Here is a 72089-nt window from a genome sequence, read left to right as displayed (position 1 = left end):
AACCACTACTCCCTGGAAGACTTGTCTTGGGCACATTTTTTAGGCCCAATAAAACCCAGACTATGAGCTCTGCTCTTGCCAGACACCCAGACCGGCTTGCACTTGCGGTAAGTAATACCGTTTTTCATTTATTATTTACACATATGTGCTTATTTTATATTTCTCTGGATATAATTGAGTTTATTATATTTTATACAAAGTACTACTAGTCTTAATATACTGTTAACTATTTCTGGTTTGGGGGTGATACTGAAAAAATGTTTCTGAATATTGGCTATTGCTGTGGCTATAAAACTGTGTTTTCCTTCCTATGTTAACTGTGTTTCTTCAGGGGTTAATTCTTCTGTTGGTTTCATTGAATATCCATATTGCATCCATTGGTTGTCTTACATATTGTAGATTCTCAATTGCATGTTCATATTTATTAATGAGGACCTAGAATAAATAGCATTGACAGCTGGAGTAGATATCATCAGCATAATTAAAACTTCTTCCTACAGTAATAAATTCAGATTATGAGCATAGAAATCTTTGTTCTGATGATTAAGCAGGGAAGAAAGTTACATGGGATTTTCTGATTGTCAGTTTTCTTTAGAATGTTTCAGCAATAAGCTTACTGGTGTGAGAGCTGTATGTACCCTGTTGGGTCCAGAATTTATGGAGCACTGCTTAATTTTATCTTCATTCCCAATAACTTGTTTAGCAGACTTCTATGTTGAAGTGCCACTTAATTGCTCTAGGACAAAAGCCATTGGCAACAACTCTAACAATCTGGGACAACTAGTTTTCAATTCTTTCTCTGTTACTCTAAAGACAAAAATACAAATTAAATTTGTACTTCTGTATCCTTATCAGTCTGTTCCCAGAGTGATTCTAAGGCTTTTGTCTGATACCTCATGTTTTTGGAAGTCCTTTTGATTGCTTGATGAATTTAAGTTTCTTGTTTCTCATGGGTTTCTTTAATTTTAAAAGAATTTCATATATTATATTTACATAAATTCTTTAGTGTTATATCTACTGATGACACTCTCATCTCTGCTCTTACAGCTTTGGAGGTATATTTGTATACTCCTTCTGTCATTCCAATAAGATTTTAGGAAAGAAAATTGCCTATCTCATTCCTTGAATTATAGATTTTGACCTTTTCCATTGTACTTGTTTAATTTTCTCCCTCTTAAATTTGCCTATTTCTTTTTTTTATGTTCATTTTTTAGTTGTAGTTGAACATAACACCTTATTTATTTTTATGTGGTGCTGAGGATCGAACCCAGGGCCTCACACTTGATAGGCAAGTGCTCTACCACTGAGCCACAACCCCAGTCCTGCCTAGTTCTTTTCTTAAATTTATTTTTTAAATCGATGCATAAAAATGTACATATTTATGAGGTACCATGTAAATTTCCAATACATATATACAATGTGACTGTTCAAATCCAAGGACACAGATCTATCTCTTCAAACATTTATCATTTCTTTGTGGTTAAAACATTCAAAATCCTTTCTTTTAGCTTTTTTTTTTTTTTTTTTTTTTTTTTTTTTGGTATAGCTGTGCATTAGAATACCGAAGCTTTCGTACTGTACCAAAGAATATCAAAACTTATTTCTCACATCTAACTGTAACTCAGTAAGCGTTGACCAACCTTTTCCCTACACTCCTAAGCTTCTGGTAACCTCCATTTTATTCCCAAACTTTATGAGATTATGTAACGATTTTTAGATTCCACATAGTAGTGAGGTCATGTTATATTTTTCTTTTGGTGCTTTCTTTATTTCACTTAACATAATGACTTCCAGATCTATCCAGTTCACAATGTCAGGGTTTCATTTGTTTTTAGGCTAAATACTTTTCTATTGTGTGTATGTATCACATTTTCTTTATCTATTCGTCAGTTGCCTTGATTTTGGGTTATTGGGAATAGTGAGTGGTACAATAAATATGAGAGTGTAAATATGTTTTAGATTTACTGACTTCAATTCTTTTGCAGATAAACCCAGTAGAAGATTTGCCACATCATATGGTAGTTCTATTTTAAAAATTTTGAGGAGCCTCCATACTGTTTTCCATAATGTGTGCATTAATCTGTAATCCCAACAAAAGTGAGACTGGGTTACAGTTTCCCTATATTTTTTGGTAGCATTTACTAACTTCTTCTTTTTGATAATAGCCATTATAACTGGGTTAAAATAATATATTATTATGGTTTTAATTTGTATTTCACTGATGATTGGAAATATTGACTATTTTTTTTCAGATATCTGTTGGCCATTTGTCTTCCTTTTAAAAAAAGTCTATGTGGGCCTATTGCACATTTTTGAATCAAATTATTTGTTTTGCTTTTGCTTTGAGTTTTTGGAGTTCTTCCAGATGCTGGCTGTGAGATGTTAGATGTACAATTTTCTACCATTCTGTAGGTTATTTTTTTGCTCTATAGATTGTTTCCTTTGCTATGCCAAAGATTTTTAGTTTAATGTGATAAAGATTGCGTACTTCTGATCTCACAGTACTACTCCTCGGCTTAAATTCCCATAACTAGGCTCAAGTTCTTCAGGACATATTTGTACTTATTTCATTTTATACAGATATGCCTTGGACACATTTTTTTTCTCTGACAGTTTTCCTAATCTATAAGAACACTATCTCAGTCATGGTATAGTGTTTGTGTCCAAGTGTTGAATAACTATCTTCTCTCCCAGTTGCCAGGATGTTTATTATTGCAATAAATTTGATCATATTCTTACAACATTTAAATCTATGAAGCTCAGTTTTTGAGAATAAATTTGACGTTCAACTTGAAACTATGCATTAAAACATCAAAATCATAGGTAATGGCCAGAGTGAGTTATATAATTATGTTATATTCTTTTAAAAAACTCTTATTAAACAAAATTTATTTACCTAATTTTTATACAATAAATTTCTTCATTTTAATCAAGGATTTTCCTCCCTATTATACCAAAGACCCAGACTGAAGGAAGAAATATGTGGTATGGGTTATTATGGGAAAAGGAAAATATGTGGTGTGGGTTATTATGAGGAAAGGAAACAGGAGTGCAAAAGTATCTAAGTCAACCATAGGATTCACACCAGGTTCCTGGAGTTAGGGAACTAAAAACCAAACAGAACACAAATTAATAAAGAGAGATAGCTAAAATCAAGAAGTAAAGAAATCAGAATAGAAATTATCTAAAATGGAAACATCATGAAGCTCAACACAGATGTGAGTATAGCATGTGGGCAGTGGCAACAATAATTTGATAGACATCAGAACAGTTCTTTTTATTAGGCATAAAGGCATTCTGTCACTTTTAACACAAGAATGGGTCATTATTAAAGTGTGTCAACAAGCAAAAGTAATAGTGATTGTTGGCTAATGATGAGTCTCTTATAAGGAAAACTATCACTGAGATTTTAAATTAAATACATCTTAAAATTTATAGGGTACCTTTAAATTGTTCTATATTTTACTCTTAAGTAAAATTCAAAACCTTCTTTCTTTGTGTATATTAAAATACTTCTTTTTTCAGAAAAATAAAGTGAATCAGAGAAAAAATTAACTTTGAATGTCTAGGCTATTTGCATTAAAAAATACCTGAAAAAATTGCTTAGTTCCTAGAATTAATTATAGTGTCCCTTTTTAGAGGTCAGAGTAGAAAATGGCAACCATGGTGTTGAATCTCTAGTCAATAGCATGAAGAGATTAATAGTGTTTTGTGATTTTTCTTATGATGAACCTTTGTTTCTGGTCCATCTACTACTTTAATTCTCAGAGATTTAGTGCTTTGGAAAATACAAGTCACAAATGTCAAATACCTGTAATGATAAGTGATATTATTGCTATGGCTTCATTTGGGGGATGTCATAATCACCTCAACTGTATATTGGGGCATCTTCTGTCTCATTTTAGGGGTACCCTGGGAGAACTTCTAAGGAAAGTGTGTAGCATTCTAAGCTCCCATATAGATGTTAATAGTTAGAAGATTTCAGGTAGCTGTTCAGAATAAAAAAGTTTTTTTAAATCTGAACACCTTTGCCTTGGTATAAACATATACAGTGTCGTATTTCATTAGGAGAAATATTAAAAAATAACTTTGGTCACAATTACTTCATGTGACTACCATTTAATGGCATATAGTATTTATTCTGTAAAATATTTTACTAGAAATCAGGAAACCTGAACTTGAATATATGCTTTACCCATTGTCTTCACCCATTATTTCTATGTAAATTTCCTGTCCTTTATTTTTAAAATTATTATACTGATTTTGCTAAGAGATTATATAGAAAGATTATTATTCATCATTTACAAAATAGAAAATGCAGAATAAGGGGAAAACTGCAATTATAAAATAAGTAGCCATGGTTACAATGGAATTTATAAAGGTTAAAGTAAATCATTTGGAAATGTGACATTTTAAAAATGCATTTTAATGAAATGAACATCTCTTAAGTGAGTAAATGGAATTAAAAATCCATTTTATTAAATTTTCAAATTATTTTAATACATTTGAATTTAGCTATTTTTTTAGGAACAATAATTTGTCAATTTTGTAAGTTATTTTCCAGTTCTAAAGGTCTCTAATTTGATGCATTCATTAAAATATATGATTTTCTTCAAATGTGAGTGCAATATATTTGAGTTTGGAAATTAAGATATTTATTTTGTTGGAAATCAGGCTTTAATTTTTTTTAATGTTCTGTAGGGAAAAGTAGCAACAGTGTCTCCACGGAAGTAATTTCTGTTTTCTGGCAAGAGAAGTTTCGTTGCTTAGTAATTATTCACATATAAATGATACAGGTATTTTAGTCAGCTTTTTCCCGGCTATGACTAAAAGACCCAACCAGCACAACTATAGAGGAGAAAAGGTTTATTTGAGGGCTCACAGTTTCAGAGGTCTTAGTCCATAGAAGGCTGGCTCCATTCCTTGGGGCTCCAGGTGAGGTAGGACATTATGGTGGGAGACTGTGATGAAGGGAAGCTGCTCACATCATGATCAGAAAGCAGACAGAGAGAGACTCCACTTGCCATATACAAATATATACCCCAAAGCCACACTCTGATTCCCACCTCCTCCAGCTACACCCTACCACTTCAGTTACCAGTTAATACCTATCCAAATTAATTCACTGACTGGGTTAAGACTTTTACAACCCAATCATTTCTCTTTGGAACCTTTTAGCATTGTCTCACATGTGGGATTTTGGAGGATACTTCACATCCAAACCATAACAATAGCTATAGAAAAAAAAAACTAAATAAGAAGACTAGAGGAGTATGACTAACCACTTTTTGTATAAGTTCAGCTATTTCTGTTAAATATGTCATATATTATGTATGGCTGGTGAATCTTATTCTCAATTTTAGTACATAATTATTGTAGAAAAACTTGAGGAATATAGACATTATTAAAGAAATGTTATTTGAGTCAACTTTTGTTACTGTGACTAATCTATCTGACAAGAAGAACTTAGAGGAGGACAAGTTTATTTTGGCTCATGTTTTCAGAGATGTAGTGCATGGTTAGCCAAGTTCATTTCTCTGCCAAGGTGAGACAGAATGTCTTGGTGGAAGGGCATGATGGAGGAGCACAACCCCACTTAGCAGTCAGGAAGGAGAGAAAGAGGGAGAAAGAAAGGGGCCACAGAAAAGATAAAACTTCCAGGGTACCCCCCCCAAGGACCCAACTCCTGCAGTCATGCCCCACCTGCCCACAATCACCACCCAGTTAGTCCATTTAAACTAGGATGGATTGATAAGTCATAGCTCTCAAAGTCCAATCACCTGTGACTATATCTGCATGAACACAGGAGCTTTTATGAGTATTAAATTATAACAACTAGAAATCACCTTTATTGCTATTTTGTGATTCTCCTACCCTTTCAACTTCAACATCTGTCTTCTTCTCTTTCTCAGTGCACATTTACTTTAACATTGGAATCATATTGAATTAAGATTGCATAGTGTGTGTGTGTGTGTGTGTGTGTGTGTGTGTGTGTGTGTGTGTGAGAGAGAGAGAGAGAGAGAGAGAGAATTTAAATAATGTCACTTTCCTTTATTACGTGAATGTACTAAAAACTTACTTCAGGGCTTTCTTATTTTTGGACATCCAGAATGATCACATTTAATCCCACACCTTTACATGCATCATTAAATGTTCCTTTATGATGGAAGCTTAATGATCCCACTACTATGGCCTGGAGGGTAAAAGATTTTTAGTACCCTTGATGTATGCTGTAAAATTTTTACTCTAAACCATGGACATTATTTCATACTCTCACAACAGATTAAGATAGCACATATTTTCCAAAAATATTTATCAAATATTTGTTTGTGAATTGGTTAGGATAAAAGGTAAAAGTGAGAACCCACTATTTTTTTCAAAATTCTTTTAATATTAATTTAATATCTCTTATATTTTCAATATTTATTTTATATGGTAGAAAATACTAAATATTTCTAGCAAAGTAAAAATACATCTAATTGATAGATGTTTGATCTGCCTATTAGATCATCTGTCTATTTGATACTACATTATTTTAAAAAATCCCTTAACCGTAAAACTGTTAATCATGTGATTATGGCTATATTTTTCTTCATGTTATCATTTATAATTAAATTTTAGATGATTTTTATGGGTAGATTTTAGAAGATTTTCACATACTTTCTTGGAGATTTTTTAACTACCTCAATCATAGAAATTCCGTTTTTATTACAAGATTCTATGAATACCCTTCTATGTAATTTATACAATTGTGTTTTAATTTTCATATTTCAATATTTAGCCTATCTGGACTTAGATTTTTGTTATAATGCTTTTTCTATATGATTAGTCAGTTGTCCTAAAACTTTTATATGGATATTTTCTATTGAGTTATATTTTTCATTTTCATTGAATATATTAAAACTTTGAATACCTTTACCTGAGAAATTTTAGGATCTGAAGCATTTCACTTTCACCTTGCACTATTATATTATTAAACCCTATGGAGAAAAGTTCTGGGAAATCACTGACTTGGATGTCTGGGCTTCTCACCCACCCAAAGTTGGACACAATACTGTTTTTGCTACAGAAATGTAGAATTTTGCAATGCTAATTCCTAAAATGATTTTCCTTTCTTCTACATTCCCCAGTAACTTTAATGTCAGTAATTTGTTCTCTATTTTCTGATTGTCTCCTGGAGGCCAGCTGATCAAATAAATATATATTTTAGAGGAAGGGTCTGGTATTTTTTGATTTACCAAATATTTGATCATACATGTACGAGTTGAATATAAAACTAATATAAAACTAATATGACCTTGTAAGTCCACTCATTTGGACTTCAAAATTACATATGCAAAGATTTTGTTCCTATAATTATTCTTCTCTCTCTCTCTCTCTCTCTCTCATCATTCATCATCATAATAGTATAACCATTTTTTTTATCATTTATAGAAATAGCAATTAGAACAGGTATATACTCTTACAGCCCATAGTCTATTCTAACTATAGGTCCATCTCTGGATTCTATTTTCTTAACAACAACAACAAACACACCTCCAGAGATGTGGTCTATATTTACTGTTAGCACCTCCTCATTTCAGGTCTCTCCTGAGCTGACTCCAGTTAAACTATTGTCCCACAACACCCTTGAAACTGCTGGATTCAGTGTCACCTATGATGTATTATTGTCATGGTTTTCTTAATTTTTTGCTTGATTTCTGAGAAACATTGATTGTAATTTTTCTTATTTTACATTTACATTTTTATGTTAAAATTTTTACTTTATTTTGGTTTTCATACCTCTTTTCTCTGAATTTTTTTCCTTCTTGGTGCCTTGACCCACACAGTATCAACAAAGGATCTTGAGTAGGGGTGATGAGAGATGGAGAAAAACACAGAGACAAATAAAACACAGAGACATATTCAAGTAAAGCTGGGGCAAGGTGGGACATGGCACTCTGATAGAGGAACAGTGACCCAGAATTAGCTCCACAAGTTTATTATATAGGGTCACATATTCAGGAAGTTAAACTATAGGGGCACTGTAAATTGTTCAATGTTTGTGTGTTGTCAGAGGCTTACCTGCTCACTAAAAAGCTACAGAGCTAAAAAACACTTTTGTAGCTATTCTACTGTTACAGTGCTAGGAACATTCTGCTATTATCCTGCTGCACCCAGGAAGCCCTTTATACTGGAATGTCTTGATAACTATTATCATCAGAGCCCAGTGTCAAGGCTGTTAATATCTTCACCTTTTGGCAAGGAATGTTTCCCATGCTTGGCTTTTGGTGACACTGCAGGATCAGCTGATGACAGGGGCTCATCTACTCTCCATATCTGCATGTCCTCTTTAAGTTTTTGCCAATGTCTCTTTCCTATTGCTTGACCTCTAAATATGAAAATTCTTGGAGTTCTGACTTAGGCTTTTTTTCTTGCTATGTCAATACTCTGATTAGTTATGATCATTGAATGACATGGTTTAAATGTGCTCACAGCTTCTCTTCTTTGCAGCATGGTTCTGAAAATATTTTATTCTGTATGTTAATCAGTTTTCTCTTATTGAATAAGTAACTGAGATAAATCAACTTAAAAGGATGGCATGTTTATTTTGTTTAGTCCAAAGTTGGTTGACCCTGCAAGATTTGAGCCTATGGCAAGGCAGCACATCATGGCAAAGGGGTACATGTTGGAATAAGCTGCACACCTCGTGGTTACTGGGAAGCAAAGCGCAGGAAGCAGAGGGGCTGAAGTCCTTATATCCCCTTCAAGGACACACCTTCCAATGACCAAAAGGTTCCATGACCTTCCAAATAGCATCATGGACTGGGAACCAAATCTTCAACACATAAGCCTATACAGTGACACTTACCCAAACCACACACTTGCTATAAATTCTTCCCAGGAGTCTGAATGCATATACTTAATTATTGCACTTTTTAGTTCTCATAAGAGCTAGTTAAGAGCTACCTGAAATTTAGCAGGTTCTAAGCAATATTCTTATTTCTGTATAACCAAGTCATGTAATTTCTCAGTAAATGTCATTATCCTCCACTCAATAGCAACAAGCAACCTCCCTCCAATTAGTTGATACTTATTCATACTCAGTCTACTAGAATTCTTGCTAGCCCTACTTTTCCATTTTTCACACATAATTGATATTTTTAAGTATAAATTAGATCTTGTCATTATCTGGTAAACCTTGCTTCGAATCCTGAGAAAATATTATGGCAAATCTAGATATGGAATATTCTACAAATAAAACCAAAAATACCCTAGGAATGAAGAGAAAAAAAAAAAGATAGATTGACTAACTGAAGTTGTAAACTTAAGTTGATATAACTTAATTTTTTTAACTTCTTTGTATCTATCAGTTTCTTAGCCTTATTTTTATTGATTTTTTTCAGGGTAGTAATATCAATCTTTAAGTAAAAATAAGTGTCTGAGTCTTATTCTTATTGATTTTTTCCAGGGTAGTAACATTAATCTTTAAGTTCACTATAATTGAAAGAAAATTCTTTAAAATATTTTCTAATTGAGTATTTAGGCACTTTTCTCTTAGTATCAGGAAATAAAATATTTATTTCAATGTTTTAGTGTTTGTTAGTTTTAAGTAATTGACAGCATACAAACTAGCTTTGGACTTACTTAAGATGGAAATTATTATAGAAATGTGGGAGTGGTTCAGAAAACTGAGGCATTTTCTTTCTTTCTTTCTTTTTCAGCTCTGCTTCAAGGGTAGTTAGAGCTTGATATCTGATTATAACAGAATTTTTCTTGCTTTCTTCCTGTATTCCATATCCCTTTCCCTCTCCCTCTCTTACTGTCTCCTCTTCTCCTTCTCCTTCTTCCTTTCTCCTTGTGTTTCTTTCTGGAGACACATGAATCTTTCTCCTCTGCTTCAAGGTACATAGCTGCTTTTCTTTTCCCTCCATCTCTGCAGACTGGCTTTTCTTCAATCCTTGTGCAAAAAGCAGAAATCATCATACAGTCAATCGTGATAGTATGTTCAAGTGTAAAGACAAAGCAGATACTAGCTAGTTAGTGTCTTTGAATTCCATTTTCAAATCTGAAGCAGAAGAGACACTATTGGCTTTGAATGGTTCTAATCAATCTTGGCAAAGTAAATGGTTGTTAGACTTGTTGCCTATGTTGTAGGAGCAGAATTTCTGAGATGGAGTTCAGGACAGGCTGAAAAATCACAAGCACCTGTATTTTCTACTTAGAGAAAAAAAGCAAATAAAATAAAATTCAATTAAAATAAAATACCTTGTATTTATCAAAAACTAAGTGGTCAATATGAAAAAATATTCAATAACATGAGAAAAATAAAGCAATTTAAATCAAAACAATAACAATAATAGGTCCTAACTTCTATTTGAAAAACATTTTAATGTAAAAATATTCAGTGTTTATGATTGTATCCTTGAAAAAAATTCAACAATATTTATCAAAATGTAAAATGTCAATTATTTGATAAAAATTTAATTTCCTAGAATTTATCTTTATAGATATAGTTATATTTATACAAATCCCTATTGTTTGCAGATACTAATTAAAAACTGATGGAAGAGCAGTGAGTTAGAAACAACCTAAACTCTATCAGTAGGCATCTGGTCACATCACTTAGGATACAGAAATAAAACTGTATACCCTGCTGGAGAAGTGAAGTAGAGGTACATGAGTTGATGTGAAATTTTATTATTAAAGAGAAAAACAGAATAAAAACTCTGTAAATATTATACTCCCATTTCTTTAGGGGAAAAAATCCATTTTAGGGGAATAAGTTCCTGGAAAGAGCTGAACAGAGATGATAGAATGACAAAGTAGCCCTCAATGAATTCATGTCTTCAAGATAGCTGTCAAACTTTTATCTCCTCTTACTGGATAAAATTACCTCATGTGTCTGAAAGTTTTTTCTGATAGTTTCTAGCAGTCAAAAGTGTAAGACAAAATAATATCAATACTGCAAACTTAGTTTTTGCTCTAAAACACAAAGTCTGCAGTGCAAAAGTGGACAGAGCCAGTGTCTCTTCATTTGCCCTCCACTTTGTTGGCTGTTTTTATACAATTCAGATTCAATAGAAGCAACTGTCAGGAATTAGTGGGAAAGGACTGAGAGAGGTGGGACTGTGGTGGATGTGGACAGCTTTTGGTTTTCTCTATATAGCAAGGCCTAGGTGCAGGCAGACTCTTTACCTTATAGAATGTGCTCTGAAATTCAGAGGGCCTTCCATACAGGGATCTTCTGCCTTTAGGCACCTGGTACTGGAAATAATTCTTTTGGCAAGGGCTTCTAATTCTCCTCATAAAAGCTTTTTAGGACTGTGGGTCCATGCAGAGTTCTTTCTGGGCGCAGTGTCTTGTCAAATTAATCAAGTAACAATCCTGCCAACAGTCCATCTTTGGGAACTCTCCTTTCTTGCCTCCCTTCAAGTGAGTGAAAGTACAACCCCTTCCTTTAGCAGCCCACAGCCACTGGCTTACCAAGAAGAGAGCTATAACCAGGTCCTTGACTTTCAATTCAAATATTGCTTCTTCTGAACCCCAGCTTCAGGGCGTCCATGTTTGTCAAGTCCCTTGAGAGTTTCTCTTGAAATCTCTTTCCCTGCCCTGGTGGATAAAGGGCACATTGTGGAACTATGGGGTGGGGGGATGGGCATTCTAATTACTTCACTACAGCCAGTTTCCTCCATCCTTTTTGACTCCCTCTCAAATCCCATAAGTTGGTTAAAAAAGAAAAGAAAGAAAGAAAATATGTTTTTCTTGGCATGATCAACACATATGGTCTGTTCTATTTTTCTCAGCCTTTGATGTCTCTCTCTATAACAGTAAAACAAATTATAACAGGAAACATAAACCACACAAGTACATACATTCACGTGCTTATATAGGGACGAGATATTTATGAGAGTGGTTACCTCAGAAAAGAGCTAGAAACTGGAGTTCTTACATTTTATTTTGAACTTCAATCTAAATGGCAATAAACTGTAATTTTATGTCCCCAAAGCTGTAAGTACTTTAGTTTTCGTTCTCATCATTATAAACATCTTGCAATAAAATGTCCTCTCAGGATTAATAATTTCATGGTGCTATATCTCACAGTACATAAATATTGAAAACATAACTTTCAAAACTAAAACATAAATCTATAGGTGAATTGAGAAAACAATCTGTATATTATATATTCACATCCATATACGATATTCTGTTTGAGTTACCAAAATGAAGTAAAATGTCAATATATACAAAATTATATAGAACAAGTTTAATATTTTAAATGAGATTAGAAGTACAAACTAAAAAAGAACAAAGAGGGAAAATACAAATTATCAACATCAGAAATGAAGAGGAGTTATCAATATTGGATATCATACAAATTAAAAGTAAAATGAAGAAATAGCATGAACAACTTCATAACCAGATATTTAATAACTTACACAAAATGGAACAATTCTTTTAAATATAAACTATCATCAAAACTCTCACCAAGAGAAATTGATAGTCTGAATAGTCTTGCATGTACTTAAGAATTTGAACTAATAATAAATAACCTTTCAAAATTTAAAGCACCAAGTCCAAATGAATACAATGATAATTTTCCCCAAACATTTAAGAAAAAAAGATTATGCTAATTATCTATAATCTCCAGAAATCAGGAGGAAAAAAAAAACAAAACTTCTTATTCATTCTAACAGCCAAGCATTGTCCAAATGCCAAAACCAGGTAAGAGATATTACAAGAAAGAAAAACTACAGATTAATATGTCTCATGAACATACATACAAAAATTAGCATTAGCAAATCAAATCCCGATGTTGTATAAAAAGAAGAAAATGTGAATTAATTGTCTTTCTAAAGAAGAAAATGTGAATTGTCTTCCAAAATTAATTATAAATTCAATGCAATCCTAATCAAAATTTGAAGATAATTTTATAGGTTTCAACCGAGTCTAAAGTTCACATGAAAGAGAAAAGGGACTGGAAAAGTCAATGAAATATTGTAGAAGGTGAATCCCAGAGGGCTTTCTCTAATGTCAAGATATAGAGAGAGTAAGGATGAAGCAGGATATTGATGCAGAGAGTAGTGAAGCAGCAAGCTGAACCTAGAAACTAGAAATGAATATTTGGAAATTTACTTTATGACAAAAATAGCATTTTAAATAAGTGGAGAAATAATGGCTATATAAAATGGTCTGGAAATATTTGCTCTCCTATTAGGTAATAATAGAGTTAAATCATCAGCAGATTTTCAGAAAACTAAACATCAAGTGGATTAATGGGGTACATCTAAAAACAGAATCTTATGTTTAATATGCCCAATGAACATATGTAAAGGTGCTCCAGTTCACTAATAGTACAGATTAAAAATGTCAGCGAGGTGCCATTTAGTAAATTGCATGTAGTGAAAATAAAAAAGGCTGATAATATCTTTGGTTAGCGAGGCTGAACAGAAATGAATACTGTTGGGGTAATACTTTGGAAGCTTCAAAACATTTTTTAAAACTATAGTCCTTTTACAAAGGAATTCCATTTTGGGAAGGTATTCTAAGAAAATACACTAAGCTATGTATAAGAATTTTCATTGTAGTATTGTTAATAATAGTGAAAAGCTGGAAAAACTAGAAGAGGAGTGGCTAAGTACTCTGAGATGATGGTGTGTTCATACCATGGAATTTTACAGGGTTTTTATAAGGTTTGAAAACATAGATAATATACTTTCATCATATATTGAATATAATATTATTAAACCACTTACTACATATCTACTCATGCTTTCACATTTGGTGGTTAGAGAGTTAAACTGAATTTGAGATAAGCTTTATGTAATGATGTGGAAAGATTCCAAGCCATGATGGAAGTGAAAAAATAAAATTGTATATTGCATAATCCTACTTGTAGAAAGATGTGTATGTTTACATTAGTGTCTGTAGTATCATGGAGAGAAAACTAGTAGCTGTACACAAATTTTTTATCAATAGTGGTGAAATAGGAATAGAAATAGTAATTGGAGAAAATGAAGCAGAGGTATCCCTATTTGTTTTTTATTGGATTAATTACAAAAGCTTATTTTAATCTGTTAGTCATTTACTTTAAAAAATGTTCCAGAGCTTTCCTGTCCATAAGCATATTGTGAGTCAGCATGGTGATGTGGCTACTGAAATTGAAAGCTCTTCAAATGGAATGCATAGAAATAGATTTTAGAGTTCTGAAGAAGTCCTCAAGTACTGCCCGGAGGAAGTAGAGACAGAGGCAGAGTCCAAAAGAGTGAGATTTATGAATTCCACTCCAATCAGAACAACTCATTTAAAGAAATCTGTGTACTAAAGTTATTAAGGTTTAGATATGAGGTGTTCCCCCCACATTCTTGTGTGACATAATGCAAGAAGGTTTACATGTAAAATGATTGGATTATGATAGCTATAACCTCATCAGTACATTAATCCACTGATAGGGATTAAAAATGGATAATTATATGCATGTGGGTGTGGCTAGAGGAGGCAGGTCATTGAGGTTTATATAAACCCTTGGGGTTTATATTTTGTCCCTGGTAAGCCAAGCTTAATCTCTCTTCTGCTTCATGTCTGTCACATTCTGAGCTTCCTTTCTCTGTCATGTCCTTCTGACATGATATTCTGCCTCATCTCAGGCACAGAGTGGTAGAGTTGACTGTCTGAACTAAAACGTCTCTAAAATTGTGAGCCCCAAATAAACTTTTTATCCTATAAAATTATTCTTGTCAGATCTTTGGGTCATAACAGTTAAAAAGCTGATCAAAACAAAAGTGCTACATAAGCTTTAGCTTAAAAATAAAGTGTGAAGGTGGGGCTACCATTCAAGACATTATGTTGAAATTTATTATCTCATCAGGATGTTGATGCCGTCTTCTCTGCTCTGCTGGGAGACTTCCTGGTGCCTGGACTTACTTCTTTCTCTTTCATCACATGATGGAAATCAGTGCAATGGATGCACTCCAAGGAGTAGACCCCAGGGGTGAAGGGATTCACAAAACTATGGAAAACAATTGAGGAAGCCATCCTTGGGGAGGAGACAAAAGTGCTGACCTTAGTTATTGGAAGATCTGTCAGGCAGGTAGATTGGTTCTGTGTGGGAGGAGGAGTAGGACCAAAACCAGAGTTTTTAGGTCTCCAAAGATGAAGCGGGCTAACTTGGGAGGCAGTGAGTTCCCCATCACCAGAGTAGTGCAAGCCAAAACTACTCAGCAATCATGTGTGTGGTAAGGATTCCAACATTAGATGAGGATTTGACTAGAAACCTCCAATTTTAATTCTTTCCACAAATATTACCTTCCAGGATTCAAGCAATGTGTGGGGCACTAGAAATATAGAGTTAATTTGGGAAAGAGACATTTTTTCTACTCTTGGTAAAAATCCAAAAGTAAGAAGAACAATTACAAAACAAAACAAAGCAAACAGTTTCAAATTTTAGTTATTGCTCTGTGGATAATAGAACATGGTGATGTGATTAAGAATAACGGAACTGAAGATGTTTTTAGATAAAATGTCAGGCAAGTATCCTCAGAAGAGATATCTTTGTGGATACCTGAGGATGAGAAGAAGTCATTCATATAAAAATCCTTTTTAGGCAGAAGAAATAGAACAGTAACAATATTAGAAAGCTGTTGCAGAATTCATTAATTCAATTTTGTGTTTTAAATGACAAAAAAAGAAAAGAAAGAAAGAAAAAAAGAATTATACACAAAGATCAAAGATTTATTACAGGTAAATGATTTTGAAACTCAATTGGTGCAGTCACATGAATAGGCTGAAGAAGAGGAATAATATCATTATGTCAGTTGATAGAATAAAGCTACTTACAAAATCAACCAGCCATTCTTGATTTAAAAAACAAACAAACTCTAAGCCCTCTAAGCCAATTAGAAATGAAGGAAACTTCTTTAATTTTATGAAGGACAATTACAAAAATTATCCCCAAATGACTTTTATACTCACTAGTGAGAAACTTAGTATTTATTCCTCAGAAAGAAGCCAAAAATGTTCTCTTACTACTACTATTCAACAGCATACTGGCAACTTTAAGAGAAAAAGGAAACACAAAGCATATGATATATATGTAAGGAAGAATTAAATCTGTGTTTACAAATCACATAACTATCCATCTAAAAAATTAAAAAAATATAAAATGCATAAAAAATCTAGAACAAATTTATGAGTATACCAAAGTCACAGAATACAATGTTAATACATGTTTAGGAAATATACAATATATAAAATATACAATGTAAATATATGAAAATCAGCAATGAACAGCTGGAATTTCAAATAAAAATTTATAATAACCATTTTAATAGCATACAAAATTGAAATATTTAGGTGCAAATCCAATAGAATATGTTTAGGATCTATTCAGGGAAAAATAAAAAATTTTAACGAAAGAAATTAAAAAATAGAAAATTATTTTATGTTCATGTTTGGAAGACTCAGAATTATTGTGATACCAATTCTTAATTTGATTGATAGATTTATCACACTCCCAATCAAAATCTAGTAAATTATTTTATAGATATTGACAAACTGATTCTAAGATTACATGGAAAAATAAAAATCTAGAACAGCTCAAATACAATTGAAGAAGAGCAATAATATTAGAAGATTTACACTACCCAATATCAAGGTTTGCTATAAAGCTACAGTAGTCAACAAAGAGTAGTTTTGGCACAAAATAGCCTCCTGGACAAATGGGAAAGAAAAAGGAGCCCAGAAATAGACCCAAACAGATATAGTGAATCTTTGACAAGAGTGCAAAGGTAATTCAATTGAGAAAGGATAATCGTATCAACAAATAGAATTAGAATAATTGTACACTTGTATAGAAATGTATCTAGGCATACATCTAAAACATTTCATATAAGTTAATTAAAAATGTGTTATCCTAGTATAAAACTCAAAAGTCTAAAAATTCTAGAAGAAAACAGGAGAAAAATCTAGGTGACTTAGGACTTTGCAATGCATTTTTTAAAATATGATACCATGAAAGAGAAAACTGAAATGGGCAAGTTGGTAAAATTTGTGAACACTTTGACATAAATTGCTTGAATATCTTCATATTGCATATATTTGGTTATTTTTTTCTTTTTGATATCCATTGAAAAATTTCCTTCAATTTTTAATCTGGAAAGTGGCCATAGATTTTGGATACATTTCTATATTAGTCAACTCAGGCTTTCATAACAAAATATCATTATCTGAGTGTCTTAAAAAAAAGGAATTTATTTTCTTACAGTCTAGAGGTCGGGAAGTAACAGCTGATTTGGTGGTTCTTGTGAGAGCGCTCTTCCTGGATTGCAAATGGCCACAGTTTTTCTGGGTCCTCTTATGGTGGAAAGAGAACTCTCTTGTCTCTTTTCTTATAAGGATACTAATCCCATTGCATCAGGGTTCTATCCTGATGGCATAATGGTCACTGAAAATGACTTAATGGTCACCTGAAATCCCAATCTTCAAATACAGTCACTATGATGGTCAAAGTTTCAACCCATGAATTTTAGAGGTCACCATTTGGTCCATAGCAATTTTCACTTGATCTTAGCAAATGGTTCTTATTTGCATGTTTTAAATAGAAGCCCTCAGCTTGCCAAGAAAGTACACTGAAACCACACTCATAGAGGTTCTGGCTGTGACTCAGAGGACATTAGCATTCTGTTTCAGCACAGAAGTGTGGGTGTCTTTGGGAACATATTTGTTGTGAGCTATGTTTTTTGTACATCATGTTACATATTCCTGGACACAACTACCCTTCATGAAACCCAAACCCAGCTTATAATAGGAATTTCCCAGATTGTTAGTCAATGTGGTTTAAACCTACAGAAGAAACAAAGAAAAATTACATTCTAAATTCAGAAAGAAAAAATGAAACCATAGCACATATTTTTATCACTAGTATCCATCTTTCTTGAGAATTTTATATTATGGCATTAGATAAGAACCATAGGCTTTATCAGCATAAAAACAAAACAAAACAACAACAACAACAACAACAAACAGGCTATTTTAACACACACAATAAAATGCGATATTCAGGCAACTATGTAGATGGTTTAGAAACTCAAGTATTTTTTTTCTAATGGATTTAGTTAATATATCCTTTCTGTATAACTTTAGAAATATATAAGCAATAGACTTAGCTTAAAGGCTATTTGGATGCAAAGACTCGTCTATCTCCTTTTCAGAACTTAAATAATTAAGTAGATGAAAATATATGTGAACTAATTCTGGCACCCTTTATGTTTCTATTGGGGGTAAACATTAATCAGTGCCCAGGAACACTTGCAGGGAAGCAAGAACTACAAAGCATGTGAGAACCAAGGACATGGAGAGTGAAAGCTGGTCATTTCCCTTATCTCCAATTTTTAGGTGAGAATCAGGGTAACCTTGGTTGTAAAGTAAATGAACAAATTCATAAAACATCTGAAGGAACCCACCTGTGTCGTGGACATGTAACTTATTCCATATATTTGCCGTGTTTGTAGGCATGTTCCATTTTATCTTGGCCTGATACCACTGGGGAATCTGAGCAATAAAATGTCCAAAACCTATCTGCTGAGTTCTCTAAGATCTTTCTTTGGGATCAGTAAACCCTATGCTTAGGGTGTTTGCAGTTCTGAGGTTGAGCCTTGTCTTACTGCAGAATTGAATTCAGAGAAATACTATATACAATCAAGAAGTAAAATAAATACCTTTATTTTCTCAAATCCACTTAAAGCTAATTTGTAGCCTACAACTGCTTTTTCTTAAATCTTCTTACTTTCCCCCTCTAAGTATCCTGCAGCCTTAAACTCTACAAATTATTTCCTTCTTCTTTAAACACTTCAAAATATTTCCTCTGACTTTCTTATCACATACTCTTATTTAGCTCCTGTTTCTTTCCAAGTCCTCATTTTCTTAGGTTTCTGGTAGCCACATTCCTTCTATTATATGTGCTGATTTCTTTGGTGACTTTAATGTCCTGAGACCATTGGAGAGGTGTTGGGATCCCTATGATAACCAGGTAGCCTTTTGAGCATGGGTGGACTAACAGATGGGATAGGTATTAGAGTCCCCACATTTGGGGAAGGAAGGCTGTTTCCTACACTGGAGACTGGGGCAGGACAGCCTTTCTTTTCACCTTCAGCAATGTCTGCCTTTGTAGGTTCATTCACTACCACCCAGGAGGTCCAGCAAGCTCTGCCTTCCACCATCTGATGGTTTTCCAGTGTTCAAGACAACTGCAGGCTGGATTGACAAGCAAGGAAACACAGACATTAGCACTTTTGAGTGGCTGATTAAATCATAAGCTAAGATGCTATAAATGTAAATTAGGAATGTTTCCACCATAATAGTCTGCATTTCAATAAAAATTCCCTGTTCTTTTCCAATATGACAACTTGCTGTAATCTTCAGATTCAAACCAACCTTGCTTCTTGAAAGTATAAATAGTTCTTCTTGAAAAGAACTAGTTAGGTGACTTGATAGCAAAAACACAGACGAACAAAGAAAGCATAAAGTTTCTGAAAGGGATGTATGAGACTACTCGTAGACATCCTGCTGCTTCTCGTTCCCCAATTACTGAAAGCAAAGTGTTACCATTTGCCTGCATTTGGAAACTACTCTCCTGTGATAAATGTTCTTACTAAGGGACTTTTTGAAAATATGCTACAAACACTTCTTTTTGCTTGAATATGATTCCTTTTTAATTGAAAATTGTTTTCATCACATTTAAATAGCACCAAATATTTCTTTCTTAACATTATGTACAATAAATTTAAAAATAAATTGCTGATATGGTATTTATTGACATCTGTACAGTTAATTCAAGCAGGCTTAAAAGAAGGTAGCATTTTGTCTTCAAAAGACTCCTACTAATGGGCTGGGGTTGTAGCTCAGTGGTAGAGCGCTTGCCTTGCATGCGTGAGGCACTGGGTTCAATTCTTAGCACTGCATATAAACAAATAAATAAAGGTCCATTAATAACTTATAAAATATTTTTTAAAAGACTCCTACTACAAATTCGTGGATTCGCAAAATATCCCGTAGCAATTTTTCAATTGCCCAACACACCATCATCTATAATATATTCCCCCAGCTGATGTATTTACGGCACTTCCAGTTCCTCTGGTTCAAGAAAATAATCTTTGTAAGATTAAAAAAAAAAAATAGTTAATTCTTCAGGATGCTCCTAGATTCTTAGAAAATAATTAGGAAGACTGATAACAATCAGATGAATATAAAAAGTCCACGAAAGAATAATAATGGAAGGATAAGATCAGCCAAGTCAGTCAAACCTTCAGACTCCATGATTCTAAATGTTAATCACAGAACTTAATCACATGCCAAAGACAAAGTGATAATAGTTTCCATCATTTCAAAGTTTTCACTGAATATTTAGCTGGTATAGATAGACAAGTGATAGATGTTTGATCTCACATTCCAAATTCTATATCCTAGGCCCAAGATTTCTCCATATTGTTAACTTGAGAAGGTCAATTGTCCTTGAACTCTCCCTATGGAGCACAGATTGCTCATACTTACTTCTGATACATTTAGTCTATGCAGCTATGAAAGTTATAAGCCCTGAAAAGCTGTTTCTTTAAGGCTCTTTCTGAGTCTTTGGTGAGTGGAAGCTGGGGCAAGTGGGAAGGGTTCCCTTTCACTATAAAATTGTATTTTTATAGCTATATGTGTGTATGTACATATATGTATATACACATATGCAAACACACAAACATGCATAAATTTGCTTGCTTGCAACCCTAAAAAATGTGTCTGGGGTATCAGTATTACATAGGATCTGTCTACATTAGTTTCTTTAAAGAAATTCTAGAAAAGGACTTATTTTACTTTTTTGTAACAATGTCAATCTTTTTAATTCTGGTAATTTAACAATTCTGAATTGTGCTATAGTCACATTAAATTTGAAATAAAATGCAATGTTTTCATTGAAAGGGTTTTTCAAACTTGATGCTATTAACATTTTGGTCTAGAATTCTTTATTGTAGAAAGATGGCTTGTGCATTGAATGATATTTAGCTGCATCCCTGGCTACTACCCACTAGATGCCAGTATTATTCCTCAGTGGTGACAATAAAAATTGTCTCCAGACATGGGCAAATGTCCCCATGGAGGGCAAAGTCACCCTCTAGCTGAGAGCTACTGCTTTATGATAAAAGGACTATCTAAACATTCCATTAATAGTCATTCTTAACTTATGACATTATTGTTAATAATGTCCACATTTGGGTTTACTTCTGTGGACCTTTGTGGGTATGAATACTTTAAGACTCTGTTTTCTGATAGAAATCAATATAACTCCTTTGTTTCCATGTAATAGATATTTCCCAATTTTAGTAAAATTTGAAGATATATGTGCAAAATCTGAAGCCTAACCAAACAATTGTTTTTGATTAAAACTGTGAGCACATGCAAATTCCTCTTTCTGTATGTTGGCTTTCTCTCTTTCATATGTTGAGGTAGGAAGAGATGGTTTTGATTGTTGTCTCCACATAGTTCATTGATGGCATCTGCTGCTTTGCCCTCAGCACCTTCAGAAATTCCAAGGCAAATTAATGGCCAGATGGTTTTTACCTGTATAAAAACCCTTTCTGGATATTCAGCCTATTTTAGCACAGTGCCTTATGTCCTAAAGGGAAAGCCAAGAGTAATTTAATGCCATTAGGCAGGGTGAAATTTAGAAAATGTGGTCTATTTATGCTTTAAAATTCTCCTTCCTCTAGTTTTGCATGTTCCTTCTATTTCTGCATAATACATCATCCCTTTGTGATACTGTTCAGTATTGACTGCTGTGAATATTTTTTTCCTCTTTACATTTTAGTAAAATATTATTCTAGTAATGTTCTGGACCAATTCGGTTTTACATAAAGACGGAATGTAGCTCATATTTAAGAAACAGCTACGTGAAAATCTATGTTACTAAGTCTAAACTTAAAACTCTAAAACTATTGCTATGCAAATGAATATTTAAATTGCACTATATTTCAAATATTTTTCTAATAACATGCTCATTGTATCAAAATTATTAAATATAGTAAAATCAATGAAAAAAATTTAAATCACCTAGAGATAGTAACTGTCAACTTCAAATATAACAACTGCTGAGCTGCAGCCTCACTGTAAAAATCAAATATGTGCACACACATATAGAAACACATTTTTAATATTAAGAAGCCCATATGCAGTGAGTCAAAGAAATAATGTATATTTTACTCTATGCTATAATTTTATTTATTCCCTGTGAACGAAAAAAGTATCCCCTTTGAAAATAATATGTCAATCTCTATTTCTAGAGAATTTAAATCCTTGAAAAAAATATTAAGGTATGCTGTTTGGGTGAAGATCCCAAAGTGATAGCTAAACATCATTAAAAATATACTTAAGGAAAACTAACAAATATTGTACTTTCAAAGAAGTGAGTAGTGAACTTATTTGGTATTCAGCTGCCACCTTTGAGTCTCTACCACAAACTTGTAGTTAGATTTATAAAAATTGAAATAAAATATACTAAAAATAAGCAAGTAAATTGATATATAGCAACTTAATTATTTATTAGTTTGGTTTATTTTAGTTGATTTGATAATTGAAAATGTCAATATCAGTTATTCAGATTTGCTGGATGAGTATTTGTAATGCTTATGAAAAACCTATCTGGAAAACCTGTGGATGCTTGGATAGTTAATCAGAGTTCTTGGACAAAACCTTTTCTTTTTCTGTCATGATCAGAATGACTTGTGAGTTTCTGCCAACTGTAGGCTCAAGGAGAAAGTATGAGCTGCCTCCATGTGGTTGAGTTATGGCAGGAACTGTTTACAAAGCAATGCTTCTGCAGATATGGAAAGTGCTTAAGTGATCTATGTGCAGGATCTTTATATTTCCAATGACTTCTCTCCTGTAGCACCTGGTACCATTCAGACCACTGTGCAATTTCATGCTCAGACAATTTATTTCCTTTTCTGTTATGCAAGTGGATAGATTTTTATTTTGTTTAATAAAGTGAATTTTAAAAATATTTCAGTTTTGCCATGATTTAAGTTACCAAGCATCATTTATTTCACACATGTTTCGTGCTATTGCAGTTATAAATCAAAATGATTTGCCTAAGCATGTTGCAGTTACAACCTGTTAGAATAGTATCATGGGGGTAGTATTATACCCCTTTGATATTAATTCAATTTTAACAGTGTGATGGGAGTACATTGTTTATACAATAGAACTATTCACCTAGGCATTAAGCTACAATGAGAAAATTGCTGCCTGTGACAAAGTTATGGTGATGTGGTGTCTTGAAATGGTTGATAAAGCTTGAAAAGAACTATTTCCTGCTGGGTGGACAACTATAGCATATATTTATAAATTTTTCAAATCCATTCACTTTCAACTAAATTTGTAGGACCTTCATAACATTATGCTTACATACTGATGGAATGAACTACCGTGGCAACATGTTTGGTCCTAAAGTAACCATTGCCATTTGTAGGCATCATGATTAGAAAATAGTTCATGGTAGCTATTATTAGTAGGTTAGAATAATTTTATGTTGCTTCTGATTTTCAGTTTTTTTTATTTTAAGCATACTATAAAAGAAATGCTGGTAAATATTTTGAAAAATATTTTAAAAACAAGTGAGAGTGAAAGTAAAACATTAATATTTTAAAATCTTTTCTCCTATCTCTTTTATAAAATGAATGTCCTATTGTTTTATTTCGTGACAGACAGTATAGAATACACATGAGCTTCATGAATTCTGGAACTGGATTTCCCAGATTAGTATCACAGTTTTATGATATCAGGCTGGTTACTAGTTATCTAACTTTGATTCTCAGCTTTTTCATGCATAAAATGGGAATAATTATAGTACTTAATTCATAGGATGTGTTATAAGAGAACACAATATTATCAAGTAAGAATACTGAAAAACAGAGAGCAAAGAATTAGTAATCATGTCTACATACATTATGTAATGAGTGATTACATAATGCATGTAGACATGATTTAAAAAAGAATTAGCATACATGGAATCAGTACCAAAGTAGTATATTGGTTAAGATATTTATACAAATAATAAAACATAAAGAGGAGGCTCCATGAGTCTCATGTGAATCTTTAACTGGAAAATCAAATAATGAAGTCCCAATATATGTGTTAATATCTGATTCATGTAAAGCTCATGGAACCTCTTGAAACTAATTTTTAGTGGCATGGCTGGTATTTCTTTTATGTAATTCTAACATTGCATATGAAAATTGTAGAGTCCTGGAATAATGTTATCTTCTTCATTGCTTTCAATGAAGGACTTGCTTTTTTTTCTGACAGAAGGAGAGATTACATTCAGATTATTTTGATCCACTTGAGAATGGGTTTCAGATTTCCTTGGGGCTGGCCTATTTCTCTTTTTTGATCCCAGCAATTTACATCTATGACACAATTCTTTCAAAGCCTCAACTAGAACTCAAGGGTTTGTAACAAATTCTTGGATTGTTTTTTTGTTATCCTAGCACCATGAGATCATGAAATCTGTACTCAGACTTTTAGCTTTTAAGGCCTGCTTTCTCCTTGTTTTATTTTGCCTTTTTTTCTTCTCTTTTTTTTCCCCTAGCATTTTGCTCATTGTTTTAGACTTAGGGTTTGGCAAATACTTAGATGAATTTCAAGTTCACGTATGTGACTTTCTCTTCTCCAGTATGATAGCCCCTCAAATACTGCTCATTTTGGCATTCCAGCTGCAGTCCTGACCTCCACAGCCAGTAAACACCCACAAGTACCTGGACACCTGGCTTAGCTGGATTCAGTTCTTCCCAATGCTTTCTTTAATTGTAGCCTTCAAGTAAGTATTTAAAGCAGATATCTGTGCTATGTAGAATAAAGGATTGTTAGTTGTCTAACCTAGAAAATGTCTGCACTGAATGGGTAATAAATCCTTGTACCTCTCCTCATCATAATTATTTAATTATTAGAGAAACGTGTTTGAGTTCTCTGTGTTTCCCATTATTGACATTAGTTTGATTATATTTTTCCTTTTCTCTTACATTATTTTTCAAATGAGTCTGGAGTAGGTAACTTGCAATTTAGTTTGTTATATCAAATCAGAAATAATCATAACAAACCTGATGTGAAAGATTATTACCCACAGATTCTATATTTTGGGATCTGAGTGCCTGCTGCATAAGGCTTGTGACTGCCCATCTTGAGGAGGTGGAAAATGTGCCTTATGCATGGTATGGCATCACACGTGTGAATGTTGTATATGGATATTGGGGAACCCAAATGTATACCCCAAGGGATTTTATTTGTTGCAAATGTAATACATTGTCTTGCTTTTTTCTTTACTAATCCAACTGAATTCGTGTTTGAAAACAGTAAGCTTCTAAACTTTTATATTTTCTAACCTTCTTTGCATACATAAATAAGCATATGATTTAGTTCCACCAAAGGACATATGAACAAGTCATTAACCACACTTGCCAGGAAAGAATACTAAAAGAAAGGACATGTCAGCTGGTACAGGTCTTCCCCACTTCCACTCTGTGTGTCCTTTTTCTTCCTGCTTCCAATACTAATGTAAGGACTAGAACTATAGCTTCTCTCCTCATTATCCTCACAATTGTTTTCTTAGTTACTGCACCATTCATTTATTTAAAAAATTTTTTTCTAATACAAAATCATAAAAGCTCTACATATTAATGTCTGGGTTCTGATGTTCATGACCAGTTGATATAAATGTCCCCACCTTACCTACCATCTGATGTTAGTAATGTGGGAAAGTAAGACCCCCAAGTTGTGTAAAGCACTGTACACTGACCTCTTTTCCATAGAGATATACTCCAAAGTATCAGAATCTGCATATCAGGTAAAAAACCACCACACAGTATTCTATTTTCCTCAGAACACCAGCGAATCTACATTTTGTGGAATTGAATGTCAGTAAATATATGTTTACTTCAATTATACACCAATATTACAAAAAGACTTGAAATTGGCTGACTATAATTTATACTTTTGGGATTGAACGCATAGCCTAGTATTTTTTCTATCAATGGCTTAAATAATAGGTAGTTAGAACAAAGGTGTACAATCCATCAAACCAAGATGCTTTTTGACATTATACATTTCTTTACAAGTGGTATTCCAATCAGATGGATATATAATTGAATTTCTAAGCAACCTAAGCCATTAGCACTGAGATGTTCTACAAAGTTAATGGTTTGCTAATGTTGGATCCAATAGTATTTATAGGTCCATGCAAAACAGTCCATTTTTATATGTGTTAAGATTTATTCAGTCTTCTATTTAAATCCTTAAGTATGTATGTCTGAGTCTCAGATGAGTATTGTTTTCATTTCTTATTCTCTAAGGTTCAATTTTGCGTACTCATCTCATTATTACTCTATCTAATGTCTATGAAAGCATCCAGATTTGGGGAGATGCAAAAGGGATAGCAGAAACTCAGAGGAGAAAGATGAGTGAGTCAGTGAAAGGAAAAACATGGAGAAAATAATGAAGAGTAAAAATAAGGAGAATAAGAATCATACTTTTTTGTATTTGCTTTTTTATAGGTACTGGGCTAAGGTCATTACATATATAAAATTATTTAATCTTCTCAATGACCCTATACAGTAGGTACTAATTATTATAAACAGTGTTAAATGAGAAAAATAAAGATTTAGTGAATATAATAGGATTCAACAAGTCAGAAAGGGGGAATGTAATAGAAAAATGGCTTAATTCAACATGCTTATCTCAGAATCTGATATACCTAGAAAATCTAGATAATGCTGTCTTTGAACTTTCTTTATTACCTGAGGCCTGGAGGTAATGCTTTCCCTCTTTCTCTGTCTTTCATATAAACTTCAATTCATCTTATTTTTGACTTCCTAGGAATGCATGCACTGGCAATCTCTAACACTGTCTGATGGAGTTTTTTTTTCTCTCTAAAAGGTATGTAAATTCAGGGAAAATTTCTAAGATAATTCTTATTCAAAATGGGCCAAGAAGCCCCAAAGTTCAATTCCTTACATCAAGATGATGCTTTTACTCTAACTGGTTTGTGAGTTATGTGTTTCTAAAGTATTATTAGGTTTTAAAGTTGGTATCCAATATACTTTCTTTAGGAGATCTGATGCTCCTTCGAAGTATGTAGAAGGGATTTTTGTATTTGTCGAGGAGTTAACTCTTTGCCATGTGTATATCATACTCTACTCTAGATAACCTGCCCTATCTTCTGTTCAATTTTATGACTTCCAGATTCTAGTTGTATTAGTTATGCACACACAGATATATATCCAAAGACTCAATACAGTGTTCTAAGAGTCCATGTTCCCGTATTATCATTCATTGCTACCTTCTCCTCTCCATTGGTAAATGACCATCTGACTCCAGATTGTGGAAACTAAGCTCACTTACAGTTCATCACTGAATTCCCAGAAAATGAGCTTCACCTTCAAGAGCAGATGTAGTAGGAACAACAGTTATAGGTCTCTATATTTTAGTTTCTGCCTGACAATCAAGAAGTTAAATAGATGATCATTGAATAACTGGTGACATTCCACTTTAGCGTTCAGCCAAATTAAGTGGGAAAAACTTATTTTACTCTCCAATTACAGGCCTTAGCATAAAGAAATTACCTCAGAATATTTTTTGATGATCAAGATTAATGTGTTATATTAAAATTATGTCAGAAGATCCATTGCACTTCTTGACACAAACCCATAGAGTAATTTTATATCACTAATATGCTGGCCAGAACCATCTTTTACAGTAGACTTTACATAAGCTTCAACACTTCACAGTAAACAAGTTGCTATGTCTATCTACCAACCATCTGTTGAGCAGAACAACATCTGAACACAAATATACACATTCTGCAAAATGCTATCTTTTAAGAGATGTGTTCTTTTTTCTATCTCCAGAAGATTTGGTTGTAAAATTCTAGCCAGTACACCTTTTATATATAGCACAGATTTGTTCCCTCCACAAATTTACTGCTTTGAAAAGCATGGGCACCTCCTATACCTGTGTTCTAAAAATCCAGACAATCAAAGCTATGTATGACTGGTCCATTATCTACATGACCATCACCTAGAGGCAAAGTCAAATGTGGTGAGATGTACTTTGTTGTGGATAGGCACCTTTTGTTGATGATTCCCAGAATGTTAAGCGAGGCCACATGTCCATAGAGACACCTTGCCTGATGCTCTGACCTGAATGTACCAGAATTGCCACAATGCTATTTAGAAGAGAGTGGATGTGATTAAAACCTTATAGTATGATTTTCTTTATGCATTTTCTTAAACAGATTAGCAACAATCTGTCAAAATAGACAAGTCTTTACTAAAAGTGTCATCATGGGTAAATATTGTAGATTGGCTTACAAGAAGAAATAATGACAATGTGACTCTCCTTACTATGAAAATTATGGACATAAAATGGGAAAGTGCACAGGTGCTCGGACAGAGCAAACTTGGGCCCCAACTCTTCATCCTTCCTTGTATCTGCCTCTTTGCCATTTGACTTTAAAACCTTAACAATTGGTATGCTTTTCTACTTCTTGATTTTGAGCTTGGCTGTGTAATTTGGTTGGGCAGTGGGACACTAGCTGTTGTGACTGAAGCAGACTATTAAAATGTGGTTGAGTGGTTGAGCTTGTCACCATGAGAAAAGCTGACCCCAGGAAGCCCACTGATCTCAGGAGAATGAGAGACACGCAAAGCAGATTAAACTCTATGTGTAACTTGAAGTTAAGCCTTGCAGCATCCACAGAGACATCCCAATTTACTTGCAAATGCGTGAAGAAGACTAAATAATTCTTATTTCAATTTACTAAGTTTTTAAAAATTATCTTTTAGTTGCAGCTGGACACAATACCTTGATTTTATTTACTTATTTTTATGTGGTGCTGAGGATCTTGCACGTTCTAGGCAAGTGCTCTACCCACTGAGCCACAACCTCAGCCCATCAATTTACTAAGTTTTGGAGTGGCATTCTATACAGTACATGGTCATCTGTTGCTATTAGAAATGTTGCAACTTCAACAGAAACCCAAATTATGATTTTGATAAAGATTATGAGATACCATGAACTTGCTATAAATGACAAGAAAAACAGGAAAATATGATGGGCATTAGAGAAACTGTGACCCATGATGTACAGTTTTTTAAGAAAACTACTGCCTACAACTGAAAGATTATGTATCTGATAAATATGTAGAGGTACTACCAGGAAACGATAATATCTGAAAAGAAATAGACATCTTGCAAGTAGTACTTAGAAATAGTAGAGAGATTTGAGAATTATGGTTGCTAAATAAAACTGTTTTTTCACCAATTTTAATGGGTGGCCATTAGACTACCATGGGAGGTCCAGCCCAGTGGCCCAAATCTACCCACACCAGCTTCTTTGGGGCCTAGGCACACACCCTGGTCCACCCCTTTCCAGCAGGGTAGACACTAACCAGAGTTTAGCTTCTGGTGCAGGACCACCCCTTCTGACCAGTGGACTATTGTAGGACAAAATACAGCCTAGACTGACCACAAAAGCCCATGAGGGATCCAGGCTCTCAGTAGGCCTGGTTCACCCCTCCCTGGGTGGGGCAGAGACCACCAAAGCCTAGCCTTTGGTGCAGGACTGCCCCTTCCAACCAGCAGACTACTGCAGGAGGTCAAGTCCAGTAGCCCAGATCCTCCCAGTCAACTTAGGCAGGTCCCAGAACGAGTATGCAGTAGCGTTCATTGAGGGACACCATCAAGGACTGAAAGCCCAACATCAAGGTGAGGTACAGACAATCTGCATGGGTACTACAAGAATGTAGGGAAGAAACTGCAGTATCTCAGATCCACAGTGCAAGAAAGGAAGACACAGACAACATTAAAAAAAAAAAAGGTAGAAAAGTACCCAAAACAAACCAGGACACTATAATAACAGAAACTATGGACAGTGAAATTAATGAAATGTCAGAGAAGGAGTTCAGAAGGTTCAGAATTAAAATGATCTGTGAATTAAAGAATGACCTAAATGAGCAAATACAAGCAAAAGTTGATCACTCCAACAATGAGATAAGAGAACAAATACAGTAACAAAAGATTATTTCAAGAGAGAGACAGAGACACTGGGGGAAGAAGAAAAACAGTCAGAAATCCTGGAAATGAAGGATACAATAAATCAAATTAAAAACTCAATAGAAAGCATAACCAACAGACTAGATCACTTGGAAGAAAGAACATCAGGTAATGAAGACAATGTATACAATCTGGAAAATAAAATTGATCACACAGTGAAGAAAGTTAGAAACCATGAACAGAACATCCAAAAATTATGGGACAGTATCAAAAGACCAAATATAAGAGTTATGGGGATACAGGAAGGCACAGAGTTTCAAACCAAAGGAATGCACAATCTCTTCATTGAGATAATATCAGAAAATTTCCCAAGCATGAAGAACGAATTGGAGAACCATACCCAAGAGGTTTACAGGACAACAAATACAAAATTACCACAGATCTACACCAAGTCACATTATATTAAAAATGCCTAGCATACAGAATAAAGATAGAATCTTAAAAGTGCAAGAGAAAGAAATCAGATCACAAATCAGGAGAGACCAATTTGTATCTCAGCAGATTTTCAACCCAGACCCTCAAAGCCAGGAGATTGTGGAACAACATATACCAAGCTCTGAAAGAAAATGGATGCCAACCAAGAATCTTATATCCAGAAAAACTAACTTTTAGATTTGATGATGAAATAAAAACCTTCCATGATAAACAAAAGTTAAAAGAATTTACAACTAGAAAGCCTGAACTACAGAATATTATTAGGAAAATATTCTAAGAGGAAAAGAAAAACAGTGATGAAAATCAGCAGAGGGAGGAATTACACTAAAGAAAAGTCTAATCAGAGGAGAACCCAAGTCACATTAAATACCAAAAATAAACAAACATGGCTGGGAATACAATATACTGCCTCCAAGGAATTCATCTCATAGAAAAATATATTCACAAACTGAAGGTGAAGGGTTGGGAAAATTATACCACTGACATAGACTGGAAGCAAGTAGGGGTTTCCATCTTCATATCAAATAAAGTAAACTTCAAACTAAAGTCAATTTAAAAGGATAAACAAGGACACTACACACTGCCCAAGGGAACCATACACCAAGAAGACTTAACAATTATAAATATATATGCCCCACACAATGGAGCAGCTATGTTCATCAAACAAACTCTTCTCAAGTTCAAGAGTCAAATAGACCACAATACAAAAATTTTGGGTGAGTTTAAGATGCTTTTTTCATCACTAGATAGAGCTTTCAAACAAAAGCGGAACAAAGGAACTATAGAACTCGATAATACAATCAATAACTTAGATTTAACTGACATAAATCGAATATCCCAACCTTCAATGAGAGAAAATACTTTCTTCTCAGCACCACATGGATCTTTCTCTAAAATAGACCATATGTTATGCCACATTAACACTACATCTTAAAACCCTAGAAAAAAGAACAAATCAACACCAAAAGCAGTAGAAGTCAGAAAATAATTAAAATCAGAGCTTAAATCAATGAAATAGAAACAAAAGAAACAATTGAAAATAATGACAGAACAAAAATTGGTTCTTTGAAAAAATAAAAAAAATTGACAGACTCTTAGCCATGCTAACAAAGAGAAGGAGAGAGAAAACTCAAATCACTGACATAAGTGATGAAAAAGGAAATATCATGACAGACACTACAGAAATATGGAAGATAATTAGAAATTATTTTGAAAACTTGTACTCCAATAAAATAGAAAATATTGAAGGCATCAACAAATTTTTAGAGTCATATAATTTTCCCAAATTGAATCAGGGTGATATTCACAATTTTAACAGAGCAATTTCAAGTGACGAGTTAGCAGACACCATCAAAAGTCTACCAACCAAGAAAAGCCCAGGACCAAATAGATATACAGCTGAGTTCTACAAGACCTTTAAAGAAGAACTAATACCAATACTCTTCAATTTATTTCAGGAAATAGTAAAAGAGGCATTCATTCTACGAGACCAATATCACTCTGATTCCAAAACCAGGCAAAGACACATCAAAGAAAGAAAACTTAAGACCAATATCTCTAATAAACATAGATGCAAAAATTCTCAATAAAATTCTGGCAAATTGAATACAAAAATGTCTGAAAAAAGATCGTGCACCATGATAAGTGGGATTCATCCCAGGGATGCAAGTTTGGTTCAATGTATGAAATGTAACTCATCACATCAATAGACTTAAAGATAAGAATCATATGATCATCTCAATAGACACAGAAAAAGCATTTGACAAAATACAGCACCCCTTTATGTTCAAAACACTAGAAAAAAAATAGGAATAACAGGAACATATCTCAACATCATAAAGGCTATCTATGCTTAGCCCCAGGGCAACATCATTCTAAATGGAGAAAAATTAAAGGCATTTCCTCTAAAAAGAAGAACAAGATAGGATGTCCTCTTTAACCACTTCTATTTAAATAGTTCTTGAAAGACTGGCCAGAACAATTAGGCAGATAAAGAAATTAAAGGGATACACATGGGGAAAAAATAACTCAAATTGGCACTATTTGCTGATGATATGATTCTATACCTGGAAGACCCTAAAAGTTACACCAGAAAACTTCTAGAACTAGCAAAATGAATGCAGCAAAGTAGCAGGATATAAAATCAACACCCATAAATAAAAGGCATTTGTGTATATCAGTGACAAATACTCAGAAAGGGAAACAAGGAAAACTACACCATTTTCAATAGCCTTAAAAAAATAAAAAAACTTGGCAATCAACTTAATGAAAGAGGTGAAAGATCTATATAATAAAAATTACAGAACCCTAAAAAACAAAATCAAAGAAGATCTTAGAAGATGGAAACATCTACCTTGCTCTTGGATAGGCAGAATTAATATTATCAAAATGAACATAATTCCAAAAGCACTATACAGATTTAATGCAATTCTGATCAAAATTCCAATGACATTCCTCATAAAAATAGAAAAAGCAATCATAAAATTCATCTGGAAAAATAAGAGACCCAGAATAGCTAAAGAAATCCTTAGCAGGAAGAGTAAAGCAGGTGGTATCCCTATACCAGACCTTAAACTATACTAAAGAGCAATATTAACAAAAACAGCATGGTGTTGGCACCACAACAGACTGTTAGACCAATGGTACAGAAGAGAGGACAGAGACTAACCAAAAAAATGATAATTAGATCAGACAAAGTTGCCAAGATATGCATTGGAGAAAAGATAGCCTCTTCAACAAATGGTGCTGGAAAAACTGGAAATCCATATGTAACAAAATGAAATTAAACCCTTATCTCTCACTATGCATAAAACTCTACTCAAAATGGATCAAGGACTTAAGAATACAACCAGAGACCTTGCATCTAATAGAAGAAAAAGTACGCCCTAATCTTTATCATGTGGGATTAGGCCCCAACTTCCTTAATAAGACTCCTGTGGCACAAGAATTAAAATCAAGAATCAATATATGGGATGGACTCAAACTAAAAAGCTTCTTCTCAGCAAAAGAAACAATCTGTGAAGTGAATAGAGAACCTACATCTTGGGAACAAATCTTTACCCCTCACACATCAGATACAGCACTAATCCTTAGGATATATAAAGAACTCAAAAAACTAAACACTAAAAAAAAAAACCCAATTAATAAATGGGCCAAGGACCTGAAGATATACTTCTTAGTAGATGACATACAATTAATTAATAAATACATAAAAAATGTTCATCATCATTAGCAATTAGAGCAAATCAAAACCACTCTAAGATTTCATCTCATTCCAGACAGAATGGCAGCTATTATGCATACAAATAACAATAATTTTTGACAAGGATGCAGGGAAAAAGGTACAGTCAAACACTTCTGGTGAGACTGCAAATTGTGGCAGCCAATATGGAAAGCAGTATGGAGATTTCTTGGAAAACTGGGAATGGAACCACCATTTGACCCAGCTATCCCTCTTCTCAGTGTATACTCAAAGCACTTAAAAACAGCATACTATAGGGACACAGCCACATCAATGTTTGTAGCAGCACAATTCACAATAGCTAAACTGTGGAACCAACCTAGATGCCCTTCAGTAGAAGAATGGATAAAAAAATGTGGCATATATACACAATGGAATATTACTCAGCAATAAAAGAGAATAAAATCATGGCATTTGCAGGTAAATGGATGGAGGTAGAGAAGATAATGCTAAGTGAAGTTAGCTAATCCCCCCAAACCAAATGCCAAATGTTTTTCTTTGATATAAGGAGGCTGATTCAGAGTGGCTAGGATGCAGAAGCACAGGAGGAATAGACAAACTCTAAATAAGACACAGGGGTTTGAGGGGAATGCATTCTTTTTTTTTGAGAGAGAGAGAATTTTTAATATTTATTTTTTAGTTTTTGGTGGACACAATATCTTTGTTTGTATGTAGGGCTGAGGATCGAACCCGGGCTGCATGCATGCCAGACAAGCGTGCTGCCACTTGAGCCACATCCCCAGTCCCGAGGGGAATGCATTCTGCTGTCATATATAAATAAAAAAAATGGGTCGCCATTAAACTATTTTTAGGCGAAGACCTAATTCAGAGGGTTACCAATAAAAGTCACTTCAGAATAAAAATCCAATGATGGGTGTTGTTACCAAACCTGTTGTTAAAGCTTCTAGACTAATTAACATTCTTTGTAGATCATGCCTCATAAAACAACTAACATACCATTCTGAAGAAGAAAAATGGTGCTAGAAATAAAATAATATATTTTTCCAAACCATGAAATATACAAAATACATATAAATGAATCTAGAAAGAAAGTCTGGTAGAAAGTGTTAGATTCATTTTTTATGGAAAATATGTTCAGCCTTAAAAATATGTAGAAAACCCATAAACTTTATTTTTTATATGTGACAGAGGAATGCATTACAATTCATATTACATATATAGATCACAATTTTTCATATCTCTGGTTGAATACAAAGTATATTCACATCAATTCATATCCTCATACATGTACTTTGGATAATAATGTCCATCACATTCCATCATCATTTCTAACCCCCTGCCCCCTCCCTTCTCTTCCTACCCCTTTGCCCTATCTAGAGTTTATTTATTCCTCCCTTCCCACTGCGAATCAGCTTCCTATATCAGAGAAAACATTCGATTTTTGTCTTTGGGGGATTAGCTAACTTCACTTAGCATTATCTTCTCCTACTCCATGCATTTACCTGAAAATGCCATAATTTCATTCTCTTTTATTGCTAATATTTCATTGTGTATATATGCCACATTTTTTATCCATTCATTTATTCTAGGGTATATAAGTTGGTTCCACATTTTAAGTTAGCTATTGTTATTAAGTTTAGCTATTGTGAATTGTGCTGCTATAAACATTGGTGCAGCTGTGTCCCTATAGTATGCTGTTTTTAAGTCCTTTGGGAAAACCCATAAACTTGTAAAATAGAATTGTGTTAGCAAAAAGCATGGCCACCCTAGACTAAAAGAGAATGAGAGTTTGGTTAAAGAAATTTAACATTTCTACAAGTAGCTAACAGGTTGTCAAAAAAAAGGATGTTTGTTTTAATCTTTTCTATAATTAGCCAAGGAGAATGATAAAAAGGATTATACTCCAAAAAGAAAGAACCGAGAACAGCTTATGAGTCTTTCCCCAGAACTGAAGTTAAGTAATATTTCCCATCTCCAAGTGAGGCCTAGTAGGATTTCAGAACCTACTATTCTATGGACTATGGCTGCCAAATACCTCCTGTTTTGTTATGTTTAAATACAAGAGTTTATTGTGGTTATGCTGTCCCTTCTCCACCATTACATGACAGATTGTTTGATTTTGTAGTTCATAGGCCTGAAAGTCAAGAGGCACAACATGCAGAGCTCTTCTAGATCATGACATTGGATTTGATGTGTCTGTTGGGTAAAACTTTTCTAAGTCTTATGGTGAGGGAAGATGAAAGAGTCAGATGCAGGAAGATATGAACTTAATCTCTAAATAAGTAACTCAATATGAAATCATAGCCTATTAATTAAGAGAATACTGAAAAGCTAAATCAGGGATTTAACTATTTTGCAACCACTTTTGGACATACATTATATTTAAAATGGTAGTAAAAATTACTTAAATAATCTTGTTAAAATTAGTATATAATTGATTGTATGCAAAGCCTTGATGGCTCACAAGTGATTCAAAATATTGTGGTCCACATTATTCCCAAATGGATTACCTCAATATGTACACAATGGTATATTACTCAGCATTAAAAGATAAGAAAATTATGGCATTTGCAGGTAAATGAATGGAGTTGGAAAACATCATGCTAACTGAAATAAGCTAGTCCCCAAAACCAAGGACTGAATGTTTTCTCTGATAAGTGGATGCTAATCCATAATGGCAGGGGACATGTGGGATAAGTGGAGGAATTTTGGATGGGGCAAAGGGGTAAGAAAGATGGTGGAATGAGATGGACATTATTACCCTAGTTACATGTAGGATTGCACAAATGGTGTGACTCTACTTCATATACAACCAGAGAAGCAAAAAATTCCGCTCCATTTGTATACAATGACTTGAAGAACTTTTTACTGTCATGTATAAATTATTAGAACTAATAAAAAACAAATTATCTCAGTTTTAATTCATTCTGAATTTCTTTTGGTGTATTAAAATAACTTCCTTGTCACTGATGTGGTATTCATGATGACACAAAGTTTTAAAAGCTAATAAAAGCTTCTAAATGTAATTTTGTCCTTATATATAATACTACCATTAACAAAGAGAGTCATACTATTAGACTATCCTATTTTTAATGACACAATGATCTAATTGTATAACTATACAAGTAAATCCAGAGTTCTTCCAGATTATGACATTGGCTTGATGTGTCTGTTGAGTAAAACTTTTCCAAGTCTTGTGATGACAAGACTATAACTTGGATAAATACTATAACTTGTATAAAGACTATAACTTGTGTAACTTGTATAAATATAACTATACAAGTAGATGGTAGCAGTATCTAATTTCAACTGTGAATTCTGGATATTAAACTTTTATGTTGCTAATATAAGAAAACACATTATTAATTGTTAAGAGAAGATATATTTAGTAAATGAATTTTTAGGCTAGTCCTCCTCTTTGAAGTCTTTCTAAAAAGCATCCTCTCCATGAGAATTTTCATTTGATAAGCAGATATAGTAACTAGTTTCACAATAATAATTTTCATTTCCTATTTTTAATTTTTAGAAATAACCATTCAACCCCTTTTTGTATAACAAATGCTGTAACAGCAATTGTAATGTCCTATTAATCACTCGATTGTAATTATTACAAAATAGCCCAATTTAGCCAAAATTGTAGCATTTTCTTCAGAAACATATCACAAGTTTTAAAAGCAGTCTGCTCCTTTACTTTTAACATATATGTACACACACACACACACACACACACACACACACACACACACATACACACCCTCATGTTCAAGGTAGAACATGGCAAGCAAATCCATGTCATAAATCGTGATAAAATATACTGAGGAACTGTTGTTATTAACTTGTAAATAAAACATTTTGATTGAGTCTATTATTCAAAGAAGCAAAAATGGATTTTGGCCAATTAATATTACTTAGCAATTAGGACAAATATTGGAACCTTGCACTAGAATTCCTAAGACTTATGTTCAGAGGTTTGGAAATGCTGTGGTTTTGGAAGCCCTATTATCAAGTGTTCCTGTCCACTGAGAATGGGTGGACAACTGAGCTTCTTCTAAATTCCTTCCTGTACTTTAATGTGTAAGGAGATTTGCATCACATGATCAAGGCCAAGAATATTCCATAAAGATGCTTATCTGTGCATAGATACAGGCTTTTACAAAGGCTAGTACCTTTGGATGAGTAGTCATGTTTTATCTTAGTTGTTTCACCCAGAAGATCTCATCTATATATATTTTTTCCCTCTAGGCAAGACATATTAACCATTAGTAGAACTGTAACCCTTGGCTCAATTGCCATTTCTCACCTTGAGTAGATATGGTAGTTACCTTCCACCTGACCTGATGCTGAGTAGATCATTTTTTTTTTTGCAATGTGTAAATAGTAGTGGTGTACTGATTCAGTTCATCACTAATTATGTCCTGTATATAGTTTGCAGGATAAATAACAGACATCTACACTCTTTACATAAACTCTATGTATTTTATAGCACATCTACACTATATCAGCATTTCCTTCCTTCCTGTATCTTATACCATGGATATCTTAGAATTTGTATTTTTCTTGACTGAAAGGAATGCTGTTCATATTTGGATAAGTTACTATCGTTAACTCTGGGTTATTTCCCTTCCTCTTTCCTTAGATTCATCATTACCCACAGGAATATCCCTATCATCATTAATACAGTTGTAGCATTATGGTACATATAAATCATTTCACAGTCCTATTTAAATTTACTTAATACAGAGCTTACTGAGGGGTGGGAAAATGAGGTGACAAATCTTTAGCACAAAAACTGTCAACTCTTAAGCAAGTATTCAACCAGTAAATTCTATAAATGCACAGTCTTGTGTTAATGCAAAAGTATTCTGCTTTGGAAATCTAAGTTCATCTAAATAACCTGTCTCAGCACCCTGATTTCTTAAGGGAACTAATTGGCCCATTTGACCTACAGATATAACCCAGTAGGTAGCCAGAATGAAGTTTTGGTAACATAGGTTAATTAATAAGGTCTAACTAGTTAGAGGAAGTGTTGGATTTAAAGGCATTTAACAAGATTAGACTTTCAAGCATTATTTGGTACATTAATTCAAATATGTTAATTGGAGTAGCCCAGAGGCCCAGACATGAAACAAAATGAGGGCAGATTGGAATAAAATTAAAATTTAAAAAGGTATTAAAATAATAATACACTTGAAACCTGCAGTTAAGAACAGAAATTAGAGTCCTTTGGCCTATTAAAAGTCACAGCTATTAGTATACGAGAATACTAAGGTAGGAAAGTTGGTAAATGTACAAGCAGGCATACATTTAAAATTAGAAATTATCATCTTTTGTCAAGCATTAAACTTGAATCTACTATACAGCCCATTCTGGTAATTGCTGCCAGTACTAGAGAATCTTTATTCTTAAATTATTAAGAATCATACTGCTTTCTGTGAATTATAATTAAGGATTTTTGCTCTATAACTAGTTTGGTATTTCAGGTATGTCATATTGATACTTGTATTTTTTTTCTGGCTGCCTGCAGTATCCATTGATGATTCAGATTGAGGCCAGTGTGAGGACCATGGGAAGAAAAAGTAAACTTTTAGTGAGTAGACAACATTGTTAAAATCAATTTGAAAAATGGAATTTAAATATCATTACAAACATTTCATGCCAGCAACTTTAAAAATATAACATGCTTTTTATACAGAGTTATGAAAAATTGTGCTGTGAATGGATAATTATGAATGTAATGCATTCCACTATTGTCATGTATGTAAGAAATAAAAAAAATAAAACACTGGAGGATCTTCTCTAAAGTGTGTATATATATATATATATTTAAATATATATTAATACATATACTTTATATATACATATAACTATATATATATATATATATATATATATATATATATATATATTACTTCACAAATGACCAGAGATTAGCTATTAATATATATAAAAAATATTAATAGCTAATCTCTGGTCATTTGTGAGGTAGCATAATTTTTTAACCATGGTTAGTAACTTAAAACTAAACTAAAATTAACACAGATCTTGCTTCTACCATATTTTAAATGAAGGTTGTTATAATTTTATAACAGATATGAACCAGTTAATTCTGCTTCAGTCAAAGATCTAATATTTCACAGAAGAGCAGATGTTACCCCTCCTAGAACACCATTAATATACCTAGTCAGTTTTTCCACTCTTCTCCCTAGGGCAGAGAATAAAGGCATATTTTCCTTTCTGTTCCTTAAGCAAACCCAGTTGTTCCCCAAAGCAAAAGATTTAATTATCCTTATTGCATTATATTTGCTTGAATAGCTACAGAAGTTATTAATGGGCATAACATTTTCTGATCTTTTTCATGAAATTCAGCTAGCTATGATATTTATGCTGATTTAATTACCTTTAGCACATTAATTAGTCTAGCAGTAAGAATTTAGAATTTATAGCCAAATTTAATTTATTTCTTTTGATCATTATTATATGTGACACGTTGGCTAAAGGGAGAGTTTTGACATAGAATCGTGTGTGAGTGTGTGTATGTATGTGTCTGGGAAGAAAGGAGTAGTTACCTACTATGTTAACTAGCTATTACAAGAATGTTGATCATGGAAAACTTTGGATTCATAATGGTTTCTAAATCAATCATTAAATTACTGTATAGCCTTTGGCAAATGATTTAGTTTCTGTGTCTCAGTTTTATCATTTAAAAAGAGGAAATAATAATAATATGTATATAATAGAGTTCTTTTTAATATTAAATAGCTTAATGTACATAAATATAGGGCCAGTTGTTATTTTTAAAAGGTAGATTAGACAAACTTTGAAAAAAGAAATAATAAATTGTATTTAGTCATTTTGAGTGCTAGATAGAAACTCACCTCTACTCAGACCTCAGATAACTCATATACTTAATATTGCAAAAAATGTGAGCTGTCATGGGAAGAAATCAGAAAACTTATCAGAAAATAAAATACCACAACGAAGATCCAGAAGAAATAATTGAAAGCAGATTCAGAAATATAATAATGTGAGATACTGGATTTAACAGACTCAGAGTACAAAGCAAGTACTTCTTAAAAAAATGAAGGATTGAAGACACAAAAAGGAGGAAAAATTAAAGAAAAATTTGAAAAAGAATAAAAATACAGATTTCAGAAATAAAAGCTTTGTTTATTAAAAGGAAAAATGCTTAAAAAGGTTGTATTGTAGATATGTATTCACTGAAACATACGGATATAGCTTTTAATAAAATATGTCATGCCTTAAATTTGAGTTAAGCATATGTTAATTTTTAATGCTATGTAAAAATTATTATAAACTTAACAATTTAAAAAATGCATTTTTTTTTGTCTTGTACTCCCTATGGTTTGGAGGTCTGGCTGTGGTTAGCTGGGTCATCTGCAAGGATGCAAGGAAGATGCTGGCCAGGACTAGGTTCTCATTTGAACTTGATAAGGAATGAATTTGCCATCAATTCATTCAAGTCATTGCAGAAATCATTTTCATGCAATTGCAAGACTGATGGTCTGACTTCTTCCTGGCCATGAATAGCTAGGAGCCATTTTCAATTCTTTGCCACATAAACCTGCCAATATAGTCACGTATTTTATGGAACCAGTAGGGAGAAAGAAAGATTGTAAAATAAGCCTGCAAGCAAGGTGAAACCTCACAAGATAGAACAGAGCCATGGAAGTGACACTTGATCACCTTTGCCACATTCTATTGGTTAGAAGCAAGTCACAGGCCTTACCTAACGTCCAGAGGAAGGACTAATACAAGGACAAAAGGAACAGCATACAGGAATTATGGGGAGACATGTTAGGGTCTGTTAACTATATGGTAAAATTCAAGGCCACATCTAGATACATACCATGAAGCACATACCATAAAATGAAAAGTAAGTTTCACTTTCTTCTAATCTCTCTTCTAATAATTATAACTATATGTTTTATTCCAAGAAAATAAAAATCATTGATATTTCTCAAAATAAACACCAAAAGCAAACAAACCAACCCAAGAAAAGATATTAGTGAATATGGATCCTCTGGATTTAATTGTATACTCCCAACTTCATATGTTGAAGTCCTAATCCCCAATGTTACCATATTTGTAATTAGGCTTTTTAAGGAGATAATTAAGTTTCAATGAGGTTATAAGGGTTAGGACTGTCTCATATTTAATGGAGCTACCAGTAGGAGAAAAGGAGATAATATGTATATATTAAAACAACAACCAAGAATTCTATGGAACGAATAAAGGTCCATCAATAACTTTCAATGGGTTGAGATTTTATCCTACTTTCAAGATAACAAGTTAGTCTTTCATAGTTTTTATAGAGGTTATCACATGGAACAAAGACAGAAAGTTTTTTGCAGTAGGAATCTAGAGCTTAATGTTTGCCCAAGTTTTCTTTGACTCCCAAATTCCACAGGAGTAATGCAGGGGGAAGCCCAGAAAGATACTAGACATAGTGGGTTTTGTGACAGTTGAGGAACCTCAGGCATAGGGAACCCAAAATTTTAAAGGTGATGTAATCAAATCTGCCCAAGTGTTTGCCTGAAGTAAGATATTTTTATTATTCTGTTCAGAAAACAAATATGTGCTTTGGCCAGAGGGAGAGACACTCTATATTGCAAAGATGTTTTCTTTGCAGACATCATTAAATGGAAAGTCTAAACCAAAGCTGCTGGTGTGTATTCAAAAGAATAAATTATTGTAGAAATGTAAGAAAGACCCATGAAGAATTGTTGTCCAACAAGTCGACAACAAATGCAATCAGAAAGTCTATTGAATTCCAAGCTAGAGAAATTGGAAAAATCCTCATCTAGATATGGGGATTTCATAATGAAACTACAGAAAATGAAAGACAAGGGGGAATATCAAAAGAAGTTTGAAAGAAAGGATTTTTTTATTTTTCTCCAAAGAATAAAAATATCAAATAGCTGATTTTAGAATTTGGAAATCAGGCAGCAGTGAACTAAGACAGTCTTAGAGAAAATAAATGTCAACCCAGAACTGATAAGCCATTTTCATGTATCAAAAACCAAAACCAAAAAGCAAAAACAAACAGCAAAACAGACAAAAAAACAATAGAACTGAATTTTCTACCAACATATTCTAAATGATATTATTAAGACAGAGGAATAGCAACCCATGCAGAAGGCTTGAGAGGTACATGAAGGTATATCAAGCAAAAAAGTGTCAAGTAGTTATGATTCTATATTACTATTGATCTCAGAAAGGCAATAATATGCTTTCTTGTGAGGTAAAAGAGACAAGAAAATACTATAAAAGATATGGAAAATAGATTAGAACACTCAAAAATTATAAAATGTAAACTTGGCATGGTGGTGCATGCCTGTAATCCCAGTGACTTGGGAGGCTGAGACAGGTGTATTGTGAGTTCAAAGTCAGCCTCAGCAATAGAGAGGTGCTAAGAAACTCAGTGAGACCCTATCTCTAAATAAAATACAAAATAGGGCTGGAGATGTGGCTCAGTGGTTGAGTGCCCCTGAGTTCAATTCCCAGTACAAAAAAAAAATTATAAAATGTAACTCAGGAAGGGGGCAAAGGAGCTAACATGTTTACTAGCAGAATGATCATGTACATCTAATTAATTGATTTGCTTAAAAGCATGTTAAAATTTCAATTAAAATCACTAAAAGATCTGAAATAGATTGCATATTTCCTATAATAAAAGAAATAGACTATTGATATTACCTTGAACATCCTTACAAAATATTCAATATGGTAAAAACTGCTCTTGATATTTGTAGATTGGTGGATTCCAAGTAAAATGACTAGAATGTTATTTCCCTAAAGCAAAGACAGAGAAATATCTCCAATGAAAATGCTTTATCAAGAGTGCTGATTTAATAATGGTTGAAAGCAGCTATATTCTTTAGACTAGCTTTAGTTTTACCGATAAGGATAGACTTTGGAAAAATGACCAACAAAATCATTCTTTTACATACTATTATGCATTAGTACATATCTGACTCAACCTTTGTTTCACATAGGGCCAGCCAGTCACTTGTGTGGATTAATGCTTTTATCCATCAAATTATATATTTTTTTCAGATATGTTTTGTGATATATTCATTCACATATATATTTAAAGTGCCTAGTTTTCTACAATTAATCAATTATTTCAAAGTCTCATAGCCTCAACTTTGAAAAGAATGCAGGACTGGGCTTTCTTAGTAGTGATCTATTCACATAGCATTTGCAAGACCCTGAATTCTATGTATAGCACCTCAAACAAAACAAAACAAAACCAAGAAAGAAAAAAAAAAGCAAAATGTATACATTATACAAATGTATGTGCATATTATTTCAGTGAAAATCTATCCATAAAAATATAGTTATTAGCAAATATGGGAAACAAAGTGTTTTAAGACATTTTGATTTACTTTATCCTAATAATGAATGCTATTAAATTATATCTGCAATGATAATATCAAAATATACAATGTGTTTTGATATAGAAAAGGTTTACACGAGTCCTAATGATTCAGGAATCATAAATGCACTTTAAAAAATATGATCAAAAGAAGTGGAGAATAAATCAAACATTCAGTTTCAATTTCTGTATATAAAAATATTTTTAAATGAATATGTAGTGATGGCATCTAATTTAATCTGTTTCAAACATTGATAGCATTTCTCCAGACAACCTATAATTATATCCTTCACATGTTAGAAATTAGAAACAATGTGTGCATTATAAATTAAAAATGTAAGAGAATTTCTTAAAATGGGAAATTGCAAATATAAAAGATGGCCTAAATTTCAAAGTGTAATAGTGTTATCTCTGTCAAATTGAATGTGTTCCTTTCAGTACTTGGCATTCTCTATAATATCCCCCTGCCACAACCAGAGACTAACAATCCCAAACTTAAATGGGTATATGGATGTGCAAAAGTCTTAAAAAGTAAACTTGGAAAATTTTTCATTATTGATAAAGTATTTGCAATTTATTTTCCGATATTCAGGGGCAATAGAGTATTTGGTAATTATGGAATATAGATTGCTTCATAGGTTTGATTTATTTGGTTGCAAAAATCTCTTTACATCCAAATCAGTGCAAATCCATGTGTTGTGTAATTTCATGCAGCTGCATCTGTCTGACCCATCTCCTAGATAATCATATGTTGAAGCCAATGGAGGCTTGAGCACTGACAGGGGATCAAGTGGTATATTTCAGTGACAGGAGAAAATGAGTAGGCACACCGATCTGTAATGATATGCCTGGAAGCAATTTTTCTATCATTGAAAAAAGTTTAAACTAAGGGACAAAATATATTCCTCTGTCCTGAGAGCAGGCTCACTTCAGAAGTTTCAGAAACAAAGAATGGAACTGTTCAGTTTATCCATTTGAGAATTGCTATAATATTGAAACTTTTAAATTTAATATGATCAGAAAAGAAAATTCTACCCAGACAATCTCTAAAAGTTAATAGAAGATTGACTTTCAAAGTTGTCTTAACAGTAAAGGTTAAAGGTTTGTTGGAACAAATTTCAAGGCTAAACATTTTGAAGACAATTGGCTAAAAGTGACTTATTTCTGATACTTAAAATAGTACCCATCGATAATTACTGATTACGAAAGTTTCTTCTCTGAATAATATATACCCATTAGAAAAAATAATACACTTCCTTGTCACATCTTTACATTTCTCAACATGTAGAAATTCATGGGATTTGAGAGTTAAAAGTAAAGAAACAACCACTTTGAGATTGTGTGGTAGAGTGAATCAAAACGAATGATGGAGTAGAAAGAAGGAGATATAGAATTATCTTCATGTAGCTGAACTCTGCCACTGTCATTGAGAAAAATTAGTTGCTCTAGTTGTGCATAAATTCTTTAATCTATAAAATGCCCATAATAAAATGAGTAATCTCTTTTAGGAAAAAATAATTTTAGTTTTGAGTCAATGAATGCTAATAAATTTATTTCCTTTTGCCCCATATTTTCTGTAAAGACTAATTATTGGGATTAAAATGTCAGAAAATTTAAATGACAGGTGGGCACAGTTTTTCATATAACTTTGACTTTTATATTGTAATTTATATAACAATCTATATTAGCAGATTTAATACTTTCATGAACTCCCTATATACTGCGTCTTACAAGAAGCAGCAGCATCTGTAGCTCTGCGATTGAAAAGTTAAAAAATGACTGACTCGGAGCTGCATGCACCACTGCATCCAGACTGTGATCTCTCAATGCAAATTTTAAAGAATAAATTTTAAAAGATCCAGAATTCCTTGGACAATTGGCGGAATTAAAGGTTGAAACAGAAAATACACAAGATGATCATGAGCATTGTGTCACACAGACATCTAGGGAATTAGGAAAACGTATAATCAAGTTGAGAAAAAAATCAAGAGCCAATGTGAACGAATCTGACTACACAAATATAGAACAACCTGATCAACAATAACAACGATCAATATCTTTGATTAAAACATACTTGTAAACCCCAAGATTTACAAAATATAATAATGATATTCTAATTATTTACTGTTAGAGAATACTGGTAAATCAATTTATTAATTTGAAAACATGTAAATGAAGTGAAAAATTTATTTGAGAATAATAGATGTGGGGGAAACTTTCCTAATAAAATGGTTTCAGGTAATAACTGAACAATGAATGATAGAACAAGGTATCAGTATCTTACAAGCCCTAACTTATTTGATCTAAGTATTGATCATCAATTAAAACCTAGAAAGTTAGCCCACTCTCACTTCTCTACTTTTCCAATTTGACCTAATTTTGATGGACATTTTATGGGGAATATAGAAAGTAAAGGAATATATTTAATTCTACCATGGGAATGCAGTGAGCAAAATCTATAAAAAATATTTCATAGGATTAATGACTTGTTTTCCTCCACAGATATGTGGTGAGGATTAAAAACAATTTGAAGAAATATGATATATGTCAGTCAATTTTAGAATGTGGAAATTTTTGGATACATATTCAAACAGTGAAAATGGGTATGATATTTTTGAGAAAATTAAAAATTTGACTATTGATTAGGTATTTAAAGATACTTGTGAGTCAACTTTTTCTTGTAAAATTTTATGATTTTGTTTTTAAAAACTCTTTATCATTGATAGACAGGTTGAAATATTTATGGGTGAAATGATATTGATATTTGAGATTTACTTCATAATGATATGGGTTTGGGAAATCAGTGAGTTCATCATTCTATAAATTCATGATTACTGAATTGTGAATGGTTACATGGAGATTCATTTCCTTACTGTGTGTACTTTAATATGCTAAATTTTTCCTTACTAAAAGTTTTTTAAGTGGAGGTTTTGTCTCCATGAAATATACTCAGTGATATCATGTAGGTCAAAGTACAGTTCCGAACACAGATACACATCATCAGTGATATCATGTAGGTCAAAGTACAGTTCCGAACACAGATACACATCATCTCTCATGCATTTTAAATGACAACTTATATCTTAACAAATAGCTTGATTTTTCCAAGTTTTATTTTATAGGAAAATGCCTCTTTAAAATACAGAAAGAAGTGGGGCTAAAGTTCTGGCTCAATGGTAGAGTGCTTGCCTAGCATGTGTGAGGCACTGGGTTCTATTCTCAGTACCGAATACAAATACATGGATAAAATAAAGGTCCATTGAAGTCTTAAAAAAAAATACAGAAAAGACAGGTAGGGAAACCCCTTCCTTGGGATTGTTTTAAATTGTTAGTTCAGATGGAAGAAATGTGCTGTTCCTCTGGGCCTCTAAAATCATCAGAAGGCATTAAATAATCCATATGTAACAAATACAAATTTCATGGCTGTACTTAAAACCAATTTACTTTCTCATTTCTAAATTTGAGCTTTTTTATTACTGAGATGACTTTATTTAAAGCCTTTTATATTGTATCATATTTTGCTTTTATTATCTTTTTAATTTTAATTTTAAGTTATGATCAAGAACATTGTAAAAATATTAGAAAATTAGGATACTGGATTAGTGTTGCCAGAGAGCAAGCTGGTTTTAAGCTCTCATACTCACTAAAATTCTGCCTCATACCATGAATTTTACAGTTATCTAAAGCAAAGTCTCATCATAACTCATGAGAGCTAGATGTTAGAGCATTTCTGTTATATTTAAAACAACTGTTGTAGGCTCTAAATCATCAAAAACTATATAATTTTATGTGTTTAAAAAGCCAACATAACTATCCTCATACTTCCTGTGTTCCTGTGTTCATAGATTATATAGTTCATAGATTATATTCCACAATTAGAATTGTGGAATATCCAATGTGGGCTTGAAAATAATTTGTATTTGGCTGATATTTGGAAGACTAGTCTATAGATATCAGTTTCTTTATCCATTCATCTATTCAAGGGCATCTAGGTTGGTTCCACAGTTTAGCTATTGTAAATTGTGCTGCTATAAACATTGCTATGGCTGCATCCCTGTAGTAGTATGCTGTTTTTAAGTCCTTTGGGTATAGACCGAGGAGCGGGATAGCTGGGTCAAATGGTGGTTTCCAGTTTTACAAGAAATCGCCATACTGCTTTCCATATTGGCTGCACCAATTTGCTGTCCTACCAGCAATGTATGAATGTGTCTTTTTCCCCACATCCAACACTTATTGTTGGTTGTATTCTTAATAGCTGCCATTATTATTGGTTGTATTCTTAATAGCTGCCATTATTGTTGGTTGTATTCTTAATAGCTTCCATTCTGACTAGAGTGAGATGAAATCCTAGAGTAGTTTTGATTAGCATTTCTCTAATTGCTAGAGATGTTGAATATTTTTTCATATATTTGTTGATTGATTGTATATCATCTTCTGAGAAGTGTCTGTTCAGTTCCTTGGTCCATTTATTGATTGGGTTATTTGTTTTTTTGGTGTTAAGATTTTTTTCTTTATATATCCTAGAGATTAGTGCTCTATCTGATGTACATGTTTAAAAATTTTGCTCCTATTTTGTAGGCTCTCTGTTCACCTCACTGATTATTTCTTTTGATGAGAAGAAGTTTTTTAGTTTGAATCCATCCCATTTATTGACTCTTGATTTTATTTATTACACTATATAAGTCTTATTAAGGTAGTTGGGGCCTAATCCCGCATGATGGAGATCTGTGTCTACTTTCTCTTCAATTAGGTGCAGAGTCCCTGGTTTAATTAGGTACAGAGTTTCTGGTTTAATTCACTTTGAGTTGAGTTTTGTGCATAGTGAGAAATAGGGTTTAATTTCATTTTGTTGCACACAGAAATCAATAAATGTAATGCATCACATCAATAGCCTTGAAGATAAAGAATCATATGATCATCTCAATAGATGCAAAAAAAGCATTCTACAAAATACAGTTCCCTTTCATGTTCAAAACTCTAGAAAATCTAGGGTTAACAGGAACATATCTCAACATTGTAAAAGCTATCTTTGTTAAGCCCCAGTCCTACATCATTCTAAATGGAGAAAAATTAAAAACATTCCCTCTAAAAACTTGAACAAGACAGGGATGCCCTCTTTCACCACTTCTATTTACCATACTTCTTGAAACACTAGCCAGAGTAATTATATGAAAGAAATTAAATGGGTACAGATAGGAAAAGAAGAACTCAAATTAGCACTATTTTCCAAGACAAGATTCTATATTTAGAAGACCCAAAAAGTTCCACCAGAAATCATCTAGAACTAATAAATGAATTCAGCAAAGTAGCAGGATATAAAATCAACATCCATAAATCAAAGACATTTCTGTATATCAGTGACAAATCCTCAGAAATGGAAGCGAGGAAAATGATCTCATTTACAATAGCCTCAAAAAAAAATACTTGGGCATCAACTTAACAAAAGAGGTGAAAGACCTCTATATGAAAACTACAGGATGCTAAAGAAAGAAATTTAAAAAGACCTTAGAAGATGGAAATATCTCCCTTGTTCTTGGTAGGTAGGATTAATATTGTCAAAATGACCATACTACCAAAAGCACTATACAGACATAATGCAATTCCAATCAAAATCCCAATGACATTCCTCATAGAAATAGAAAAAGCAGACATGAAATTTATCAGAAAAAATAAGAGACCCAGAATTGCTAAAGCAATCCTTAGCAGAAGAGTGAAGCAGGTGGCATCACTATACCAGACCTTAAACTATACTACAGAGCAATATTAACAAAAACCACATGATATTGGCACCAAAATAGATTTGTAGACCAATGGTATAGAATATAGGACACAGAGACAAACCTACATAATTATAGTTATTTTATATTAGACAAAGGCACCAAAAACATATATCGGTAAAAAATAGCCTCTTCAACAAATGGTGCTGGGGAAACTTTTCCTTTTATTCTTAACCCACTTTTCCAATCTCTGCCTTTTAACTCATGTTTTCAGACCATTTACACTTAAAATGATTATGGTTATGGATGGATTAACATCTATTATCTTTGTAATCATTTTATATTCATTGCACTTCCTCTTTGGTTCTCTCTACCCATTTTTTTCCCGCTTCTCTTGCTTTTAATTGAACATTTCTGTGATTCCATTTTATCTTGTCTCTTAACATATAACAATTTTATTTTAAAACATTTTAGTGGTTTCCTTACATTTTAAAAAATACACTTTTAACTAATCTAAGTATACCTTCAAATAACATTATTCTACTTTAAATATAGTACAGATAATCAAAAGATAATGTTCCCAATTCTTTATTTGTTATATTATTTTACTAATTAATGCAGACTTCTCTAACAAAATTATAGACTGGGAAGCTTAAACAATAGAAATTTATTTCTGAATACTTATGGAGACTGGTAAGATCAATATTAAAGTATTAGCCAGTTTGGTTTCCGGTGAGGGCTGTTTTCCTGAGCAGTACCAGTTATAATGTATGAATCTAATTTTTGCATTATAGGACTTCATGCTAAAATGTTCAAAGTTATCTAGTGAATGTTTAAAGATATTTCACAAATAAATATATGTGTAAAATATATTTAGTGTGTTAAATATATTTTTTGGTAAGTGCTATAATGGTTAACTGTATTTTTAAATATAACTTTATTAAATATTTGAAGCCTTGCTTTTTGCTGACTTTGCAAAAGTGTTATTACTTCCTTTCCAAATAAGAGCTGAGTGAATTGGTTTGGAAATGCTCATAGTCTAAGGCATCAGAGGCATTTGGAAGTTTGCTGGCTCTGCTTCTTTGGAGAATATCTAGATATTTAGTTAATACTGTAGGCATTGACCACAAGGGAGACAGCTTATTTACCTCTCATTTCAAAGGTTTTGCTCACATTAAAGATATAAATTTCATGTTAAAAAGGAAAATAAATCATTGTGACACCATAACTGAGTTTGCAGCAAATTCAATTCATGCTGCTTTTATACAAGTTGGAGGCCTACTGGAATGAATTAGAGGTGCTGATTCTGTAGATTTCACAAGTAATTGGGAGCCAAAAATAGTGCTAGAATCAGACACAAACCAATGGATTGGTATAGCATCATCCCAAGATGTTGATTTTTAAATATTATAATAAATACATTTTAAACACTACTAATGCTTTGAGAATTTGTCCACCTAGGTAATATAAATAACTTGATGGACATACACATATTTTTAAAAAGAGTTTAGCTTAAAGGCATGTGGAATATCTGCATTATAAAGTGATTTTTGTCCTGGTATTACCCATTAACTTGTCTACACTTCAATTTCATTTTTCTATGAATTTAGTTTAGAGATGTAGTAATTCAAATATAATTTTCAAAATGATCCTAATTTAAAATCCAATTTACTTCTGGCAGTGTTGTTTATGACATGTTTCCAGTGCAACTCAGAACCAAAAATGGCTAGGTTTTTTTTACCCTAATTTGCCAATTTATTCATAAAATTATATCAAATGCAATAAACTTAAGAGACAAAATTCTTGTAGAAATATAATTATTATTAAAAGAATAGAAAAACATTAAATCAAATGAAGACTCTGGCCATTTATTACTTTGGCAGAAAATGTACAATTTCTTGGATTGTCTCAGATTTTAATAATGACACTGAAATTTTTATAGAGAAGAACATGTGCCTTAATTTATGACTTGGGTTGTAGATATACTTAGGAAAATATTGTTCACACAGATTAAAAAAAATAAACCCACCAAAGGGAAAAAGACACAATAAGTTTTATGTGCTGTAGTAACTAGAAAAATTATGACTAAATTCATGCATATATATAGCCACTTTCCACCTAAAAATTCAAGATGCACAAGCCTCTTTTCACAAAGACCAACACTTTATCATTTTCAGGCTTGGCAATGAGAGTCTCCCCAAAGAAACAAGAAGTATCTTGTTTGCCCAGTTCTAGAATTATGTTTGACTGCTGCTATTTCTCAAAGTCACATCTTAATTTGTTTCCTGGGCTTCACTGGAAATTGCTTGATGAATCCCAGCATTCATGTTTGTAGTCCTGAAAGTGAATATTTCCAGAATAAGAGGACTGGAGAGGACATTAAAAGAGTGTTTTAAAATAAAAATGTATGACATGGATAAAAATTATGGAGGTAAAATGGTCTTCAATTGAATAAATTTATGCTCACACTACATATAAGGACTTCAGGAAACAGAATGCAGTGTTATTTATGCTGTTTCTTGCTCACCAGAGGTTCATATTCAAATCACTTTAATTCAAGGCAGAGTTGAGTAGTGTTTCTGTCAAGGTACAGATAGGCACAGTAGAAGAAGGGGGTATTACTATACAAATTTATTGTTTATGTTATAACTTTTGAATGTTTATATTCAAAGAAATGGCAATTGAGTTCTACTCCACATGTCTTTGTAGTCAGGGATATAAGAGAGCCCTCAGAAACTGTGAGCATTAGCGCATAGAATAAAAATGTGAAAAATATTTTCCATGATGAAAGATAACTTGCTTTTGCTTGAGTTCAAGATACATCATCACTAGAATACTGAAAGGAATCTGGCATGTGGCCAGTTTTTGAAGGCATGGCTTCACAATTTCAAAACATTATTTTGGAAGCATTTCTGCCACAGGAGCAATAAGGAAGCAATCCTAGTTGACCAGGCAATAGTAAAACATATTTTGGCTGTATGAATTTTAAAACCCTGGAAGGTTATGATAGGTAGTTTAAAGAATTAATATTATTTGCTAACTGATTGAAAATTAAGTTGAAAAAAATAAATAGTGAAAGATTTATTTCAAACTTGAATTCTAGAGAGCTATTATGCCTGAACAAAACCAGAGGGAAAAAGAAGAGGACTTTTAAAGAAGGATATATTATTTGCTTTGGATAACCTGATTTTCATGTGTTGTCATCCACCAGTGTCTTGCATTTTCCATGACCATTTGCCTGTATTGTAGATAATAAACTTAGTCTCAAAGAGACTTGGGTCACAAATCTACATGTTACTATATAGATTTTTAAACTCAATGATTTTGTCTACTACAGCAGTTCTTTCCTGTGGTAGCCACTTCCTCTCTTGTGTGGCAGGACTGGAGCATGCACCAAGGAGACAGATATGCTGGTTATACACCCTTGCTTTGCTACTTCTCAGTTCTTTATCCTGAAACATCTTACTCAACCACAGGGAGTTTCAGTATATTCACATGTAGAATTGGAGACAATGAGACCTGTCCAAAAATTTGCTAAAAGGATTGTATGTAATGCTGGTGGAATAAGTAAAGTAATATAAAATTGAAGAAAAGCTATATAAGATGGAAAGACATTGAGTTTTACCCACAGGACACAAATACCAAAGATTTTTTTTTTACAAATTGAGTATAAATAGAATGTGATTCACAACTTACCTTCCTAAAAAATGTACAAAGTAAGATCCATATCTACCTATTGGAGGCCACAGAGATGAAGATGGTACGATACCACAGAATAAATTGGGTCTTTTTTGTAGTTCCTAGAATTTGACAGCCTTTCATTTATATGATAATCAAATATTTGAGAATCTATAGATGATCACCATATGCATTTAATGCATTGGTCAAAGGTACATGTAACAATAAAGATAGAAATTATAACCCTCTTTCTGTAGGGTTGATGCATATTTTAGTAGCTCCAGGAAGAACTTTTAACATAAGTTCATTATACTATGTCATGGGAGCTGTCCTTGATGCATGGGACTCACTAGAAAAAGAAGAGAGGCTATAAACAGGAAAATTGCTTACTGGAACTATCCATCACCCAACTATCTTACTATATCCCTCAAGAGAGGTTGGTTTAGTTGATTGGCAGTTTCTCATCACCTCCAACATGGCAAACACAGACCTCTCACTGTAGAGAAGAAAACTCACCAGACAGTGTTTGTTTCTAGGGGTTGCTCAATAATCTTTCTTGTCTTACTTTTCCCAAATAACAAGAAACATTACTGCATACAGGAAATAGCGGTGATTGTTTCAGTTATAGATCATGTTATGTAGTAGTACTTTGATATCAGACAGAACTGAACAGGATCCCTGATCCACACAGTTCATAGATCTTTGATGTTGGGTAATATATTTAAATTTACTAAGTTTCAATTTACTTTTCTGTGAAAGAAAAAAAAAATAATGATAATACATACCTCATGTGTTGCTCTGTAGAATAAGTAGGATAACATATAAACAATTAGTATGTGACTTGGAACTCAGAAAATACTTGTTGAATGTGAATTATTATATCAAGATATTACTCATGGAAAATTGAATTTTATTTCTGGGATAGGAGGAGTAATCAAAGGGCTTAAAAATTCAGTATAGTTTTCAATTTTTCTTCTTGTTGTAATTTAGTCTTCTACTTGTTTTTGCATGGCAAATTACCTCCAACAGTTTGAAACAATATTTTATAATTTTTTATCTTTCACAGTTCTGTTTTTTACTATAGTCAGCTAGTGGGTTCTCTACTGGAATCTCTCATATGGTTGCTGTCAGGTAGTAGCTGAGGCTGAATCTGCTAGGTTTGCTTGGGCTCGATGTCCACAATGGCTCACTCACCTGGCTGACATTTAATTCTGAGTGTAGGCTGGGAATCAGACTCTCCATGTCACCTATACGTGCTCTCTTTTTACAGCTAAGACTTTTTAGTATGGCACCTAAATTCCAAAAGAGAGTGTCCAAAGAATACTTGGAACAGAAGGAGGGGAATATTTGGAAAGGAGGGAGTGGAAACTTCCAGACTGGTTGATAGTTATGCTCAGAACTGACACAGCATCTCTTCATTCATATTCAGATGGTCAAGAGAGTTATAAGCCCTCCATCTTCAAAGGTGAAGAGAAATGTATTTCACCTTTTCTGTGGGTTAGGACAATCATATTGCAGCAGAACGTGCCAGATGGGTAATAATGTGACTGTTTTTGGAAAATGAAATACATTAGCGTCTGCTTCCTTAGAAAAGTAATTCATATCCCACTGACAAGAAAAATATACTCACCTCCTTCCTCAAGCTCTCTAAAATCTCATCATTATGGCGTTATATCCATGAGGACAGGATTTCATTATTTAACCCATGTCCTTGTGCTGAACCCTCAGGAGCTGTTTCTCAAGTAGTTCCTTTTGATCAAAGATGTATTTTTAAAGACATGCTATTTATTCTATATAGACTCAACATATACTGTTAATACATATAGGATACACAGGATGCCCTAGTTCAAAACTATATAAAGTAACCCCTTAAATTTTTGAAGTCTTAATAAAGGGTCTAAAATCTATATCTTTAATGTTAATTTTACTCTAATTTTGTTGTCAGCCCCCACATTTAGTGTTATCCCAGAGTATGTTTTATATTCTGAGAACTTTTTGCTCTTTGGAAACACTGGAAATGAGAGAGTTTTATTTTATAGTTGATAAAAATTCTGCTCAAAATCCAAACAGTTCCTCTCTGTGTCTTTGCCTATCTCTCAAACATCACATGAAGCTAAAAGAAATCAAGTGCATAACAGTATCCTTCACTACAGCCATACATTTTTTTGGTACATTTTCTTTTTGTGTGTGTGTTATCAGAGACAAGAATTTTATTTAACTTCCTGTTACAACATCTTTATCATACAATATCAGTTTCTTCACTATCATTTTAGTGCCATGAGCAGTCTTATCCCCCTTGAAATATCTGCTCACTGCCCAATACCAATGACAGATATTTTAAGTTTTTATTGTAGCAATACCCAACTTTTGGATTCTAAATATATTCTAGTTATACATTGATGGATTATAAGCACAAATAGTGCTCTCAAACATTTGATTGTCATCTCTTTCAGCTCTGGTTTGACTGGACTCAGCTGGTTGGTTCTTCCTTGGGATCTTGCACACAGTTGCAGTCAGATGTTAGCGGCTGAGATGGAGGTCATTCAAAAGCTTGACTGGGCTATATATCCAAGACCATGAACTTACATGACTGACAGCTGATATTGCCTGCTTTGTTAGGCCTTTTGGCTAAAGCCTAAACTTTCCATATGACTTTAGATTTTCAAAACCCAGAAACTGGGTTCTGAGAAACTAATGCTAGAAATTTTAGGAAGCAAGAGCTGCTAGACCCATTTAGGGCTGTGCCTGGAAGGGATATGGTATCACTTCTACCATATTCCATTTGTCAAAGCAGTTACAGGGCCTACTCAATATAAAGGAGAAATAGATTTCACATCTCATTTGAAGAGTGGCCTGGTCACACTGAAGATGACTATAGAGATTGAGAGATTTTATTGCAACTCCCTTTGGAAAGTAGTCTTCACATATAGGAAACAGGTAAAGCCTGCATATTTAAATGAGTCCTTCTCATTTTTAATCTTTCTTGTTTTTTTTTAATCCTTCCCCTCTGTGTTCAGCTTTGCTACCTCCTCCTTTCTTATCTTGCTCTCACATAATAGTATTACCAAAAGTTGCTGCTAAATTTTAGGAATGGCTGGGTGGGAGATTCTAGACATAGGAGATGAACACTGTTTCCTAGTCTCCCCAGATACATTTTCTCAAGTGCTGGCACAACTCATCTCAACAGAATTCTAAATTTTAGCATTTGCATGACTTAAGGGAAATAGATCATTATATTTGCTTTGGCTTTGAGTACTAGTCTAGAGCAAATGAGGCAAAAGAGTGTTCCATATGTTCCATGTCAGATCATTCACATCATTAGTGCATTGCATAATGGGTTGGGACCAAAAGTCAAGTTGTAATTAACATACTATTTTGATTCCTTTACTTCTTAGTGTGTACTCCTCTGTTTGATTCCTCTTGGGAAAAAGTGTGACAGCTATGTCAGGACCCAGGTTAATGTAGATTTCTGGTAAAGGCTGGTGATCTTATGAATATCATATGAATAATTCACATAACTTGTAAAAATTGGCATGAAGCAGAAAGTAAAGGGAATAGTCTCTGCATTGAAAAAACTCATGGCCCTTTCAGTGTTGCTAGAAGAAACATTAAAATTATACATCTTTGACTTGTGTATTTAATAGAATTTAAAAAGACATTTGATAGAATTAAAAACACACATTTATAAAATATGTAAGATTACTGGAGAAGAAAATATGATGGACTATTTTTGTTTAAAAGCACAATGGAGGGAGTAAACATAAAATAGGGAATCAGAAAATTAGTTTTTAAAACTGAAAGACAAAATCAAGAAACTGATGAATCATAAAAGCAAAATATTTAAAGATGGTAGTTTTCAGTTATCCAATATAGTCTCCTTTAAATAATCTGTTCACATATTTAGTGAGCACCTATTATCATTGTATATAAAGCACTGTCCTAATTGATTGGGACATAACACTTAGCCAACACTGTCCTTTTCCTGACAGAGATGAGAGCCAAGCAAATGAATCAGAAAATTAAGTGATTTTTAGTAAAGTATGATGAATTTTCTGATCAGGAAGTACAGGTTGCTAAGAGAGTGGATAATGGTAATATGAAAGTAATCTTAATAGGGTCAGGAAGTCTTCTCAGAGGAAATATACTTAAAATGAGACTTGAAATATGAATAATAGATAAAAAAGGCAGTGATGTGGAAAGAGAGTTTGTTAGCGGAAATACCATCTATGGCAGCCAATTAAATCCATGTGCTGGAGAGAACATGGTACATTCAAGGAAATGAGAGGATACTGTTGATGATTAAACAATCCATCTGTTGGGTTCTACTCTGTGAATCATTGTGTTAAGGTGACTTAGGACAGAACTCTGAATCAGACGAAAATGCTTCTGTACCAGCAAGACCCAGGGATCCACAGACCTGCATTCCCTAGCATGGCCATATATGTGATGACAGCAGACTATTTTAGGTCTCACAGGGCTTCCCCACAGCCTTCTGGTTCCTCCTTGATACTTATTTTGAGCATATGTCTCATGTTCCTAGGCCTATATGTGTACCTTTGATTAGAGTGGAATTCAAAATTCATTAGAGTAACAAAATTTCATTCCAAAATTTGCTTTAAATTTTACATTAGATATCTTTATTATCAGATTTTGCTTTTGAACACTTGAACACTCTATTTTCCATCTCTTTATTCTCCCAAATGCTGTGATTAAAAATATTTATTGATGTCTAAGTCATCATGTTAAGCACATTATGTATAATAAATTAATCTTCACAATAATCCTGTAGTAACTATTTTAAAAATATTAATAATTTATAAATGTGAAAAGTGAGACACAAGGAGTTTGAATTACTTACCAGAAGTTACTACAGCTAGACTATGAGGGTGGGGCAGGGATTCAAATATATTTAGTCTGACTACAGAGCGATTTTCCTAATCATCCTTCTAAAAAGCCTACTTATAGAGAGCATTTTTAACAGAAGGGCCATTTGCTGATTTAAGAAACACAGTGGAAGTAGAAAAACAAAAAAGATAAGAGAAAATTCATGACAAAAGAAGAAAATTTATCTGAACCTAAGAAAGAAGTGCGTTTCCAGCATAAAATTTTTCCCCAAGTGTCACCCTGCACATTATAGTGAAATATTTATGGTTAATGAGCCATATATATCCTTCAAGTACCTAGACCTAAAAATAGAATATGAATTACAATTTAAAAACAAGATTGGCAACAGAGTTTTCTGTGGCCGTGAATTTCCATAAATATGGCAAGGTAAGACTACAGATTTTAATGTAATTACAGCAATCTTGGAATTTTAGACACATTAAAAAAATCTTTCATAAGATAGATCAATGAAAACATTTAGAAATTGTACCACGATTATGCACTTCATGGAACTTTCTTAGAAAAACCAACCAAGTGGAAGCTAACTACATAAAGTTCAATGTCCTTGGAGTAGAAGTTTTGTGAATAGGAGTAATTGACAAGCATCCAAAGTGACTGGAGTGAGGAAGAAAGGAGGTAGTACAGCAAGAGATATGTGTAAGCCAAGTAATAGGTCTTGTATTTTACTGAGAATAGTGGGATACCATTAGAAAGTATTCAACAAAATCAGATTTAGGTTTCAAAATTATGTTTCCAGTGTGGAAAATGAAAGACAAGAAAGGTGTTCAATGGATCATTAGAGAGAATTTGAGATGCTATTATAACCTAGGTGGCTTGGACCACACAACATTTGTGCTGAAGATAGGTAAAGAAATTCATGCAAAGGTATGTTCCAGTCTCTGTGTTGAATACCAAATGTTGGTACCTCATCAAATTTATTCTCAATGCTGACTCCCTAGATTAAACTTGGTGGGATATCCTCGTCCTCCTAAAAGGTGACCCACGGCAGCCAAGCAAACCTGCCATGTACTGGAGTTTCTCAAAGATGCTGAGACTTTCTTGATATCTTATTAAAGAAGCCATCAGAAAATTCAAGGAGATGACAATGTTAGCATTGGTATTTGTTGTTTTTGGCTTAATAATCTACCAGATTAGCTAAGTAAACTCTTTACTAAGATGGTAAAGGATATACTAGTTCAGAGAGAATTGAAATTTTAGGAAGCTTGGAAGTGGATCTCCTCCCCACACAAAGACTGATGGTAGGGGAGGTTGCCTTGATCTTGGATCACTGATAATATTATTCACAGAAAGCTTTTGGAATGGCAAATCCAGATGGCATTGCAACCATCAGAGGCTCCGTGAACTCTCTGATTACTGCCGTTTTCAGCAGGGCCAGAGTCATAATCAGGATGACTAGATCTGTAGAGATTTGTGAAACAGCCAACAGGGCATGCTGTTCTTTTGGCAAAGTAAAGAGCTAGTGAACTGGATTTATATTCAAATTTTATAATCAGAAAAAATCAGAACGGTAAAACGTAAGTTTGACATTAGCTGCCACGATGGAGAATATCCTCTCTGCAGTAGTTTTCATATCTGTGCTAGCTTGTAGGGCCACTTTACATTGAAGGGCAGGAGAGATCTTGAAGGACATCACAACTTCACAAAACAAATCCAATAAATATTGCACTGAACTCTCTTGTGAAGTGCCTGAGGGTAAACACTGAAATAAGGCTGCAGTGGAAAAGGGGGAAAACTCAGGTTTTTGTGTTTTTTTTGCTATGTTTATCAGATATGGAGCCTGATAATAAATTCAAATCATCAAAGATGTCATAAAGATACACTAAATCATAAATGGAGTTTTGGCACAAGTTAATCTTAGAGTGGGCTCAATAGATATGCAAATTCACTTTTTCATTATTCTCATTTCTTCTTTTTTGAGTGTGATAGTTCCACTTAGCATTTGGAAGAAGCCTTACAGTTATCCCTTGATCACTATAATAAGACATTATATCTTTAATATATAGTAAATCATCAAAATGAGATGAGAAGAGCCAGGTGGAAGAGCTTTAAAACTGCAGCTATTCCCTCCCAACAGGAACCAAATCAGAAACAATAGTACATTTCTGGAAGAATTGCAAATATTACCATCAAATACTTAAAAAAAAGATCCTGGATGGTGTAACTTATCATTTTCCCATTCAATTTCCCCTTCTTTTTCCAGGAAAAACCCAATAAAATTGGGTGGTCATTATTCACTACCAGATTTTAACCTCAATGACAAGTGCTATATCTGAAATGATTTATTTTCTGGAGGGATTACTAGGCCTCTGGCTTTACTGTACTTTACTATTGATTTGGTGAATGACTTATTCTAAAATAAATATTTATGTATAAGTGATATAAGTTATATATCCAAAACCAGAAATAAACTTCACTGACATAATGAAGAGCACAGATTCCAGACTCAAAGAATAAAAGGTTCTTATTAAGTAATAACTTGTTCAAGTACTGAGTAGTAGTTTCTGAGAGTTTTGACTGTGGGGAGTATAAAGAAAACTTCTGCAGGTCTGTATTTAAGTTATATATGCATTAAGGAAAAGGAGGGAGAGAGGATGAGGGTGAATGGAAGAAGAGAAGGAATGAAGGAAAGCTAATTCCCTAAAAATTAAATCTGAGTGTTTGCAACCTCATAGAGGCTTATGAAAGAAATTTCAAGGGCTACACTAAAGTCAAAGTAAAACTGTATGGAAAATCTAATATATAAAGAATAATGTAAGATGTGGAAATAGTGAGTATTTGGTGAAATATAAACAAATATAAACTATATTAATACAGCATTAGTAATAATGGCTTGTGGTATAAAATAAAAATAAGAAATAATTGAAAGGTGAACAATGACAATAATATAATAGCTGGGCATTGATTATGATCTGAAGGAGTTAAAGTATTCTAAGAGCCCCACACTCATAATGAGGAGGTATATACTGATTTAACTTTGCATTTAAAAGTAATTATTTATGTAAGATATTTTTAGGGCAAATACCTGAACAATGAAATTGGTTCATGACTTCCAAATGAATGCAGCAAAACTTAAAAACTAAAAACATTCATTTATACAAAATAAGAAAAGAGAGAACTGAAAAGTAATTGAAAATCTAGGATAAACTTTGAACCCTATAGAAATGATAGAAAAATCTGGGCACAGTGGCATACAGTTGTAATCCCAGGAGCTCAGGAGGCTGAGGCAGGAGTTTCAGTGACTTAGCAAGGCCCTAAGCAACTTAGAGAGAATCTGTCCCAAAAGCGGGGGGGGGGGGGGGGGGGGATAAAGAGAAAGAAAAGAAAAGGCTGGGGTATTGGGCTTAGGGATTCAACACCTCTCACTGCAATCCCTGATATACCCCGCAAGAAGACAGAAATAATTCTAAATATGGCAATATCTAAATGTGTATAGATTAAATGTTTCAGTTATAAAATCACAATTTAGCTATTGATGGTGCCAAAACACATCTAAACATAAAGATGTAAATGTAATTTTGGAACAAAAAAGATATTTCAAGAATTTATTGAAGAACTTAGTTTATCTGTATTAATATCATCAAAAAATAGAAGGCAATGTGTCCAAGAAATGTTCCTATCTCCTTAAATTCTGTCCCTTTGCTTGACATCCAACTGAGTTCTTCCAGGGACTTCATCTCTGTTGCAGATATGGATTTATTTTAATATACCACACATAACCTCAGAGTTGCTTATTTGGGGAGTATATTTTCTTTTAGAGATGTTTATATATTTTTAACGTATGTAAACCCTTTACTGCTTTATTTTATATCTCCTGAATTTTGGATATTGTTTAAAAGGTATTAATTACTCTAAAATTTTAAGAATATCATTTATTCATTCAACAAGTGTTTTCTAATTATTATTTTTATTTATTCTTTTTAAGTATACATGACAGTAGAGTGTACTGTGACATATTTTAGATATACAGAGTGTATCTGATTCTAGTTAGGATCCCATTTTGTGGTTGTACGTGATGTGGAGTATCACCAGACGTGTATACATACATGAACATAGGAAAGTTATTTCTGATCCATTCTACTGTCTTTCCTATTCCCATCCTCTTTCCCTTCCCTTCATTCCCCTTTTTTTAATCCAGTGAACTTCTATTCTGCCCTCCCCCTTATTGTGTGTTAGCATCCGCATATGACAGTGAACATTCAGCCTTTGATTTTTGGAACTGGCTTATTTCACTTAGCATGTTAGTCTCCAGTTCCATTCATTTCCAGCAAATGCCATTATTTCATTATTTTTTAAGTTTGAGAAATACTCCATTGTATATATGTACCACATTTTCTTTTATCCATCCATCTGTTGAAGGGCACCTTGAATGGTTCCATAGCTTAGCTATTGTGAACTGAGCTGCATAAATATGGATATGGTGGCTTCACTATAGTATGTTGATTTTTAAGTCCTTTGGGTATAAACAAGGAGTGGGATAACTGGGTCAAATGGTGGTTCTATTCTGTGTGTTCTGAGGAATCTCCATACTTCTTTCCAGAGTGGTTGCACCAATTTGCAGTCCTACCAGCAATGTATGACTGAACCTTCCCCACCCCCATCCTCATCAACATTTATTGTTACTTGTATTCTTGATAACTGCCATTCTGATTGCAGTGAGATGGAATCTTTGTGCAATTTTAATTTGCAATTTTCTAAATGCTAGAGATGTTGAACATTTTTTCATACATTTGTTGACCATTTATATTTCTTCCTCTGTGAAGTACCTGTTCGGTTCCTTTTCCCATTTATTGATTGGGTTATTTGTGGGGTTTTTTGTGTTAATTATTTTAGTTCTTTGTATATCCTGGAGATTAATGCTCTATCTGAGGTGCAGGTGGTAAAGATTTTCTCCCATTCTGTAGGTTCTCTCTTCATGTTCTTGATTGTTTCCTTTGCTGTGAAGAAGCATTCATAGCACCCAAGTAGATTCTTGGGATTCATGAGCACAAAAACCAGACAAAAGGTAGTCTCATTGTAGGATTCTATGTTTTAGGGAAGAGCAGATAATAATAATCATGGAAAATAAGAACAATATATGATATGTAAAATGCTATTGTTATTTCCAACACATGGATCATCCTAAGGGCAAGTGTGTGTGTTACTGGGGGATTGAACCCAAGGGTGCTCTATACTCTATCACTGAGCTACAGGTCCAGCCCATTTTGTTTGTTTTTGTTTTGAGACAGGGTCTCAAAAAGTTGCTGAGGCTGGCCTAGAATTTGCAAGCCTCCTGCCTCAGCCTCTTGAGTAGCAGAGATTACAGGTGTGTACCACTATTCCCAGAGCCCTAAATTTGATTTTTGCTGAGTGTTGTTCTCATTGTGTAAAGTTTTTCCTATGAAAATTCAAATTAACATACCAAATAAAAACTGGAAGGAAAATTATATATTCTAAATATTAACCCAAAGCAGTCATCCCAGGAATTTTTACAGGTAATTCTGATCATCTTTAGATACAGGACTGAAAAAAATAAGAAAAGACAATAAATCTGATTTTGGCAAATAGACTGAAAATTATCTGCAAAGTACATCAAATAATTATGGAAGGTAGCTTGTATGTAACACTGAGAGATAAAGATAATTACCAACACCATTAGCTTCACTGTTCTAATAACAGACTGGAACATCATTTAGTGATATGTCTTCATATAAAATAATTCCTAAAAACAGAGGATTAAAAATAACATTCATTATAAAAGTATTATTTGTTATAATATTACTGTTGCAATTTGATTAAATGATATCTGTAACTATTTGTTAGTCAAAGGAATAGAAACGGAAGTTATTCTATATTTAATTTTGTTTATATCTGTTCTATAAATAACAATTGACTCAATTTGGTTTAAATGTTGCTCATATCTTCTATATCCTTATTTTATCCCCAAATATTATATGAATTATCAAGAGGGACAGGATAAAATCTCCAAATATATTTGGAGATTTTATATATTTGGCTAAATATATTTGGCTAAATATATTTAAATAGAATCTAAATTTATTTAGGTATTTAAATGACCATATATTTAATTCTTCTGAATTAAAGTGAGATTGTATTATACGTTAGTGAAATAGGTCTTTCATTAATTTTAAGAAAAATGAACATGAGACTTGTTGTTAGATTTATAGTGCCTATAACCCACACACAAAAGTAACCAGCAGATTTATTTAAAAATCATTTTAAAAAAATAGTAACTCAATAAAAATGCAACTAACATCATCTGCTTTGGGGCAGGGTAACCAGATTATATACTTGCTTACTTATTTATTCAAGTGATTCTTATTGCACTAAGTATAACCATCATGTCTTGCATTAATTTGCATTTTTAACTAGTAATAGGTTCATTTAAATACCTTAAGTATTTCGTATTTCTATAATACTTTTTCCAAACTCAGTATTATTTTCCACAAATTTTAGCCCATGCTATTATTTCTAGAGCAAGAAATTTTCGAACTACTTATCTTAGTGTTATAGTGACTCTAGTGTCTTAATATTGATTGCTTATACACAAGATGAAAGAGGTTATTTTCAGGGTGTCATTGTTTTAGTGGCCTTGTTTAAACTACTCAGCAAAAAAGGCCAATCTGAGTGTCTGTTTACTGCATTATAAATTGCCTGTGTGTTGTTTATTGGCATTAGGGACAGACTGAAAAATGGATTCTATAAGGGGGAACTTCTTGAAAGTGTAAATTTCTGAAGTCCTAGAACATCACGTACCCTGGAGAGATCTGCTTTGCCTTGGAATGTAATTTAAAGACTTTCTTCATAATATTGTAGGATTTTTCTCTGCCAAACACTTGTCTAAGGAAAGAGAAAATCCCTTTAGATTCTTTATGAAATTCAGATGGAAAATTGAAGTTGAATTTCACATATAGATAATACAGTTAACCATCTAATAAATAAAAAATGTAAAATATTTTTACAAAAATGGAAGACAAATATCAAAGCTCATTCTATTCTTGATTATAAAATTTGACTTAAGTTTGATTGAAGAATAGGAATAAGATTATTTTCCTCTTTTTACTATGGCTCTACCCACCTTTAATGTCTTATATATTTGCCTCTCCGGCAGTTGATTATCTTCCCATCAGAAAGACAGGAAGAAAAATGTATTTTGTTGAAGTTTATTAAATGTTGCTTCCTCTTGGGAAGAAGTAGGATTTAGTCATTCATATTAGTATGTTGAATTTAGCCTAGAAAGAGTTTGAATAAAATATTGATCCCAAAAGTGTTTCTCTGTAAAGAAAACATTTTACAGAATATTTAACATTAGCCATTTTCACCGTAATATTTCTTACTCAAAGTTTTTATCTGTCTACCATTAATTTAATGCACCTTTTAGTGTTTGTGGTAAGGAACATAGCTGATACACTAAAACATTTTTTTTTTCCTATTATTCGTTCTGCCCTGATTCTAACAAGAAAGTTTAAAGAAGTACTATCAGCAGCCCAATTTTGTGTATTGGGAAACTGAATCAAGGACTGTCCAGTGTTTCACCTAACCTCATTAAACTTTATTGTCATAATAATTTTCTGGTTACCTAACCAAGACCTGAAATGTTTTCCCATGGGTAGTCAGTGATATGCATTTGGTTTAAAATTATGATGGTCCTGGGTTACTCACAAAGCTGAATCTGCATTCTGTATGTTTGTAGATCATGCTGTTTTGTTGAACCCTGAGGTTTCCAAGTCCCTTGGCATGGGTGAAAATGACTAAGACAATAAAATGATTTAATGATAACACAATCATTCCTACTTGCTCACTGATGTGGGACATGTCTCCTGGCCCTAGAGGTAGTTAATGACAATTTATGTTGAGAATTAAGGATGGAAAATTTACAAAGGAAGAGAAACAAAGAAACTGAAATCGTTCTCTTCCTAATCTCTCTTTATGTAATAGACATCTGTTGTTTCTATTGCCTGACATCTGTTTAGCATTCTGAAAACAACACTCTTTTTAAATTTTTATTATTTATTTATTTGTTTGCTTATATATATATATATTTATTTATTTACTCTGTTTGTGTGTGTGTGTGTGTGTGTGTATGTCTGTGTGTGTATTTGTGTGTGGCAAATTGTCTTTCTCCTATTACATCTAGGGAGAGCGTTTTTTCAGACTCTGTCTTAGGTAAGAAATCAGCATGCGACTTGAGGCGGCCCAAGTAGTTCTTCAGCCCTGGGACTTAAACTTTGGAGAGAGAGTGAGAAGGCCGAGGAAGGTTGGGACTTACTTATCTACAAGCATTGATGGAACCCTGCAAAGACTTAACTCAGTTCCCACCACCTTGTCTACTGACCAGGCTTCTTTTTGACCATTTATAAAGGTTTCCCTTGAGCTTTGGGGGACCTGTTCAGTATCTTTCCAATAAACTCCTTTTGATTAGTTTAGCTTTTATCAATCCAGTTGCTCAGGTAAAGTGTTTTAAAATGTTAACCTGCTCCATCAAGTTTTTCACACCCATCGCCTCCCACAGACCATGCTTCTCAGTGTTCTTCTGTCACACCATTAGAGAGGGGCAGCCCATGGAGGGAAGGGTCTGAAGGAATCTGGGTGAAAAAAGAAGAGTTGGTTGAAAATCGGCCTTTTTTAAAAAAATTTTTATCCCTGATAAATTTTAAAGGGAAGGGGCATGAGAGGGTATTGAGGGTGTTGAAATAAACTCCTCTCATCTGTTAAGACCAAAGTCACTGAAGAAGTGTGTATATAAAAGGATTGGAGGGAGAAGTCAAAGAAAGAAGGGGCTTTTATATCCCAGCTATTTTGGACTTCAGCCGTTGACTGAAGTGTGAGCACAGTAGGATAAGTGCACCTGACGTCATCTGTGCCTTGAAGTCCTTAGCCATCCTAAGCCCCCCCACCTTAGCTCCTGGATCTGCCCTTCAACTTCATGGGTCCTAGTGAACACACAAGAAGTGTCATGGGACAAGGGGATCACTCCAGGAGGGGTGTGAATAGAAGTCACAGCCAAATCTTGGGATAGGAAACACCAAGAGTCATTAAAATGAGGCTGAGTCAACAGCAGGGAACCCTGGAGCTGGCCTAAGGTGGTTAACAGGCACAGTGCCATCGGGGTCAGAAAGAGCAGCTAAGTTCTCAAAAGAAAGTGACCCTTGCCAGCCATTTGTCAGTAGAGGTGAAAGAGAGGACAGAAGACACTGAATAGAGAGGATTGTCTTTTGTGCCTTTCTTTTTCTAAGAACTTGAAAGGATTATAATCTTGGCCAAAGCCCCAAACATCATCTTCAGGAATATAATAGAGAAGACATAAAATACAGATATATTACTTATTTAACAATTCAAAATGAAAGAGTCTGGAATACAATAATTTAATTAACATAGATTCTTATTCTTTTTAATCTATCAAGTTAGTTTTAGTAGCAAGACAACAGCATAATTGAACAATATTGACTTTAAACAATAGAGGTTATATTTTATCTACTTGACAAGAATTCCAGAAGTAGTATTCCCAGATATAACACAGAGATCTGGGCTGTAAGTTTGAGCCCAGAATCCTTCCATTTTTCTGATCTGGCATGCTTAGTATAACAGTAAAGTATTTACTGTTGGTTGTTTTATGGATGCAACAGCTCCACCCATCACATACTAAACTCATTAAAATTAGGAAGAAGGATGTTGAAGGGCAAGTGACAAAGAACCTTTCTTATATACATTTCTCTTTGAATTAGAAGAAATGTTTTTCTGAAAAACCTAAAAGGACAATTCCTCTTATTTTGTGTTATCTACTCCAAGTTTTAAGTGTAATGGGAAAAAAAAATCTGATATTTTTCAGTCTCCAGAAGAGAGTGTACTGGCATAGAGTAAGTGTTTTTACATTTATGTTATCCTTGATGGTATAGTCTTTCCATCTAATCAGGTGATGAGAACTTGGTATTAAGTCTGTGGGAAATATTTTACTTGCAAAAGAACTAAAATGTTGGGGGCTTGGGACGTAGCTTAGTAGTAGAATGCTTTCCTACGTGTACATAGCCTTGGTTTGATCCCCAGATAATGAAGCAAACAAAAACTAAAAAGATCCATTAAAGTTTTACCTGTAGTTATTAGATCAAGTCCCATCTCTGTAATGTATAAGGTATGTGATATTGCATCAGTCACATAAGCTCCCTAAATCTCCTGTGTTCATTTGAAAAATGAGATTACCATCATGAGTGTTTGTGATATTTGAAAGAAATAATGCGTTGTTCTAGACATGTCTTTTATCATCATTTTTATTCATTTAAACGTCAGCAAGTGCATGTTGAACAACTACTGTTTGCTACATCCTGTTCTAGGTTCTAGTCATACAACAATGACAAAACAAAATCACTGCTGATGTGGAACTTGCTTTCTTTGTAGGGAGCTGTGGCAGAGACAGGCATTAAAAAGCACACTTATTATCTGATATGACATTAGAATTCAAGCTTTATGGGAACAGGATTTTCATCTGCTTTGCTCAGCAATCAGAACAGCGTTGGTACATAATAGCCACTTAATAAATAAATGGTGATAAATGTTATGAAAATAAATGCTACATGGTAAGGTGACAAGCAGGCACTATATAAACTGGAGTGATTGATTGCAACTTTTGTTAGTGTTTGTTTTTTTATACTGGGGATTGAACCAAGGGGCATTTTACCACTGAGCCATGTTTTTTAGAGTCAGGGTCACACAGAGTTGCTTAAGGACTTATCAAGTTGATGAGGCTGGCCTCAAATTTCTGATCCTTCTGCCTTAGCCTCCTGAATCACTGGGATTATAGGTGTGTGCTGTTGTACCAGCTGATTTCACCCTTTTAATGAGGTAAAATTTCAGCAAAGCTTGTGCTGGTTGTGCTGAGGCTACCTGGAAGAAGAGTGTTCCAGGAAGGTGACTATCATGTGCAAATACTCAAGTAAAGGAATGCTCTTGGCATACTTGAGAAGCAAGAAGAAACCCATGTGGCAGAACCAGGGGAAAGGAATCGGGGTAAACCCAGAGAGGTAGGCATGGACCAGACCATATAGAGCTTGGTAAATCAGGGGAGGACTTATGTTTTATTACAAGCAATACAGGAGATCAGAAGCTTCAATGAGGGACTTACCATGGTATCGTGATCTGACATTTAAAAAATATCATTCTGGGTGATCTCTGTAGCAAAGGCCATAAATGCTATGATTATCCTAATAGCACATGATTAACATTATTTTATTAACTCTCATGTGTTCCTTACTGAAAAAATATTCCTTCAAAAACAGGTTGCCCTATTTGCTCTGGGCCTACCAATTCAAAAAAAGAAAACATGCATTTTTAACTATTCTAAAAGCTTTTGCTTTCAATAATTTCAAGCTAATGGGAAGTGAAGAAGTCACTTTGTCTGAGGTAAATTTTATTCCCAAAGCCCTTGTTACATGAAGTGTTACTGAATATTGCTTTTGAAATAAAATTATGCTATAAACTTGGGGTAAGGACAAAATTTTATTTTCAACAGAACAAGTATTTTATAACTGTGGCTTCGTGAACAATGTGAAAATGTTCTCACACAAAACCTATTTGCTTTTAAATCATATAAAAATCTTTAAACTGCTTTTCAGAAGGACTAGTTCAGAAATGACTGTTTATTCAATATCAAGTTGTTATTTTATGACCACTTGAAATCAAAGATAGAAACATATTTCTGGATGCATTTTTAGTTCTTTGTTAATAGAATATCTTAATGTTTTTTTCCTTATAAAATGCTAGAAAAGAACAAAATATTTTAAGTATTTACTAAGAAATGGGGCAAAGATAAATGTGACTGCTTATTGACAACTGTCATACCACTCTTCAATTTAAAAACTATCAGGCTAACAAAACTCATGCAAAAATTATAATGACTTTATTTGCGTATTTTATTATTATGCTTGTCTACTATTTTAAATGATATGAGAACTTAATGAGATACTATGATATATAAACATTTTTTTAAAAAAATTAAGATTTTAACTGATAGCTATCTGTGAGGACGGTGATTCAGGAGACATATGCTAATAAAATGTGTTTCTGCTAATTCAATCATGAATTTTTTCTACTTTCACGACAGTGGTGTTGATGATGAATGTTATGCTTCTTTTGAAATGACTGAATAGAGTTTGTTACAAGACTAAGTATATTTGACCAGCACTTTTCTGGCTTTCTAACAGAAAATGACCAACTAAATCTTTTTGTGTTCAGAAGTAACTCCTATTGAAATGCAAGTAATTCTGTACTTCCCTATGAATGTGTTTAATCAGGTTCTTAATTCTATCAGCAGCATTCGGAAGATGCAAATTTGTAGCTGGGAAAAGGGAACAGGTAAGAAAAAAACTGAAGGCTTATTACGGTAGATGATTGTTTGTGTCCCTTTACAGTTCATATGTTGACCCTGAATGGTGGCACATGCCTTTCATCCCAGAATCTAGAGAGGCTCAGGCAGGAGGATCCCAAATTTGAGGGCAGCCTTAGCAATTTATTGAGACCTTGCTTCAAAACAAAAAATAAAATGGGCTGGGAATGCAGCTCAGTGGTAGAGTACCTCAGGGTTTAATCCCAAGTACCATTTTTTTTTTAAGTTATAAAATTCATAAGAAATCTAATCCCAATAAACAGGGATTTGGAGAAGAAATTAGGTCACAAGAGCCCCATCCTACTAAGTGGGATAAATGCCTTTATTAAAAGAGGTCCCAGAGTGTTCCTGTTCCTTTTGCTAAGGGAGGACATGTAGAGTCATCGATAGAGAATGGGACTTCACCAGACACTGAATTTGTTGGTGCTTTGACTTTAGACTTTCCAACCTCTAGAATGGTGAGAAATACATTCTGTTGTTTTAAAAATTACCAAGTTTACAGCATTTTGTTATAGCAAGCCTAATGAACTAAGACAGGGTTGGTTCTTGATTGTGAATTGAACTATCTGAAAACCCTGAGCTGGGGCTGTAGCTCAGTGGTAGAGCCTTTGCCAACCATACACGGGACCCTGGCTTCTATCCCCTATATATCGTTATCTGCAGATTCAAAGACTAGAAAAAAATAAGCAGTCTTTAAAATTTTTACTTAGGCTTTTGAGAGACAATGGGAACGTGTAAGAAACAAACACAGAAGATGCCGGAAACCTGATGTTGTGGCTTCCCTGGTGCTGATACCTCTACTTCATTGACCGGAGAATTAGGAGGTTAAACATCCATGTGATGCTACAGGGATCTCAGGCTATGGGCACAGTGAGCATCGGAGGAACACAAGATAGCCTTACCTCTTCAAGGCACAACAGCAAAAGGGTCCTGCAAGTTCTATAGTGAAAAGGTGTACACTCCCTGCCCAAGCTTTTCAGCACAGAGATTTTTGACTGGAGGAGAAACTCGAGAGAATTCTTGCCCAGAGCCTACATTTCATATGGATTAGAGTTGAAATTTTTAGTATATACATTGTCTTAAATTCCCAAGAGAACAATTTCAAAAATTGTCAACTGTTACATCCACATTTATTTTGACTAGTTCTTCTTAGAATATTTTTTTCTGAAACAAAAATATTTTTTTCTTTTGGATATTGCTGTTATAGTATCCATTTGTCTTAATTTTTCCGTGGTTTTCATCTATGCTACACTGTATCCCT

This window comes from Ictidomys tridecemlineatus, chromosome 5 (assembly GCF_052094955.1).
Source record: "Ictidomys tridecemlineatus isolate mIctTri1 chromosome 5, mIctTri1.hap1, whole genome shotgun sequence".
NCBI classification, from domain to species: domain Eukaryota; kingdom Metazoa; phylum Chordata; class Mammalia; order Rodentia; family Sciuridae; genus Ictidomys; species Ictidomys tridecemlineatus.
Note: the sequence above shows the minus strand (reverse complement) of the source record.